The 72,089-nt window shown below is 47.1% G+C and overlaps 1 non-coding gene and 3 pseudogenes across 1 annotated transcript; 1 reads left to right on the top strand and 3 right to left on the bottom strand.

Moving 5' to 3' along the window:
* Nucleotides 1-20,296: 20,296 nt before the first annotated feature.
* Nucleotides 20,297-20,369, top strand: Trnak-cuu. The gene has a single exon. It is a non-coding gene; the product is annotated as a tRNA-Lys (tRNA).
* Nucleotides 20,370-31,374: 11,005 nt separating this feature from the next.
* On the bottom strand, nt 31,375-32,933 carry LOC120835989 (annotated as a pseudogene).
* A 2,793-nt stretch (nt 32,934-35,726) lies between these two features.
* LOC120849523 lies at nt 35,727-37,376 on the bottom strand (annotated as a pseudogene).
* Nucleotides 37,377-44,689: 7,313 nt separating this feature from the next.
* On the bottom strand, nt 44,690-48,581 carry LOC120839816 (annotated as a pseudogene).
* Nucleotides 48,582-72,089: the final 23,508 nt, after the last annotated feature.

Raw genomic sequence — 72,089 nt, 5'->3', positions numbered from 1 at the left:
TGCATGATGTTGCCCAACACTGAGGTCCGGCTCGTGCACTTGTGGGGGCAGCAAGATGTGCCCTTTTCCTCCTTTTCTTTGTATCTCTACTTGAGAGGGAAAAGGGGAAGGAACCGCCGAGGCTGACTTTGAGAGCACCTTTCCACGTATGGCAAGTTGATTCCGTTTGGTCCCTCGTAATCCGTGTGGTGGTGGAGGGGGGTGGAAAGCACGACTTCGAAACAGGGCTCTAGGAAAAGTCAGTGGGCCAACACCTGGCCGTAAGTCGTATAATCCCTCAAAAACGCTCCTTCTCCAGGATCGCTTTAGTGGATCCTGGAGAAGGAACGTTACCAGCCGACATACATCACCACCGAAGGGTTAATGCGTTTTTGAGAACAGACTTGTTAGCAGAGTTGTCTGTCACGAAGTGGGGAGGAATAAAAATCTAACAATAATCCACTCCGAGGTTAACAAAAATTACTTGTGGTAATTTTGCGGTGGACATCGTGGGGTGCGAGCGGCCCCACGATGTCCATCGGCCATGCGCTGAAACGGTGTATCAATAAGCGGCATGCGCCAAAAAAGCATCTTGGTGACCTTCTCTCTTGGTGTGGTCCGCTGGCAGCGATCGCACGACTTCACGAAATGCTTGACGTTGGCTCCTACGCCAGGCCAGAAGAATTCCCCATCACCCGATCCAACGTCTTCTGTGTGCCTTGGTGCCCCGCCAGGATTCCATCATGGGAGTTCTCGACCGTGGATCAAAAAACTCTTCGGCACCACGAACTGGTGAACCTCTTGACTGAGAAACGTGCTGTATGTTCGATACAGAATCCCATTTTTCTTAATAAAAACGCAAGAATGCTTTTGTTTCTTGCCCGTCATTGTTTTCCCCACGTTTTCAAGACAAATTCTCAGACTCTGATCTTTTTGTTGCTCTTCCTTCAAGGCTTCCAGCGTGAATATCCGGGACTATTAGCGGAGTGGGCCCCGTTGCCTTTTTGTCTGTTGTCTTCTTCTGGAGCCTCTGCACCGCTGCGCTCGAGGTGGGCCCTCCGGTCTTCTCCGCATCTTCCCCAGGCTTCTCCGCCGACGCGTCGTCCTCCTCCCACTCAGGGTTGGGCTCTTCGCTGTTCTTGCGCAGGGAATTTTTCCCAATATAACGTCGTACAACGGACTCTTCATCCAATGGGTTGTTACCTGTCCAGTGAAAAAGGGGGTCTGCATCCACAGCCTGGCCTCTGGTAGCATCTTGACGGTTCCATCTACCAGGCATACTGCCTTCGCAGTTCCCGTCAGGTCGTCTTTCGGTATTAAGTTCCTTCGAACAACCACCGCGTTGCAGCCGGTGTCGTGGAAGACGGTGACGGTGTGTTTTCAGATCCTCCCTTGCAGTGTGATCAACCTTTTTGCAGTATGGCTTGTGCTCAGCAAATCACACACTGTAGTTTTCCTCTTCGGGCTTTGGGCCAAGTGCACACCTTAAGCAGAGGTTGCACAGGACGATGTGCTCGATCACCAGGCCGCTGTACAACTTCATGATGCAGCCCACAGCAATGTGAGACGACCGACCCCACTTCTTCCAGGTGCCATCATACATGGCATCAGTATTGTTGGGAAAGTTGAGAAAGTCCGCGTAGAGGACCCTCCCAGCTTCGGCACTTTCTGCTTCACAAGCTGCTGCTGACAGTTCACGGGCTTGCATCACTGTGGGCAGGTGGTGCTGGAAAGTCTTATGGTAAGGGCCTCTGTAGAAAGGTTCAAGGCCGCACAGAAGTCGGAGAGTGCGGTGGACCCTTCTCCAATGGACTGGATTCCCTTCACAGCTCTCACGTTGAGCTCAAAAGGCATAATCCGTGCCTCTCCTTGACCTCTGGGTGACGAAAAATGCTTCTTGCAGAAACCTCGCAAGGGGCACGTCAGCATTGACTTCACAGCCAGCCCTTACTCCTTCTCCTTGGTTTTCTCGAGCGTAGGCACGGCCAATCTGCACTACCCACATTTGGTGGTCGCAAAGTACACGTTCAACACCTTCGAATCCACAATCACGAACTGCGTTCCGGAATCTGTCTCTTCATCCTCGACAGTGACATTGAGGAGGTACAACTTCCGTTGTGTTGCATACTTCGTGGCCAAATCCTGCTTCAACTCGTCAGCCCGCGCCGAACGTTAAGCATTTTCGCTTGCCGTGTAGATCTGTCTGTCTGTGCTTCTCTGAGTCACTCCTTCTGTGGGTTTGTGTGCCTGTGCGTGCGCACAGTTTTGTTTTTGTTTGTTTACTTCCCATTCTGATTTACTTGTATAAAGTGTCAGGTAATGTACGAAAGAAATGGAAGATAGGAACATAGCTTGCCTCTCCGATTAGCTGAGAAGAGCATCGCATTTTGCTCCTGTTCAGCCCACTATACATTATTGTTTGCTTCATTTCTTTTTATTAAGACAAAATAAATGCACATGAAGAGCATGAATATACTAAAACAATAACTAAAACATATTTCTAAAATTAATATGCCAGACTTTTTTTTTTGTGAGGAAGGTGTTTTTTAAGGATAATCAGCATAGTGATAATGGCATGACTTAAATCACAATTTAAATCATGTTGATTTTTATTCTTCTTGAACTTCATGAATTCCCTGTAAATTAAGGTAGGTCAATTTATCATTTCCTCGTGCAATTTTGTGTTAAGGTGCAGTGGTCGTACCTTCTAGAAGCCGGGAAGGCTTCTTGACGTAAGCCAGCCTGCACTATGATTTACTGAAGACATTAAATTAATTTTCTTGGGATATATAAGAAGCGGAGAACGGGTAGATGAGGTTTTGCTGGTCTGCCCAAGCTCTCGTGCAATGTCACCATCAAGGTGTTGTCTCAAAGAACCAAAGTCACATCCATGCGCGCTTCTGCCGCCATAGCTTCGCACGTGAAAAGACGTTGGAGGCTTCTGAACGTATCTCGCTGTCGTACGCCAGCTCCTCGGCTGGTGGGCGCTACGCGCATTTTTTCAAAGGAACCCGTATAGTTCCCGCACGGAGCATAACCGATAGACGCCATGATATCCTGGTGCCATCTTTTTTTAAATTCGAGATTTTGCAAAGAGTTTTCGGCATTGCAAGCTATGGACTATTCTGTAGGCTTATTTTCATGCTTTGTTTTTGTCTGAATTAAGGATTGCAGTTTTATCACACCCTTTAGAACTTAAAAAAAAAAAAAAAACTTTTGAAGTTTAGGTGCTTAAATATTGTATTCCAACATTACTTGAGTGGGATTTCGTACCTCAAATAACCATTCGTGGCAGTTTGCGCTGTCCTTCATCGGTCATCTTGTTACTGTGTCTGGTGCTTCTACACGCAACTAAACAGCTAGTTCTGTGTTTGAGGGAATTGCCCCTGCTGGGGGGGGGGGGGTGCAATCGAGTCTACCAAAAGGTTACACATAGATGAGAAGGCAAAGTAGACATTGCTTTTAGTTGGACAGGCCAACACATGAATCTTAATATAATATTTGCAGTGATGTAAATAAAAATGAAGTGTGCGCTTATGCTCCAAAACTTCCTTTTGCTGCTACAAAATTGACTTCTGACTCCTACAAGAGCTGCTTCAATATGACTTATGGTGAATTCCGCTCGTAGATCCGGAGCACTTTCCAAAATTTGCGAGGGAGGCGAAATTCTGCTCCGTGGGACCCGCTCCGAATCGACGAGGGGAAGATAAACTCGCATTTTTGGAGCAACCTCCCCACCTCCCCCACACCACTCCCTCCCGCTTCCCCCTCCGCCGTTCAAAATGGCCGCTGCTTGAACTTGACAAGCTCACCAACGCCTCAGCCGACTGATCTTTCCGACGACCAGTGGCAACTGTCACTGCTTAGCTGCAGAAATAACACGCGACACATAACACGCGACACAGGCTGGACGAAATTATACGTACCGCGGCGCCCATTGTCACAAATAACGAAGACGTTTGCGTTCGGCATCGTCACATACCTTTCGGCCGCATCAAAGCGGTGGTGCACGGACAGCGATTGTGATTGGTGGAGTTCAGATTTTTGGTACGGCTTATTAAACACAGAGGTAACAAACCATCACTTACATGGTCGTTGCCTAATTTCTTCTTGCTTCATTGCACGGGAAAACGCCGGCAGAATGCAGTGTACAAAGGTAAACAATCATTGGCTGCAGAATGAACAGGCCTAAAGCGCGGTTCAAACAGGCCCGCAATACAAATACGGGTGCCGGAACCCATAGTGACGTCAGCGCTCCCTCCACACGGGCGGTGACATGATTACGGTTTTTGGCACCCGTAGTCAGGAGTTGAATCTCCTTTCCGTGTTGTGACCTAGGTTTCCGTATTTTGTCCGCGGCCAATCAGCGCAGCGCGCTTCCCTCCTCCGCCCTCCTTGCCACCGGCGTTCACATGGTTCCGCGTGCAAATGCCTCGGACGCTTCGTGTTTGCTCGCAAGAATGGCTGTGACGATGAACTTCCCGCCCGTCTCCGACGTGAGGAAAGCTGCTCAAGCTGCAAAAAAGAGTGCCGCTGCCACAAAGAGGGCTGAAGTTGCTGCTGGCTCGTGACATTCGGAAGCACTCGAAGAAGTCCCGGCCGTCAGGGTCTTCGTACATCTGTCTCACGATGGTGGCATACTCGCTGAGCGTTTTTTGAGACTTCACGAGCTCGTGGACGGCCTTTCGCTTCTTTTTCTTCACGCTCCACAGGTACTGCTCACATGCAGCCGCGAAAGTAGTCAGCCGACGCCAGTTGATAGTTCTTGCATTTGTGACATACCTCGCTACACAAAGGTTCATAAGTGAGGCAATTCGAGCTTCGTAGCCGGGATCCTGCTGAGACGTTGCCATCGCGAAACAAAGCGATGAAAACGAGGCGCCAGTGCTGCTCTAGACGAAGCGCGAAGCGTCGCTGGCGTCGCCTGCCTTTTCCAGAGCGCCTAGCCTCGCCTGCGCAAGCGGCGACGACCCCGCGCCTGGTTGCTTGCTGATTGGTTTCCTGGGGAGCCGCCGTGACGTCAGCTGCCGTATACGGGGGCTCGCGGCCGCATGCCGTTCAAACCAAACCGTGAAGACTTCGATCCGTAACGGGTGCCGGAAGTGATTACTTCAAAAACAGGTTCATACTTCCGGATTCCGTATTCAGAGTCTGTTTGAACCGCGCTTAACCTTGCATCTTGTTTTCTGTTGTTCTTCCTCTCATGGTCACAGATATCAGCGCTTACGATTTACCACGCTCCAGAGTCCCGGCTTTGTATCCCTGATCTACGCGAGGTAGAAGTGTTCGAGCCGTCACAATCCCACGTAAACGACCGACGCACTCGAACAGATCCAACTCGACAACTCGACAGTGGCCCCATCGGCCCGTCGACCCCACCAACCTCGCCGTACATCCGCACTGCCGGTTTAGGAGGAAATGATGTAGAGTGCTCTGTACTTCCGGAAAGATCTGTGAAATCCCGCAGAGCAAGTTCGGCGGGGTTTGAGACGCTCCGTGGAACGGGCGCTGCTAGAGATCTGCGAGCGGAAGATGACCAACTCGAGCCAGATCTGCGAGCGGAATATGTGCGCTCCAAATGGAGGGCTTTTGGAGCACTCGAGATCTGCGAGTGGAATTCACCATTAGACCAATCATATCACTGATTTCATAATGGCAAGCTAAGTTCTCCCCTTTGCAGTAGCATTTTTGCCTGACAGAAAGGGGAATAGTCTTGCTGTTCTCTCACCTGCTTCTGCGCCCAAAGGCACTGCAAGCAGGCATGCAGGAGCCACGAAATATGAAACGTTAGGATGCGATTCCCTGATAATATGGGCATCACGACTAATGAGGTAGAAGGGCTCAGTGCGGTAAACTGGTATCCCATTCACCAGGTAAAAGTGACCCCCACTTGGCTGCCGCCATGTTGAACAAGTGTGACCACTGGACACTTGACCGTACCAAATCCTGAGGCTTTTACACAAAGGTATGCCGAGATTTTTATTGTGATCGCTGTGAAAAACATGATAAACTATTTTTTCAACACTGTTAGCCCTAGAGATCAGCGTCTAGCTCCGATAAAAACCAAAATATAAGACCGCGGCTGACGGCACCTAGCGGAGGCACATTTTAGACTTTAAAAAAAACGAAACGTAACTTATCTCGTCGGTAGTGTTATTAAAGATCACTAAGCAATTATTTGTGTGCGGTACTTCGTTAAAATTAGGCGTAAATCTATAAGGTCACGTGCCTAGTGGTCAGACGTGTGCAACATGGTGGTGGCCAACTGGGGCCCGATTTCAGCTGCTAGTTTATCGCCCTAAGGTCCTCACCTCGCACCGTAAAATACCGGGGGAGTGCCCACCACACTTTTACTAAAAACTCCTATTAAACAACGAACACCTACACTAAGAAAATTTTTAAAAATAAAAGCAAAATCTAAAGCATTAAAAGTGGAACTTGGAAAACGTAAATCATCTTTGTTTGATAAAACAGAAGTAAAAATAATGAAAATACAAGAAGAGGAAATGGAAATATCTGATAATGCTGGTTATACAACTACTGGAGCAATGCAATTAAATCAAATAATACGGAATCCAAGTTTAAAATCTGAAATATATAAATTTAAGAATGTTTTTCAAGTTTATACCGGAGGATATAGGTTTGAATATGAAGCTGTAGATGATGTATTGAAACATTTTAACTATAGAGAGACATCTAAAAATTATTTTTTGAAAACACCTTTGGCTAGTTTGAATCCAAATTATTTATTTAATTATATGACTGAAGGTCAATGGAATGATATAGCAGATCGTAGTTTTGCTAAAAGTTGTGATTTTAAAGTTACACCTTTAGGTTATAGATTACCTTTTGCAACAAATCAAACAAATACAGGTTATGCAAACTCACAATTAGTGGTTCAAATTGCATCTGGTGTAGGATTAGATACCAAATTTAATTGTTTTACTGTACCTTATAAGTGGAGTCCTTCTGATAAAACAAAACCTGTTGTTGATGATACAGCTGACATAGGTAGTAGAATGTTAAGTTTGCTTTGGGGTCAACAAGTAAGTGATGATCCAACTAATATTCCTTGTTGTATTGGAGTTCCAAGACATTATAATCATTATACTTTAATTCTAACTCCTAAAGACAATACCATTCGTCTTGATAAGCATATAAATGTTATGGATATGAATATTGAAAAAGGTGAACCGATTGTAAATTATCTCCATGATTTTAAATTTGCTCCAATTAAAAGATGGAAAATACCACCTACTTATGATAGTCTTTGGGTACCTGCAAATTTTCAGACTACAAGTTCTGCTGTTATTGCTAAGGATAAAATATCTAGTAATTCACCTAATGATGCAACAATGAAAGAGCAAGAATTTAATTATATGCAATCGATTGAAAAAGCTCAATGGAGTAAACATCCGTTGACCAATATGATGGCTCCTTACTGCCCACCTTTAATTCATTTTGGTGTTTTGCCTGTTCAAACAAATACTCCACTATCAACTACTGCAAGTTGGGCAGCAGTTTGCGGAATATGGCAAATTGAATGTGAATTGGAAATAGAATTTCACCATTCATGGGACTATGTATTGCACAGCACTCATAGTACTAAGGATACCTACTTTGCTCCTGCAACTGGACCAAGCCCAGGCGGAGAATGGACAGGGCGTACCCAATTTGGATATGGTGGTATTCAAAGCTGTTTGACTAAATTAAGCGGTGAAAAATCAATGGAAGAAATTTTACCTCTTATGAAAGAACCCATTCGTAATGGTCAAACAGAAGAAGAAAAATATCTTGGTTTTAATCCATATTCTACTCACGTTAGTGGACGAAGCTCAAGATATGAAGCCCCCGCTACCCCCCAAGCGACGCCCTCTCCAAGAGCGGATACAAGCTATAGAGAAGCTGTTGCAATTACGGATCAACAGCGACACGACGAATTACGACGTGCCCTCGAAGATCAAAAAAGATATAACACGGCTCAAGACGAAGTAGCAAATAAAAGACGACGTCCTGATCCAAAAAATTAATCGACATCACGACGGAGGGATCCAAGGGATGCACAAAATGAATAAATTTTATTTGAAAACATATTTGTTCACAAGTTCTCTCCATACCAAAGGGTGTGGCTTTGCGACATTATCTTGCCAAAGAGACAACCTCTTCCACCGGTAGAAAAAACATCTGTCGGTCCACACAGGATCACGGTTCAAGACTTCATTGTTAGTCAGCATAACTATGGGAGTACGGTAGATTTCTACATAGTCTTCATACTTTTTGTTCACAGACAATGTGTCACCACCAAGTAACATTTTCACGGTCTCAAAAGCGTTATGCTCAATGTTAGGCTCATCCACAAAATGACTCTTCGAGAATCGCAATCTTGAAAAGGAAAGGACGTATTGCGATTAAAGTTACCCATCTGTCCAGTGTTTAAGTAAAACGTACGAATTGCATCAAACACATAGTTCTTGCCAGAACTTGGCTCAGAAATCACATATATACAGTTCTTTTTGGGCAACGATTTTTCCATCACAGCAAACACTTCTCTCACAAACTTTTCCACTTTGCCGTCTGTTTGAATTTCTAGAATTCTTTCTACCATTTCCACACTTTCAGGCACAGAAAGGTATGTAGTCATGGGCACAAACACTGGGTTTGGCTGAACATAGTCATAGTGGTGACAAAAATCATCAAAAGACCAATAGCAAAGTTGGGTCTTCCACTTACGAACAGCGAGGTTGTACTCTTGATCTACAGCACTGTAACTAGACACAGGTCCATTCATCCATTCAAGAGTTCTGCAGCTTGACTTCGGAGGAGACACACACACTTGTTGAAGAAACTTGTAAATACAGTGCACTGTATTGTCTTGCGATCGACGCTTTAGTGGTTGAGCGGACACTCCGTCACTAACATCGAACTCACTGCCTCGAGGAACAACTGCAGGCGTTGCACATTTCTCGTGTTTCCAATCGGAACAGTAAGTTTGGTGAGCAGCGGGCCATACTGCTTCCCAAGAGTCGTTGGGTCGGTTTCCATCTTCCAAATTTTCACTTGAATCAAGTGCGATGTCGACGGGGGAACCTCCGACTTCAAAAATACACAAGAGCCTGGGGTGACGGAGCAGATAGAGGATAAGGTTGGCGAAGTGTTGTTCTGTGATGAGTCGCCATGGTCTTGTTGGTCTTGTCCGTCGTTTGATGGGCACTCCATGAAGGGGTCGGCAGTGGCAGTAGTTTGATGCCCACGGACATAAGTGTACCACATGGGCGTGTCGGTCTGGTCCACAGCCATAAGACTGGTTGAGTATCTTTGCTGCCTCGATGGCCTCATTACGGGAGGGTAGTGCCCTAGGTAACTCCAGGTGTTCAGAAGTACCAGCACTTCTGTGTATGGCAACCAACCACAGTCCGTTTGATTTTCTGGTTGATGACAGTTGTTCCAGCAGCTGATCAATTCTTGAACCATTTGAATCTGGAATGACATCGTGAATAAAACGATTTGTGTCGTTAAGGATTCCATTACAATGTTGATATAGTTCGCCAGATGTCCCTTAAACCCTTAACCTCAACAGCGATATTCTTCACTGTATCTAGAGTGCACCATTCATTTCCTCACATAATCTGTCAGTGAGCACATTTAGCATGACCCAGTTTACACAATGCACATTTGTCCCCTTGCCTAATTTATAGATTTTCTATGCCACACACTGACCACTAAACTGGATGCATGTTGTATTGGTGCGGCAGTTGTAGACTTGCTTCATTGTGCCTAGTTGGTTTTGCACCTGAGCAACATCAAATATCACTGCCTGTGATAGATTGTCTTCACCATAGCCTCCCAATGTTTCTTATGTTGCACTTCTTGCCGCACTGCACTTCAGCCTTTACCGTGTTCACTCATCCATTTCTATGAGGTGTAGCTCTAGCTTCATGGCACTATACTCCACACAGCTCGGCACTCGTCAGGGCCTTCTGTGTCCTCACTGACATCTTCAATATCATCAATCCCGTGGTCTCAGTACCTGCACAAAACAAGTAAGGGCTGTACCAAAAGGAGACAGAATCCTCTAGTAATTGTTTTATTTTCTCGCCATGCCCATGCAGCATATCGGACTGCACCTACTTTTGTTTCTTGACCTCTTACTGCAATGTATGTGAATTAAGATTAAAATGATAAGGACTGTTTCCTCTGTACATGGCTTAGGACAAGGTTGTAAAATTAAACAATTGTGGTCAAGAATGCTCCCAGACACCATACGTCTCAGATCTTTCCTCCAACTGAATGACTTGCTCTAGTGCAGGGGTGGACAAACTGCAGCTCGCGAGCTTCGTGCAGCTCTTTGGGGTGCAGCTTGCAGTTCCCTAGCGAACCTGCACCCCCCCCCCCTGCAAGATCAAAATAAAGAACAGCAAAAAGGGCCACTTTTGTTTTGGCAGCTTCCTGCAAAAATACAGAGTTAAAATGAATAAAAATAAAATTTGTCTCTCTACCTTCACCACCAAACGGTTTAACAGGTATAACCGATTAAAAATAAACTAATGGGGTCTAATATGAGCAAAAAAAAATTTTGATTTAAAAGCCAAGCAACAAAGAAAAACAAAGAGGCAGCGAAACTACTATATCGGTTACAAGCTTGTGTTTTATCAGCGGGCTTTTTTCGAGTATAAAGTCGTGGTAATAATGACATAGTTTAAAATATTGTCCTTTCAGTTTTGTGCCTCTTGGTCTTGTGTCTTGGTTGAGACGACAACAAGGTTTCTTCACTGGTTTCTTTTCCTTGTGTTTTTTTTAATAATCTGTAATGTAAAAGACAAATATGTATTATTGGTTTAACATGATTAAAATCGGTGAACAACGTTAGGAAACTGTTGAAGAAAACAGAAGACAGGAAAGACGCTGAAACTCGCAGCTCAATATATCTTCAAAAAAGAAGAAAGGAAATGACACAGAATATACAGACACGTGCTAATGGCTAGCGAACTCCCTTCTACATGTGTTATTGGGTTTATTAATGTACAAATGTTTGTTTATCTTATTCCTTCAGGTTTAATTTAAATTATTGTTTCAAACTATTTTTTTTCCCGTATTCTAGAGCTAGATTTTCGTGAGAATGAATTCGAAAATAATCTTATTGACCGTCGTGTTCCTGTCATGTGAGCGGTCAGTAACGGAGATGTTTCTTTCATCAAAGTACTGTACAGCTGTCTCGTTCCAACTGCTTCGGGCTTTTGTGACGACGGCTCCGTTCCTTTACTGATGTGTGCGATTCCCACCACCTTGTGGGTCTTCTGCTCCAGGGCAACAACGTTGGTCTGAAAAGAGTTTTTCCGACATGCGTGCCAGGCGTCAGTTTCAATACTCAGCGATCTTCTCGAGGAATCTCACCAAGCGGTCAACCTTACTTCTCTTTACTGAGCTACTGCCAGTGACGCCATCTTTAATATTTTCACCGCTGTGAAAATCTGCGAAGTGAGCTTGTCTAACGACCGACGTGAATAGGAAATTTCGCTGAAGCTACATAACTTTTCAAATTGTATTCCGAGCATCCCACTGCAAGCAAAGGCAACTGCCACAGAGCAGTCGACAACTCGCATATCCAACCCTGGAGCTGGTGTCAAAAACTAGAGTGTGCTCTTGACTTTTGAATTCTAGGTGAGCTGAAAACCCCCTGGGTGTCACTTTCATGAGGATGACATCTTCTCGACACCCCCGAGCATGGTCTTGGACACCGCTGGCCATTTTGGAGAGCGCTGACGAGTCGGAGAGCACAAGCGTTGCTTCTTTATCGGTCGGTTCGGCCATCAGCGACACTGCTCTTTCCAGTCGCTTGTTCCCCTCATCTACAAGCATCTTTATTGCTTTCAAAATAATGTTCGCCAGTGCTACTTGTGTGTATGCTTTGACCTCTTCAACAAATAGTAAAAAATGTCAATGTCTTCCTAGCTAGAGAATGTCAGGTTCATTGTTCGACGGAAGCTCTTTCGGGTGCAAGTATACTGCTTCTCGGCTCCATTGCTCAAATGTTTGTTCAAATTGAATGAAGAATCGGCAGTCGCTTCATTCATCTCAACTATTGTTTGTGAGACGCTGATCTTTAAGAATAACAAAAAATATATGCATAAACAGTAAATAAAATCTGATTGATTATCACCAAATGTTTACTACGTGCACAAACCAAATTATAACTATTGGATGCAAACAAAGCTGGTGAACAGCAGCTGCAATGCATCAGGTATGCTCTTTCTTGTATACAAGTGGACTCCTATTCTTTCCATCACTCAAACCCTCCCTCCATATGAACGGAAAATTTGTGTACGCTTCTTTCATCTCAGTACCTATATTGGCACAATGTTAAGAAATAACTGCAAATTTACATATAGTTTATAAATAAGAAAAACGTTTTATCTACTACTAATGATGCCTGAGAGATGTGCAAAAACAAATCATAACTACATAGGACAGTAAACAACGCAGTTGAGTAATAACTTTCTTTCGCAGCATTTTATAATAAAGTAATATTTCTTGTAAAGAAATGCCAGGCGTATATTCGCAGGAAAAGATTAGCGCGGTTGTTGGAGACAGGGACGTTTACAGTGCTGAACCTGCTGCGCTTCGGGAGTTCTGGCCCAAATGGAGATAATGTTGACCAAAAACCAGTTCCAGATGCATCCACAACTTCAAAGTCCTTTCGGCACCAGCTTTGCATCCCAGTCGAAGCTGCACTCCCTCATTTCCGCCAGCTCGTAACGAAGCACTTCGGCATGCCAAGGAAGCTTTGATCACGTCATTTGCTAAAACATCTTTCGATGTACATAAAGCTCTGGCCGAACCTTTATGTACAATAGCGAGGAATTTATGCACCAATCTAAAATACCAGCTTGTATTACTGTTTCAATCAAGGTTCTACTGACCACAACCAGTATTTTCTACTCATGTGCCAAGTACTTAACTGCCTCAGGTTCTTGCCCCCAAAAGGGTCTATCGAGGTCGAAGATTATGCCATAGGCACACGTTACTGACTGATATTTCACAACATGGTGATGCTTATGGCCAGAGAAGTGGTCTCCTTGGCTCCTGGAGGGACGACAGATGGCACGGGCCGTTCCGTCTATGAAGCCCCAGCAGTTTGTAAGTGGGGCTCCCTTGGCATGCACTGCCTGGAAAAGTGCAAAAGAGTATTGCAGCAATAGTGTCTCGTTGACCGCGGGCTCATAATTGAGGTCAAGTAAAGTGTAACATTACCTCAGAATGCCGCTACATTACTTCCCTTAAGTTTACTGTAATTCTAGCTCAATAACTTTTAAAACTAAAGAACTTGTAACTGGATTGTTGTGTGAATTGACACAACAGTATGGTGTTACTGGATGTCTACATTGCAGTTAACTGAAGCTGTAAATAAATTATCTCAATATTTGCCAAGTAACTTTGCTTACTAGAAATTACTTTCTGGGTCCATATAACCGTAAAGTTACTTCGGCATTCTTCAAAACTTACTTTTATAACAGTGGTACGAGATTCGCACCCGTGACGTCTGCTCGAGCTCTGCCACGTCCAGCTACCTGTGCACATTTGGGTCCAAGAGCAGGATTGCGAAGGTCTTATCGATGTGTCGATGCACCTTTGCTGCGATGCTTGATAAAACCGACAAACTCCGTCCGAAAAGAACCTCCAGGTTAATCCACCATTTGGGGTTGATAAGGCGGCGGAGTGCAATGCCCAGGGCTTTGTCGCCGGTCATCGCAATCTCCTGGGCCGAAGTAGTCTTGCCTGGGATCTGGAGGCCAGAGAGTAGCCCTGAGAACTGCTCCTTCCGAAATCTAAACATGGCTCGGAAGATGTCGTCATCTGGCTGGTCTACGTCCAGCAAACCACGATAGGATTTAAAGTCCCTCCTGGGCGGCTCGGACGTGAGGTGCAACATTTCTTCCATCTTGCTCCACGTAAAACTTGAGCGAGTAGGGGGACATCTAGAACGCTCCGTGGATGCATTTTTCAGTGAGCCGAAAAACCGATCAGTCGCACAACACGAGGCGACAGGACCTCTCGAGACAGACCAAAGAGACACAACACAGCTATATGGCAGTGAGAATTGATCTGGCTAGAGTTGGCTATTGGCCTCGGAGAGTTGGCTTGGCCTCAAGAACAACCTGAGTAGCAAAGTTGCTTAGAGGAACAGTTCATCACATACAAAGAGATAAACATTTCTGATTGTAATGTATCTGTGTATTCGATAAGAAAACAGAATTGTTGACCAACACTGGTGGGATTGTGAGAAGAAAGTACATTTAGTATTTTTCTCGTACCTTTTTGAATCTCCAGTGGCTGTGCCATAGCAGCCGTTACGCCAAACTCTCGAACGGTCTATGCACTACCAAACTTTTTGAGCCTCCGCAATAGTGTGCTTAGCGGGCCCTGTAGCAGTTCCGTATTGTGTTGCGAGATGGCAGAAGCAGTCTACTATAATTTCCTATAATTTGCAGCGGTTCGGCCTTGCTGCTGCCCGCAGGGAAGTACGACACCCGGAATCCAGTTCAACAAGACAAGCGTTTATTACCTTTCGAGTTTCCAGCGGCGACTGCCGCTGGGCAGAGTTGGCCTGATTCTTAAAGTGGAGGAGGAGGAAAACTTTATTCAAAAGCTCAGGTCCGAGCCGTCTTAATCGTCCGCACTGGAGGAGGAATCGTCTTCTACAACTTGGGTTAGGGTTCTTCGTTGCGGAGGGTCTAGGATCCCCCGCACATGAGGAAGTAGGAGAGGCCAGAGCTCGTTTTGTAGGTCAGGAGGAGGAGCGGCCCAATTTACCCAGGAGTAGGGGAGGTGGGCAGGGAAGTTCAGAGGAGTTGGGCGAGTGGGGGAGCTCGTGGCTCTTGGACAGAGCCAGTATGTGTGTTCGTTTGATGGGTATCCCCCGCACACCTGACACGAAGGCTGTCCGGGGCGGCCCTGTATGTAGTGATTGTATTGATCGCAAGGTAGGGAGTTAGTCTGTGCTTGGCGAATGAGGCTGGCGTCTGCTCTGTTGAAGATGGTGGAGGGTGATGAGAGGGTGCACCGCTGGTGCCGAAGCAGCCGGAGATGTTCTCTTCGTTCCTTGTGATTAGAGGCGCGAGCTTCTCGGGGGTTGTATGGTTCCGGCCAAGGCTTCAGAGGGCCCGGAGGATTGCTTGCGCGGGCCAAAGCGTGTGCACGCTCATTCTCCGGAATGCCTTGATGGCCCGGAACCCATTCGAGACGAACGTGGAGTTCAGGGTGAGTGGCCATGTAGTCCTGAAGGGTAGTGCGGGTGTGATCTGGCAGGCCTTGACATTCAAATGCTCGCAGCGCCGCCTGGCTATCGGATCTGATTGTGATAGTCGAGGTCGAGTGGTCATGAAGGGTGATGGCTTCCTCGATCGCTTGGATCTCCGCCGCAGTTGGGGAAGGGACGCCGCAGTGTAGGCGGGTGGATGTGGAGTGGGGGCCGATGACTGCAGTGATGATCCGATCTGGTTGGATATGAGCGTCTGTGTAGTATGTGTCGTGAGATAGCGTCGGGAGGTAGTGAGCATAGTTTTGACGGCGCGTCTTGTTCCTATCTGGATCCATGTTTCGGGGAATGGGGCGTACTTCTATTCGTGGCACGCCGTCCCATGGTGGTGGGGGCGGAGGGATGGGGGGCAGGTGCTCCGTAGGATGGCCAAGGCTTTGAAGGATTGCCCGTCCCTGTCTGGAGGTTGAGAGACGGTGTAACTGGGCCTGGTGATTGGCCGCTGTTTTCTCTTCAAGTGTGTTGAAAAGTGCAGTGTCCGCTATTTTGGTATTGGCGGCATATACGGGAACTCCCAGGGCAGTACGAATGAACTTGCGGAGGGAACCCTGGATTTTGTTTGTCTGGGTGGTAGTGAGGGTTTGATATGGATACGCATACATGAGACAAGTGTACACGAGTGCCTCGATCACTTTGCGAAGTTCGTGCTCCCGTAAGCCGTGGCGTTGTCGTGTGATACGCCGGAGCATATGGAGAATTTGCTCTAGTTGTTTTAGAATGGTTTTTACCCATATCGTGCTTCGTCCGTCTTGTTGGAAGATGAATCCAAGAATTTTGATGTGGGTGCGGCGGGGTATAGGGTTATTTTCGATACGCAGTTGGATGAGGTTGCGGTATGCATCTCCTTTTTTGGTGTCATCGTTGGAGACCACAACATAAGCGGATTTATCATGGGAGCAGGTGAGGCCTACGCTGTGGGCGTGGCTTTGGATGATGTCGAGTCCTGTCTGGATAGTTTCCTCTTGTTCTGCTGGGCTGCCAGTTGAGGACCATATGGTTACATCGTCAGCATAAATGGCATGTTGGAGGCCAGGGACTTTTGAGAGTTTGTGTGGAAGATCCTTCATGACGAGGCTAAACAGTGTAGGTGATAAGACAGAGCCTTGTGGTGTTCCCCTGGTGAGAGGGTGAGGATCAGATGGGTTACCGTCCCTATGATTCTAATTGTTCGATCCGTAAGGAAGTTCTTAATGTAATTAAAAAGTCTTGCACCGGGGCGAGTGTCTGCGAGGTTGTGTAGAATTGCCGAGTGGTCTACCCCATCAAAGGCCTTTTTAATGTCCACTCCGGCGATTGTACGGAGTTGTGCTGTGCTTTTGTACGCGTATATATCTTCATGGATGCGGCGGGCGACGTCCTGAGTGCAAACATGGGAGCGGAATCCGACCATGGTGGGAGAAAGGTGGTTGTGAGCGTCGAGGTGCCACTCCAGCCGAGTAAGCGCCATCTTCTCCAATAGTTTTCCCAAACAGGAGGTCATGGAGATGGGGCGGAGATTATTGATGGTGGTTGGGGGTTTACCAGGTTTCGGGATGACTAGGACGTTGGCAGTTTTCCACGACGCAGGGATGTTTCCAGAGCGCCATACCTCATTAAGAATCTCTAGGAGTTCAAGTAGCTTTATGTCAGGAAGATTTCGGAGGATTCCGTACGTGATTTTGTCAGGTCCAGGAGACGTGGTACGCGTAAAAGAACGAAGGGCTGTAAAGAGCTCCTCGAACGTGAAGTCCGAATTGATACCCTCTGCCTCAGGCTCGGGTGGTGATTGAGGATAGTAAAGGTTCTGAATGCTTTGTGGAAAGTGCGGATAGAAAACATCTCTGATTTGGTTGGTGAGTTCCGATGACGACGCGTCTAATGCCAGTTGCAGTTTCTGTAAAGTGTTACGGGGTCGGTTCTGGCCGAGCAGGGTGCGCATGATCTGCCACACTCTAGGAGTGTGGAGGTGATCATTCATATTATCGCATGTCTTGAGCCATGTGTCCGTGGCTAGTTGGTCTGCATACTCCTGAGCTTCGTAGGTAAGCCATGCGATCTTCTCTTGGAGGGTGGTGCTGGATTTGTTCTTCTTCCAAGCCTTAACGACTCTGCGGCGTTTGCTCCAAATGTTGAGGAGGTGGGTGTCAATATAAGGGTGCTCTTCAGTGCGCTTAACATGGCGCGTGTATTTCGCCACGGTGTTCATGATGTTGGCGCACCATGCTGTTGGATCAGGGTTAGACGCGGGAAGGTCTTCAATCGCCTTTCTGGCTTTCGGCCAGTCTACAATTTGCGATATGGGGCTTCGTGAGTGCCGTTGCCGGGTGCCGTGTTTGGGAGTTAGGGTGATCTGTATGATATGGTGGTCACTACCTAGGTTCTCGTCAGTGTTATCCCAACTTGCACTCATGTCGCTGCGTATCCATGTAAGGTCTGGGGTTGTATCGTTTTCTCGGGCTGTGCCCTGGCGTGTCGGAGTGGACGTATCGTTCAGGAGAGTAAGGTGGTGAAGGCCTGCGAAAGCGTCCAGTTTCCTGCCGAGTGCGGAGGTCCTGTCGTATCCCCAATTGGGGTGCGGACAGTTGAAGTCTCCCAGGAGGAGGAGAGTCGATGGTGCCTTGGCTGCTACAACAGGGGTCTGGAGAGGTGGGAGGGGGGAGTCGTGACCACGTGGGGTCCAGTAGGCATTGATGATGGAGACCTTTTGTCCGTGGTAAGTGGAGTGGGTGATTACGTGCTCCTTGGTGGGGGAGTTGAGGGGCCCGGAATCATCCTGGATGGTTGGAATTTGTTTGCGCACGTATGTGACCGTCATCGCTTGGGGGGGAGGGGGTGTTTGGTGTCCTTTGTGTCTAGGGACGATGCTGGGTTGTATAAAACTGTCGTAGCCGGGAAGGGGAAAGTTGCCGTAGGTCTCTTGGAGGGCAATGATATCCGGCTGCGTCCCTGCGTGAAGCATATACTGCAGGAGGGTGTTCTTTTTGCGTTTGAGGCTGCGACAGTTCCATTGCCATATGACGAGGGAAGTTTGGGTTGGTGTAGGGTGATGAAGGGCGTCAGGCATTTTGGGCCTCCGGGGCTTCTTCCATGGCGTTTATTTGGTGGTGGGCAGCACGTTTCCGGGGGTGCTCCTCTAGGGTGGTGAGGTATTGTTCGAGTTTGTCAATGCGGTCGGCTAGTCGTTGGACGGCTTGCATAATGGGGGCGAGGGCTTGTTGGATCATTTCGATGATGTCGCATTGGGAGGGGGGAGACGGAGTTGGTGGTAGGAGGGCTTGGGAATAAGTTGGGTGAAATGTGGGGCTACGGGCTTGAGGAGGGAGAGGGGCAGAAGCTGCGTGGTTTCCTTGTTGTGCCAGTGATGTTGGGGTTGATGTCTTCGAGGGTCGCGACGTTCGGTCGGCCTTGGGAGTGTTGGAGTCCTTCTGCTTGTCCGGCTTTGGTGTTCGGTCCCGGTGTCGTGCGGTGTCGTGCGGTGGTTCGGTCTTGGTGTCGTGCGGTGGGCGACTCAGGCTGCGACTTTGGCTCCGCGGTGCCTGGAGGATGTCAAAGCGGTTTGTGGTAGGCAGGGCTGGCCAGCTCTGCAAATCCTGTGATGGTGGGGCGACCGCTCGAAAGCGGTGTCTTTTGTGAATGCGTTGCCACTTCTGAGCATCCTCGTCCGCCTTCGCCCTAGCCGGGCACGCAGAGGAGGACAGCGGGTGTTCCCCGTTGCAGTTGAAGCAGTGCGGGTCGCAGTCATGTGGTGTGTTCAAGGGGTCGTGGTTATAGGGGAAGACCTTGCTGCAGATGGGACATCTTGTGAAGGAGGTCTTGTTGGGGCACACGTCGGCGCGGTGACCAATGCCGTGGCACAACGTACATTGTTTACTTCTCGCTCGTTGAGGATAGATCGGGTAGGCTCCACAGCGAATGAATGCGTAACGGGGAAGGCGTGGCCCTTCAACGGTGAGGAGAATGGTGTTCGTGCGGCCGAGGCGGCGGATTCCGAGCAGTTTGGCGTTCTCAACACGAACGTGCTGCGAGAGGTATTCGTCAGTGATTTCGGCGGTAATACCATGTATTACCCCACGGGCATTCAGAGGATCGTTTGCTACGTAGGAGTTGGTTTCATGTGACTCACCGTCGATGGTGACGTTCGTGAGTTGGAGAAGTTTCTGGTGGGCCGTTGGGCGAAACGTATCAATAGCCAAGAGATTTTGCGGTGCGCGGAGCCTAATGTAGGTGTCTTCTTGTTCGAGTTTAGTCAGTCTCGCTCCGTCCAGAATGGCGGCGCAGAGGGACGTGAAGCGAAGGGTGGTGATGTTTACGTGGTTTGCGAGTTTCATTATAATTGTTGTGCTTCTGGGTTGCTTGGGCGCGGGTGAGGTAAATTGGCATGAGAGAGGTACCGCCCCAGCGGGCTGGACGGGCGAGTTTTCCGACAATGTGTCGACAAGCATGGCGGTGAGGTGGTAGGCGGCCGGAACCGCGGCGCCGGTGTTAGGCTTAGTGAGGCCCGCCCCACAGGGGCGGCCTGTTTTTGCTCACTCGGTGATGGAGACGAGCCGTGGGTCTAGGATTAGGTTGACCAGGGTATGGAAGATGTTTGCGTACCTGTGTGGCGAGCTTCGTGGCCCTCGGAGTCGAGGAGCAGAAGAATAAAATGTTTAAAGCTGGAGCTCGGAAAGAACACGCCTCTGTCCTTCGAGCTTCTTTGTCTTTTTCTCTCTTAAAGTGGGATGTGCGGTGCTTTCACGCCGCCCTCCCGCTTGAGCATGCGAGCGCCCCCACACTTTCCTCCCCTCTGGGTGTCCGTGTACAAGGCGTCGTCGTCTTCAAAAATGACGTCGTCCGACTCTCGGAGGAGGTGCGGGCGCAGTCGGCGGAGTAAGTTCAGTGCCATGTCCAGGTCCGCGTCCTGCGGCACGTGGGTGGCTGGTGCGCGCTCGCGGTGGAGCAGGCCGGCCCGATGTGTGGGCCAGTGAATTTCTGGTACCCCCGCAGACTTCGCAGAGCAGGGTCCTTTCATCTGGGGCATAGTGTGCCCGGCTAGCTCAGTCGGTAGAGCACGAGACTCTTAATCTCAGGGTCGTGGGTTCGGGCCCCACGTTGGGCGCCAGATGCAGCGGTTTGGCCTTGCTGCTGCCCGCAGGAAGGTACAACACCCGAAATCCAGTTCAACAAGACAAGCGTTTATTACCTTTCGGGTTCCCAGCGACGACTGCCGCTGGGCAGAGTTGGCCTGACTCTTATAGCGGGATTTGTGGTGCTTTCACGCCCCCCTCCCGCTTGAGCGGGCGAGCGCCCCCGCAAATATGGACCGTACATATTGTATTTACCCGAAAATAGGTCGACCACGAAAACAGATACTCCTATTTATTGAACCCAACAATAAAAAACAAAAAAAAATCAAATATAAGTCGATTTGCATTTTTAAAAATAGGACAGAATATTTAAATAAAACCCATCTTAATTAATTGCGTGCTCGGCTAGACCTGACTGCTCACTGCCACAAGCTCCACCATCGTCCGAACTTCCACACAAGTCATCATCGTCGGATGTTTCGTAGGAGTCCTCAGCACCTCAGATGATATTGCCTTAGGTGCCATTGAGTGCATTCGATATGCAACATATTTTGAAGGCGATCTGAATGATGGTTGCTGGCAGGTCCTCCCACGCGTCTTTGATCCAAGGTGTGCCTTCACTACATGGAGCCTTCTTCTGGTGCCCCGTTGGAGTCATGGCTGCGTCGTCCCTCGCCAGCCACTCTTTGTAGAGCACTGCGACGCGGACCTTGAACGGTTTGTTTATGGTGACTTCCAAGGGTTGGAGTTGAGATGTCATGCCACCAGGAATGACGATCAGGTTAGTGCCCGCCTCCTGGATGGCCTTATTCACCCCCGGGCAAATGTGGCCCCTGAACGTGTCCAGGACCAGCATGTTGGAAAGATTCAGGTCTGCTTTCGGGCGCTTTATTCATACAATTTTGAACCACTCCTTAATCATTTCTTTGTTCATTAAACCCTTCTTGTTCGCCCAGATGATTACCTTCTTCGGGAAGACTTCTTTTGGTTTGTCTTCCAGTGGAACACGATATATGGCGGAAGCTTCTGTCCATCGGCTGTGCGGCAGAGCATCACAGTAAATCAGGTATGCTCGTGTCCGGTCGTCAAAAGGCGGACATCTTTGGCTCCTTTCTTTGTCACCATGGCGCGGCTTGGCTCATGAAAGTAGACCGGTGTCTGATCAGCATTCCCGAGCTGGCCGAGAAGGTAGTCTTTCTCATGCCTCAGCTTGATGACATACCGCTGGAATTCCACCAGTCGCTCCTCGTAGTCGGCTGGGAGTCGCTGGCAGATGGTAGTTCTACGACGAAGAGGGAGTCCGTCGCGTTGGATAAACTACCGCACCCACCCCCTACTCGCATTAAATGTTTACCGGCCGATTCCATCTCCTTGGGCCAACTCTCGAGCTTTGGTTTGGATATCGTCACAAGACCCCTGGAGCCCTTTAGCAGGCTTCTCTTGCACGTGAAGCCTCAGTTCGTTTTCAAGGGCATCAAGCACGAAGTGCGTGACTCTTGCATGCTTTGTGCAACGTGCGCAATTTGTGCAACGTGCGCAAAAAGGACAAAAAATGCGATTGGGCGTGGTACGTGACTTTCAGCAACTCTCTCCTCTTTTACATTTCTTCTTCCTTCTCAGTCCAGCCTCGAGTGGTTGTGTTCTTTTACTTTATTAAAAATATATGCGACGCTGTAGCAAAATATTGATTGGGTAGTCTTCCGACACTTTAATAAATCTCTGGCAAAAAATTAAAAAAAAATGTTTGGGGTGTTTTGTGGTCTTTTAAACGGCAACTCCGGTCAATATTTTTTAGTTTGGGATTACGTCCCTTTTTAGCAAAAGCAGTGTGTCTGACTTACAAGGTGTAATTTATTTTTCGATATTGCGTGTCGACATCAGGCATAAGTTAATAGGTTTCATCAATCATTGAAGCTTTTCCTCGACATAGCAAGCCTTGTGTTCTCTCTCTTCAGGAGGTGTCCGAACTAGGCCTGTCCTCATCATTCGCTCATGCTGAAACTGAGAGAACTCGCATGATACGACGCGATCTTTCCTTTATGCAGCTGTTTGCTCCTCTACTCTAACCAATGGAAGCGCAGCACAAGGTGAGCGAGTAATTGTCACGTCATGTGCACACGTTCAACTGTTTGACACGCACGCAACATTGGTGTGTACCAGGTACCGTGAATTCAAGCTGAGAAGTTGCTATAACATCTATTTCTGTAAAATCGACATTGAAGGTGTTTTTGTAACTTTAGAAAGAGTTTTATACATAAAGACAGGAAACAGTACAACACATCTTTCAACTTTCAACACTTAAATGATTTAATCCCGTCACGCATCGCCTTGGGAAGCTCACCAGAGGAGAGGGAAAAAGTTAGAAGGAGGGGGGGGGCAAAGAAAAGGAGGGGTCCAAGGGAAGGCCCCGTTAAGAAAGACAGGAGAGGGAGCAGTGGGGAAAGTAAAACGCAGAGGCAGCGGGGAAAGAGAGGAAGAAGGTAGGCGGCATCTCGATTTTTCTCTCAAGAGCAATGCCCACTCGCCCGCCGCGCCCAAGGTCGCCAATTCTGGTCCCAGGAAGGTCAACTCCCTCTGCGACAGCTACAGGGAGGCCGACGAAAAGCTCCTCGGCGCTTCTTTTATGGCGGATGCTTCCAAGACCTCGTTTCCGTAGCGGTTCTTTTTGGCCCCCAGAACATGCGCGGACGAGAACTCGGGGGCACAGGGGGTGCAAACCTTGACGTGATGGACCATGGGGTGCTGGGAATCCCCTTCGTTTTTTGTTGCTTCTCTTTCGTGTTTGCGCAGGCGGTCGTTGAGGCAGCGGCCTGTCTGCCCGATGTACTCTGCGCCACACCAGAAGGGCACAGAATACGCCCGTCCGGCCGCACAGGGAACAAAGGGGGCCGCGTGCTTCTTTGCGCAGCTGATCTTGGGATGAGGGGGGAAATTTACCAGGTGGCGCATCGTGCCCAACAAGAGCGCAACGTCTGTGTCGAAGTGTGCAGCCACTGCTTTTAGTTGGTGGGCGGTGTTGTGGAAATGAGACCCTTATTTTATCAGACTACTCTTCATGATCTGAAAGAGTGGCTAGACTTAGTGGGAAACAAGTGATCACTGCTCTTTTTATTGTTTTTCTAGTTTATACATAGGTTTTGCGTTTTTAATCTTCATCTCTAGTTAACACCAACAGTACCTTCAAAATTTTGTGTACCGTGGTGCTCGGCAAAGTTGACATTGCTTAAAAACTACGACAAAATCTAGCCTTTGTTGGAATAGGAAACAGTATTTTCTGCCCTCTCGCTTGTCTTCAAAGTGTGACTGCACTGATAAATCAGACACTTTCTTTCCTAGTAGGCGGTGTTTGTTATTATTCACACATTTAACAATGGGATGTTTCACGTGATACGTTTCAAAGTTTTCCTTGGTACATATGCAATGCTCTCGCTGTCCGCTGCCTTTCCTGCGACACACTTGAGCCACAATGTGGTGCCCCCAGCTTGCTGCACACTACCCATAGGTCAAGCTAGGTGGTTAGCATATGGTCTTGACAATTATCTCGCTTGTTGAGAAACAAATGGTGCAGTATGAAAAGATTACTTACATCACTATCTACATCTTCCAAGTTCCAGGCTAGGTTTTTGATATCACTGCACTGTAAGGGCAGTGTTCATAGTTGTAGTGTCCCACCACGTTTGATTTGATTACCTGCTGCACATCATCTCGAGCAGATCACAAGCACAGTGGCTTGCTGTGGCAGATCCTCAAGGCTAGTTCAGACAGTCGCATCGGACTGCATTACAATCGCTTAAAACGATATGACACTGCTGCGTGCGCAGCTGGCTAAGTAGGCACAACGTTTTGTTTACTCAGTTATTCTTTGTTTCGTCACCTAGCCACTCGTGACAATACATTGTGTTGTTATGGCAGCTGAGGGCTGTGCAATGTGTTGTAGGAACTTGCAAAGTATCTACATTTCTGCTTTGGCTTTTAATTCTCCTAAGCCTAAGTAAATGTATTATTTCATAGTAAGCTGTTGTAAGCAATTGTAACGTGATCGGGTGCCGTTGCATGCAAATGCAAGGGCCCTTAGTGGTCTGCATCTGAGCTCAGAAAACGATGGGACAACGATTAGCAAGGAAAGCTGTAGATTGCAAAACGTATGGTTTCCTTATTGAAAATTATCCATCAGTCTTGCTGTGGTATGGGACCCTCTTAGCACTTCCAACCCTTTAGATACGTCTGCTCTTTAGACCCATCAACCCTTTAATGCAAACCCTTTAGACCCATCAGCCCATCAGAAATTGGATCCTTTATACTCCGTTTCATTCTTAGTGTGCAACACTGTCAAGGCTACTGGCGCGAGCTCGTGGCTTCATCTAGTGCAAAGGTGCGCGCAAAAGAAGTGCATGATGAAGCGAAGTGCTCGTGCCAGTAGCCTTCACTGCGTTGTATACCAAGTATGAAATGCAGTATAGGTGTTCACAAACCTCTCGAGTCAGAAAAAAGCAGCATGGCAGGCCCAAAACAAGATTTCAACGTAGGATGAAAGCAAATTTTTTTGAACGTTATACACTGAAGAAACGATTCTACTTTAGTCGTAGATTATAAAACATTAAATCTGAACATATTCTAATGAGCTGTTGCAGGAAGACAAGATAAGAAACACACAAAGATGTAGTGGCAGACGCTGCACGACAACGACCTAGCTATCTTCTTGTAATCATAATGTAGGTAAGAACGCGGAACTCCTATACTTTGGATTTCTCTTTGGGTTCAGTGCCACAAGTTCAGAAACAAAAAACTATATCATATTCACCACTATGCTGCAAAGGCAAGGCTTTATTCAGCACTGGTTTACTAAAATACTGGATATCACACTCCTATTTTTACAATGGTACCATCTCTTTATAAACCAAAAAATACCAATTTGTCCTTCTGGAATGTTAATAAAATATAGATTCACATACTAAGTACAAAACACCAAAATATCCTCAATCAATATTCACAACCTGCTCATTGGTTTCCAAGATTCATTAAAATGCTCCGTTATCTTCTCAATTCAGTGCATTTTTCGCTGAGGAACTTGCAAATCAGTTTCGTGCTTTGGACAGCTTGTTCCATAGGGATATAATCGTCAGTAAGGGGGCTAATGAAGCCCAAAAAGAAAGATTCACATTGAAGGAATGCCAAGCGAATCAACAGCCCAGCTAGTCCAGGCTATGCTAAATCTGCCTGTTTGTAGGGGTAGATACCCGTTCTGGATTGCGACCGCTCTCTGCTGCATCTCGCTCCAATCGTTAGCAGACGGATGCCGTGCGTAAGAAAAGAGCACTTTTTTTTTTTTCTCGGGTGAGTTTATACTTTCGATTTTTATAGAAGAAAATACACCAGCTATGGGCACCTTCGCAGAAAATTGTATCGTACTGATAGCATAGGCTTGCTGGGAAAATGGATTCTTTAAAGTGCTCATAAATCATAAGTATGAATCTTACTGCGCAGTACCACCACCTTCTTTAGTGTTAATGGAGGGAAGGCCTCTGTGTGCCCCAGGGCCTCTGCCTTGTTTGACAATCGCCCTGTTGGGCTCTTCCTCTTCAAAACGTCCAAGCCCCGGATTGAGACGGCCGGCTCTTTAGCAAACAGACTGTCCACCACTTGCCCATGCAAATCCTCCCACTTCTTGTTGGGAAAGATAATATTGCGACGAATGTCAACCTAGAAAAAAAATTACATTTCCATATGAAACACTTGAAGTCTGATTGAGTTGATAAAAATATATAACATGACGCCTGTTTGAGGAGGACTCAAGGGCGAGGGACTGCCTGCATGCAAAGATGAGCATAAGAAATGCAAGTGTCTTAAAGAGAGCATGCGAAAAGTCGAGGACAAGAAAAAAAGTAGCAGACTTACATTTTAGGTACGTGGCCTTTGTTAGGCTATGTTTACTATGCTATATTTATTCAGAATACCTCGCATCGCCTTACAAAGTTATTATTGCGAGGGAGGGGTACACATACATTTGAGAAAAAGTACAGAGATACAAAAAGTAAAAAAAAAGTACAAAAAAGTACAAAAAGCGCGAGGCCGAACATGAGATAATAATATCTATTGTTTTTAGGTTTATGAAGCATCACTTAACACATGGTTAAAGAAAGAAGTGGCAGAAGTTGTAGAAATTATTTCCTCTGGCAGCAAATTCCAGGTGCTCGTTGTGCCTGGAAAGAAGGAGTATTTAAACACATCCGTTCTACATTTATTCTCTCGCACTTTTTTGGAGTGATCACGCCTTCCTGATGAGTAGTGGGCAGGCAGCATGTACTTGGATTTGTCAACACCGAAATAACTATGAAAAATGCTGTAGTAAAATTTTAGCCGCATAGACCGCCTTCTCTGGAATAATGGAATTAAATCAAGTTCTATTTTTAGTTGAGTCACACTTGATCCAAAGTTATAATTACCCAATATAAAACAAGCTGCTTTATTTTGAACGGCCTCTAGCTGGTTGACATGGTAGGCCTGGTGGGGGTCCCAGGAGACACAGGCATACTCTAAAATTGGTCTAATATAGGTTAGATACAGCGTTCGTTTGGTAAACTTGGGACGATCTTTAAAGTTACGTCTAATAAAGTTCAGCATTCTGGTCGCTTTTGTGGATGTGTAGTCCACTTGTTTGGCCCACGAAAGGTTTTCTGTAAAATAGACACCGAGGTATTTAAATTCAGAAACAGTTGGTAAAGAAATTTCGCTGATAACGTATTTGAAGGTGACAGGCTGTCTCTTGCGCGTGAAACATACATGATTACACTTGGTTACGTTCAAAATCATTCCCCATTTTTCACACCAGGCGGAGATACGACAGATATCTTTCTGCAAAGTCAAGCAATTGGATGTGTTATGAATTTCAGAATAAAGTATGCAGTCATCAGCATATAGCCGTATTTTAGATTGTATGGAGTTAGTGATATCATTGATAAAAATTAAAAATAAAAGTGGTCCCAATACAGACCCCTGTGGTACTCCGGACGTAACCCCATTACCCGAGCTTTTGCCGCTGATTAAAACAGATTGCTTTCTATGAGATAGGTAATCGCTGAGCCACGCAAGAATGTTGGATGGAATGTTTATAGATAATGAACGCGTGAGGTACTTGTTGTGATTCGGAGAGCCCAATAAATAAAAAAAAAGAAAGGAAAAGAAGCAGCGCCGAGGCGGCCTGCTGAAAGATGTTGTCCCACATGCCGAGGTGGGGCGGCGAGCACCGGCGGGTCCGAGGCGGGAACAACCCGGAAGGAAGGGACGTCTACATCGGCCGAGGCCAGAACACGTACTCGTTTATTTAGAGGGAAACAACCCGGGGGCCAACCGCCCCGGGGGAGATCCACCTGGGCGCACGGCCCAATGGATGAAGTGTAGCGCCGCCTGGCTACAGAGATATGCAGTGACAGTTCGTGGCGCCACCTGGTTAGTGTGGCGAGCGAAACTAAATGAAAAAATTGAACTACTACACTTTCCTTTCCTTAAAAAAAAATAAACACCTATCCTTCCCTCTCTTAGGAAAAGAAAATACACTGTCTCATAAGGCTAAAACCTTAAGGCAGGATAAAATAAAAATTGAGCAAAAGACACTGGGCAAGTAAAACCTAATAAAAAAAAATAGGCAAGTAGCCAGTTACACTTCTTACTGCACGTGGCAGAGAAGACGAAGACTTCACGTTCAAATGTTCATGGGCATGTAGCATTGAAAATAGTTAAGGTTTCCTAAAATGTCCGTTGTCACTACACACACAAAAAGAAAAATTATTCACTGGGGTTGACTAGAAGAATGTTCAATAGTTGATGTGTGCACTAAACTCATATGTCTTGGATCTCTCCGAGACTTGAACTGCTGTCGTAAAGGTTCACAAAGTAGTCTTTGAGACGTTCGGGCAGCCGCCGGGCTCGATGTGGGCGACTGTCCTGACGGGGGGTGGAGGTGTCGGGACCTCGACCCTGGGTCTCTGGAGGATCCGACCGGAAGGTCGGCTGGCCGCCTGATGCCGACGGCACTCTCACAGGGGACGGCGCTGGTACCGGTTCTGGGGCACCGTCAAAGGAGGTGTCGGAAACTGCACCACCTTCAGTAGCCGTTTCTGTACGACTGGGCGACCAACTGGCAGCTGACCAGCTGCTATCTGGGGACATCCCAGGAGACTGGTAGTGCTCAGGGGGCTGAGCAATCTCCTCAGGCACCGGTTGCACCTCAGCAGGACCCTCGGGAACGGGAGGGGGACTCCTAGCTGGAACAGGACCCTCAGGAGGGGAAGGGGGGGCCTCAGGACTCAGGCCAGGGTCAGGACGTTGACCCGCAGGATCTGGATTGGTGGTGTCCGGGCTAGCCGGACCAAGGACAGGAACAGGCGGCTCTGGGGGAGCCGGCGGGACTGTGGGCAGAACAACTGCAGGGAAAAAAGGGGGGTCCGGGGGGTACAAATCTTCCCGGAACCAAGATGCTCTGGTTGATGAAGGTTGAAGAGTTGTATGCGTCAACTTGGACGCATGCCACGTGGATCCATCGTCCAGCCGGTATGTAGCTGGACCCACTTGATCTTGGATCTTCTGAGGAGAAGCATACTTCATCTCTAACTTTCCTCAGTGACGAGGTTTGTTGACCTTGACGGTCTGTCCAGGAATGAATGTAGGCCGCTTGACAGCACGCCTTCTGTCTGAGTACATCTTCATGCGTTCTTGATATTTCTTGATTGTTTGTGGAAGTCTTTGTTGGACTGTGGACCTTGGAATTTGAGGGTCGGGGACTGGACGCCCCGAAAGATGAAGACGATTGCGATGGTTCCTGCCATGAAGCAGGAACGCGGGAGTTTCTCCCGTTGCAGCATGGCGAGTGGCACGGTACACTCCTAAGTACTCCGTGACTGCTTCTCTGAGGTTGCGTTGCTGGACGACAGCCAACTGTATGGTGGACTTCAAGACACGGTTGAAACGTTCCACCTGCCCATTCGCTTGGGGGTGGTACAGGGATGACCTGAGATGACGAATACCTTGATTCTTGAGGAACTCTGTAAATTCCCTGGAGATGAACTGGGGGCCGTTGTCGGTGACGATTTCTTCCGGCAACCCCTCTCGTGCAAAGACAAGCTTCAGGAAGTCTACCATAGACGCAGTCGTGACGTTGTGGACGCTCATGACCTCTGGCCATTTGCTGTGGTAGTCCACAAGGGTGATGAAAAAACGTTCGTTGCGCGGAGCGCGTTCGAACGGACCAACGATGTCCATACCTAACTTCGTCCAAGAACGAGATGGAAAATCGACTGGCTGTAAAGGTGCTCGGAATGTCTTTGCTGGTTTGTCCGTAGACTGACATATGGTGCAATGTTGGACGTATTGTTTGATGTGGAGAGATACTTGAGGCCACCAGTAGAGTTCTTTGATAAGTCCTGTGGTCCTCGTGATCCCTTGATGCGTCTCATGCGCTATCTCGATGACCTGGTCGCGTAGACTGGTCGGCACGATGCTCTTCTCGGCGTTAAACAGCAGTCTGTCCACCTGCGACAGCTGTTCTCGGACTGCGAAGTAGGGCTTGAACCCTGGAGGCAGCTTGTCTTCAGCTGGCCATGTTGACGAGATGTATTCCATGACTTTCGGTAGAATGGGATCACGGGCTGTTGCATCTTGAAAGTCGCGCTGAGTCAGTGAAGCGCAGACTATGGAAACCACTTCCTCAGGAAACTTGGTGCCGTCTTCTGTGTCCTTGACGGGCAGACGGGACAGTGCATCTGCGACGGTGTTGTCGGTACCCTTGCGGTACTCCATCAGGAAGTTGTAGTTGAACAACCGGGCCGTCCAACGGCTGATGCGTAGCGGTCGGACTCCGGTGCTTTGCGTAGACATGAGGGTGACGCGTGCTCGATGATCAGTGCGGATGGTGAACTGCCTTCCCCAGAGGCAAGTATGCCACTTCTCGCACGACCACAGGATCGCCAGGGCCTCCTTCTCTCCCACGGAGTACCGTCGCTCCGTGTCCGTCAAGGAACGGCTTGCAAAGGCCACGGTCTTGAGCTTCTGCCCGTGCTGTTGTTGCAGAACTGCTCCGAGGCCGTAGTTCGAAGCATCAGTTGATACGATGACCGGCAAAGTCGGGTCAAACATTGTTAAGATGGGTGCTTTCTGGAGAGCTGTCTTGACTTCTTGGAAGGCGCTCTCGACATCAGGAGTCCAAGAAAAAGAGTTGCCCTTGCGCAACAAACGACGCATCGGTTCGACTACTGTCGCACAATGTGGAATGAATTTGCTATAATATTCCACTAGACCGAGGAATGCCTTGAGTTGTGTTGGATCGGACGGTGAGGGGAAGTTCAGAACGGCTTCTATCTTGGACGGAAGGGGCGCTACGCCTTCCGCGGATAGACTATGGCCGAGAAAAGACAAGGTTGGAACGCGGAAAACCGCCTTTCTGTTCAGTTTCATGCCAGCGGACTTGATCCGTCGGAGGACTTCGCGCAAGTGCGTGTCGTGTTCTTGTAGAACTGTACACCAGGACAGTCCTTAAGGATCTTTGACATGACTTGTTGGAATGCGGCTGGCGCGGAGGCCAAGCCGAAGCAGACTCGCTTGAAGCGAAATAAACCCTCATGCGTGATGAACGCTGTAAGGTCTCGACTCTTGGGGTCGAGTCGCACTTGATGGTAGGCCGACGCAAGGTCGAGTTTTGAAAAACAAGATGCTCCTCTGAGCGAGTTCAGGAGCTCGTCGATATGCGGTAGTGGGAATGAGTCGATCACGACCGCGCGGTTGGGAGCCCGGAGATCGACGCACATGCGGATACCGCCGTCTCTCTTCTTGACGACCACGATGGGCGAGACCCACTCGGAGGCGCTGACGCGCTCAATCACGCCCTGACGTTCAAGTTTCTGGATCTCGGCAGTTACGGACTCGCGCAGCGTGAACGGTAGACGACGGAGCTTCGCCTGAACGGGCGTAACATGACGACGGACAGTGACTGTATGTGTTTGGTTTACAACCAAACCCAACTCGGACGAAAAAAGTTCTACAAACTCCTCAAAACCGGGAGGAAGCGTGGAATGATCGCTCACCGATGACGGAGAACGGCCACTGGACGAGGTCGATGGACCTTGGGCTGCGGGGACAGCCGACGACAAAGTGCCAAAGGCACCAGAAGAGTGGAGTGGCGAACTTGCGTCCGCCGTGGACGATGGCTGCGGGACCTCAGCCTCGGTTACATGTCCCGGGACGGCTGTTCCGGGAGCAGCTGCGTCAATGTGGAAACATTTTAGCGGTACGTCAGACAAGATCATTTTGAGGTCATCTACCGCGTCCACTCCAAGTAGTGAACGGCCGTTGCGTACAACGTAGAAGAGAATGGTCGCGAAGCGATCCTTGAAGACGACGTTTGCGTGAAAGCATCCCAAAACGGGAATGGAACCCTTTAGGTAGTGCACTAAAGTGCGCGGCGGCTTTGAAAGCTTGATGCGGCCGCTCCGATTGATGCGGTTGAAAGTCGCATCCGAGAGAGGGAGACTTCAGCACCGGTGTCGATGAGAATGGAAAGAGGGAAGCCGTTCACCTCTACATCGGCCGTGAAACTCCGGCGCTGGGGACCAGGTCGCTGCTCCCGGCGACCACCGGGTGACCCCACCGTGTAAACTCCAGGCCACATCTCGTCGTCGTCATCCTCCGAGAACGTGCCGACGCCTCGCACGGGTGTGCGTGTCGGACCAGCTTGGCGACGGTCGTAGTAGCCGCGGGCAGGGACCCGCCGGCCAGCAGGAAGGGCCAGTTGTCGATGATCCCGGTCGTCCCTCGGTCGGCTTCGACACACATTTGCAAAATGTCCCTCACGGCCACACAAGAAGCATGTGGCTCCCGATGCTGGGCACTCATCCCGCGGGTGGCTCCGTCTTCCGCAAGAAAAACATCCGCCCTCGCGAACGGGAGGACGCGCCCCGGGGGGGAGGGTCACGTGGGCGCGCACCGGAGAACGGGCGGGAGGGAGCTCGCGGCTGCCGGCGGTCTTGACGCGGCGGGAGAGGGAAAGTCCGCGCGCGTCCCGACGGAGGAGAGGGAGGCTTACGCCTCGGAAGGGAAGAGTAGGAGGGCTCTCGCTGCGACGGAGACGGGGGAGGAGGAAGGGGACGCTCACGCCTCGGGGGGGAAGATCCGCGGCGGCGGGGAGGCTGCCCGCCATGTTGAGCATCTCGGTCGCGACCGCGTCCATCTTGGATCCGCTCGACCACGTGCGGCGCGTTCGGGGTTGCGTCTAGCGATAAGCGTCGGAAAAGATCGCTATCACGAGACGTCCGCTCGAATTGCTGCGCCAGCTGGACAGCACGCTCGAGGCTCGGTGCGTGAGCTCCACCGGACTCTCTGATAAGACGATCTTGGACTTCCGCGTTACGGATTCCCGAGATAAACATTTCCGCGACGCGGCTTTCCAACGACTCTCCGTAGTCGCAAAACGAGGCTAAGCGCCGAAGCGCCCCAAGATACTCCAGGACCGTCTCCCCTGGGCCCTGCACCCTTGTGACAAACTTCCTGCGTTCGACGACAACGTTCTGAGCGGAAGCGAAGTGAGTGTCCAGAGCGGACAATAACACCTGAAACTCACCTGGGCCGCGCCAACGGCCGGGCCAGCGAGGCCAAACGCATCCACGACGCGATTCCCTTCTTCTCCCAAAAAGGACAGCAAGATCGCCCTTCTCCGCTTTGACGGAAAACCGTCGGCGTCAGTCGCCTCAAGATAGTTAAGGAAGCCACGCTTCCACGTAAGCCACGGCATTACCGGCGTGCCGGGCGTGGGGAGGAAGTCGGCGGGAACGCGACCCTGTGGAGCCGCCATCTTGGACACAACGGACCAAGACTTCCTTTGTTCTCGCGGCCCACCGCTTTAAGACTTTATGGCGACTACCGGCATGCAAAGACCTCGTTTCCTCGCAGGCCCTGTACTCCTTTCGCGATCTTTAACCGCTAAGCAATCCACATTTTGTCGAGGAGCCAACCCTCGTCTAGGCTCAACGCGTGTTCTCAACGCGCATCCTTCGCATCATTTCAACCTGCCGACTCCGCAGCAGAGCGGCTTCTCTCTTCGCCGCGCGCATCCGACGACCGGAGGCGTCTAAATTTACGTCACCACTCGCTCACCGGAGCGAACGCGCCTTATGCGCTCCCTTACGCCGCGACAAGCTTCCGCGGGTCTTTCACTCGCCAAGGGTTTTACAACGATTTTTTACATGTGTGCCTAAGATACTAACAAAAGACAACTATGTATGGTGACATTTGTAATACACACAACGCCTACGCGGAGTACGGTCCCGACCTCGACGCCCGGGGACAAAGGCAAAATCCCGTGGGGGACAGCATTCACAAGGAGCCAAGCCCACTACCGTCAGACAGACCTTAGTATAGGACGCGAGCCCTCTGAAAGCTCCGCAACGGAACCCAACGGCGCGACGCCGCTCGAAAACGTAAGTGGAAAGAAAAAAAACTTTTCCACGAAATGCGCAAAAAAAAAAAAATTTACGCCCGCCGGGGCCCAATCCGGCGAAACGTATACGGGAAAAGAATTTCGTTCAACGGGAACGAGAGGTTGCCGGGGCCCAATCCGGCACACCTCGCGCGGGAAAACGTGGCGTCACAAGACAAAGGACGTGAAACACCGGCTGCCGGGGCTAAGCCTTATGCAGCAGGCTCCGAATCGGAAAACAAAGAAAATCCCATCCTCCTTCGCCAAAAAATGTTGTGATTCGGAGAGCCCAATAAATAAAAAAAAGAAAGGAAAAGAAGCAGCGCCGAGGCGGCCTGCTGAAAGATGTTGTCTCACATGCCGAGGTGGGGCGGCGAGCACCGGCGGGTCCGAGGCGGGAACAACCCGGAAGGAAGGGACGTCTACATCGGCCGAGGTCAGAACACGTACTCGTTTATTTAGAGGGAAACAACCCGGGGGCCAACCGCCCCAGGGGAGTTCCACCTGGGCGCACGGCCCAATGGATGAAGTGTAGCGCCGCCTGGCTACAGCGATATGCAGTGACAGTTCGTGGCGCCACCTGGTTAGTGTGGCGAGCGAAACTAAATGAAAAAATTGAACTACTACAGTACTGTGTCGGATGCTTTTTGAAAATCAAGGAAAACGCAATCTACTTGAAGCCCGTTATCAAATGAAGTTGCAAGGTCATGGTAGAACTCAACCAACTGCGTGTCGCAAGAAAACCCTTTTATAAATCCGTGCTGTGCGGTAGTAAGATAGCAGTTTTTTTTCCAGGTGATAAAAATGTTGCTATAAATTATGTGTTCCATTACTTTGGAGCACGTACAAAGGAGTGAAATAGGTCTGTAGTTTTGGACATGGTCTTTTGGGCCGCTTTTATGTATGGGCACTACGTTTGCTGTTTTCCACTGGCTAGGAAGCCGTCCACTCGAGAGAGACTTTTTAAAAGGGACTTCTAAGTAAGATGAGATGATTCCAGAGCATGATGTGAAAACACGATCGGGTATACCGTCGGGACCACTTGCTTTGTTGAGCTTTAATCCGTTCACCATATTTAATATTCCGTCGTAAGATATTTCGATTTCATCCATCTTGTCAAGGAGCCCTTCTCCAGTTATCAGATGCTCCGTGTTAACTACGGATGAAAATACGGAATGGAAATAATTATTGAAGAGTGTAGCTTTTTCCTCTTCTTCACTTACAAGCTGCCCGAAATTACTAATGGGGTGGGGGAATGCCGATTGAGGCCTTATTTTTTACTTAACATATTTCCAAAGCTCTTTCGGGTTTTTTTCTCAGTTTTTAGTCAAGAGAGGAATGAAATTTCAGTTGCATTCATCCGATTTTGTTTTAAATTGATTATTTAATTCGGCGAATTGTAAACGTGAAAATGTGTCATTCTTTTGTCGATATTTCAGGTATGCACGCCTCTTCTTTTTAACCAAGGTACACAATTCTCCATTCATCCACGGCTTATCTCTGTCGCCTGCAACCGAGTAGTTTGGAAGGAATCAATGCATTGACTGAGGAGCTTACTTTATTTCCAAAGAGGTTCCAAAGAGTTTCAACGTCGAGTTGGTGAGAGAGCTCTCTAAACTCACAGAAATAGTCGCATAGGTTATTGGAAATACCTTCATAGTTACCGCGTTCGTAAAAAAAAATACTTTCCTAGGTAAATGTGGCCTCTTGATTCCACATATACTGGTTATTCGTCCAACTACAACTTCATGGTCACTAATTCCAGGAAGGCTAGAGACAGTCGATATTAGGCCTTCCCTGTTGCTAAAAAGCAAGTCCAAAGTTGTCGCCCTTGTTTTACCTAATCTTGTAGGGAAGGATACATACTGGTGCAACTCAAAACTTGAAACAAAGTTAAGGAACGTTTTATATGCCTTAGCGGTATTCAATGTTACGGGTTGACCACCTGCCCACTCCACATCTGGGAAGTTGAAATCGCCTCCAAGTACCAGATTGGATGTGTCGATGCTTGACAAAACATCAAATAGAGAAAACATTGCGCGTTCGTCAGGGCCAGGAGGTCCATAGAAAGAACCGGCTGTAATAAATTCTCCATTTTCTGACGCAATCTTGCACCAAACAGATTCACATTTGATACCATTCACTCTGATCTCAAAACTTCGAAGGGATTCCTGAACTAACACAAAAACTCCTCCACCATGCACATTTCGGTCTCGGCGGTACGCAACATAACCAAAAGGAAAAACTTCAGTATCACGAATGGTGTCATCCAACCAGGAGTCTGTACCAATGACGACACTGGGTTTTGTCAGAGCGATAAGATCGGAAAACTCTTCCACTTTATTTTTGATACTACGACAATTTATAATCATAACAGCAAGTTTGCGCGTGGATCTTATCTTATGCCGAGCTTGATACGGTAGCTGCTTCAGCGCTATCATAAAGTTTACCCCTTCAATACTGAGCTTATTGAAACATAGCTTATATGGCATTTCCTGTGATTTTGCATGCTCCAAGAGCTGTTTGCGTTCAAATCTAATCTTGTCCGAAAGATCTTCGCCGACTGAAAAGCCACTGTTTTTTAGTTTGAATCCTTGGGATAGAACGTGCTGCTTGACTTTGAAAGATAGAAAATTAACAATAATTGGTCTTGGCTTTTCTGAATTTGAGCTGCCTAGTCTGTGAGCACGTTTGATGTCGTTCCCTGCCACGGTCACCTCTAGATTTTTTTGACAGAACACAATTACCTTTAATTCAGAACGGGACCACGTTTCGTTAGGTTCGTCATTGATTCCGTAAAATAATAAATGTTTTCTCCTTGATCTGTTTTCTGTGTCATCCTGTCTAGAGGAGACCGCAGCAACTTGCGCTGACAGACTGGTTGAGAGGGCACCGATTTCCTGCATATCATCCTTGAAGCTTTTTAACAGAGCTATTTCCGCTTCCATCGCAGTGAATTTCTTACTCAGGGCTTCGATTTTTTTTGTCGAGTCGAACCTGATTCCGGTTTATTTCTGCCACATTGTTAATTAGTTTCCTGACCTTTATCCAGTTTTGGTAGTAGGTCAACTGCCTTCAGCAATTTCTGGATTTGGGCGTCCGTAAGGGACCCGGGGTTAAGTTCAACGTTGCCGGAGAGAATCAATGTCAATGCTACAAGTGTAGCACAAGGATTTGACAGAAAATTGTGACACCAGGAACACAAGTTTACAAGGACACTGGGGAACGATGCCGGCTGGCGTTTCGAGGAATAACGAGCAACTTCTAAATAAGCAGGACTAACCTGCAGCAGAAGGAAGCGTAAGCGTGCTGCGTTGCCCATGCCGGCACCGAACCCCGTCCGAGAAGTGGGCGGTTGCTCCTTTTGCAGGCTGATGTCACAAGATAACGTTCCAGTCCGTTGCCAGACAAACGTTGCGCCAGGCAAGAAGTCCGCTGATGTTGTCGGTGACGAGGGGGATTGGCTGCCTTCCTCAAAACCGCATTGATTGGAAGTCAGGGGATGATGCATCTCTTCGACAACCCATGCCGCAGCGAAGATCTGCAGCAGAAGGAAGCGTAAGCGTGCTGCGTTGCCCATGCCGGCACCGAACCCCCAGTGTTGGAACCAGTGTTAGAACGAACGCGGTACAGATAACGACATTACTGGTAACACGTTAGTTTTTCACTAGCATACTAACACAGTTGTTAGAATCCCAATGTCTAATGAATGAAGTAATGTCGTTAATATTTTACGGTATCTCCTCTCAAATTACATTACCCGTTACTTGTTGCCTTTGATTACAAATGGCCACATGATTGCTTCAAAACAAAATAATTTTCATTATGTACAGTGGCCCAATTTTTTTAGTAATATCAAGCGAGCGTCGACCGCCGGGACGGCCAGTGTTTTGCCGCGGAAAAACACGGCGTCCGGGAGAGATTAAGCGTGTGCGCGCAAAGCCCTTTCTGGTGGGAGCGTCGTCTGATAGGCTATTCCGTTGACCAGTTGGTCACGGGTTAACCCCAACCAACCCTGTGACCAACTGACCAGTTGGTCAGTTGGTCACGGATTAATCCTAAGAGGATCATTAGCAGCTTGTCAAGCCTCTGGTTATGTCTTCCATGCATGTAGTTTGACTTGAGGTCCTTGTGCATTGCCAAGCTTTTTGCGTAAAAGCAGCACGCATAGTGTCGACCGAGGCACACAACAGCAATATATTGCAGGACTTTTGCATACGTTGTTCAATGGGTCATGCAGCAATTGCACTGTTAAATGCAGTTGCAATTATGCTGCTTGACCAACTCTAACCTTTTACAATGAGGTACGCTGCAAGATTTGCCAATCAGTCTGTGCATTTGTAACTACATACCGAAACTGGATGAGGCGAGAATGAATCTGATCCGTGCCTGCAAGGCTGTTCAGAAGAGTTACCTTTTTTGGACACCACCACATTATATCTTAACTGCATGTCCTTGTTGCAGCCAACAAAAACATGTTGCAATGAAGACGGTTTGCGAGACTATATGGTTTGCAATGCTTAAGGCACTCTTTCTGCTAAAATGTTCGGAATCAGGCAAGGGTACAGACGTCTTCATTATGAAGGTGGATGCCTGAGCAGCATACGACGGGCGCTGCATCGTCTCCAAGTAACGCTTTTGCAAATAAAGGTGGATACCAGTCGCAGCACAACATCTACTTGCTCTAATATCTGCCAACGCTTCCATTCTTTTGCAACAAGTGAACGCCGCAAAGCCTGTTTACCTTCATATTGAAACCATACATGAAAAGTGCTTAATAAATATTTAAAATATCTATGTTCTCCAAGAAATATGTGGGGGTTGGTTAGGCCCCTTATATTCATAAAATCATAAATCATAAAATATAGTGTAAACAATATTTCTTACGGGTCAGTGTTCGATAAACTAGACATTGAAGAAAAAATGCGCGCGTTAGAAGTATTGTCATTTAATCAGTTTCATAAATATGTGATAATAACAAGTAATTATTATAGTAGAACATTTTAACAAGAGGTAAAAAAAAGAAACTTGCGGCGTACAGATAGGTTCAAGGTCCCTAAGATACAAACAAACTATGGAAAAAAGTTAAAACGACACTATGTCCCTTCGATGTTCAACCGTTTGCCAGAATCTTTGCTGAACTTGTCATCCTTTCGTGCGGTAAAACGAAATGTAAGAGAATGGTGTCTCACGCTCGCGCAATACTAATTAAATAATTACTTAGTGCGTATTCGTTGCCCAAATGCCTACATTGCTGTTGTTTGTTTGTTTTGTTTCTCCAGTGTTCAATGTGTTACGGTATTTTGTTGGCTGCCTGGTCCCACATACAAGCATCTTTGCTTTCGTGGGCCAGCACGCTTACATCTGTATTTTTTCAAAGCTAATAAAGATATTATTATTAGCTGCCTGTAAACCTACAGTCAAAAGATGCCACGAAGCATTCAAGAAAAGTTATTATTTGAAATCGCGTGCGACATTCAACTTGTTATTATGATTATCCATCCTCTGGATGTCTACGGAGCCTGGTAAACACACAGCGAGGACAATATCTCTGTATGTGTCTCGCATTTAAGAAAATCAGTTTCAATTGAAAACACCACATACCCACATATCTACGCTCAACAGAAGAATTGGTCGACAAGGGCGTGCCGGGCCTCATTACTTTCGCCACGGCCGGCTGCCATGGGCTCCACGGGAACCTCAGGGGGGATGGCAGTCCCTGGCATCACGCAGGGGTATCTCTTGGCGAGATTGTGAAGCACGCAGCATGCCACGATGACGTCGCAGCTTCTGCTTGGCTCCATGCACAGCTCGGCATGCAGGCAGTGGAATCTGCGCTTCAGCTGGCCTATTGTCCAGCATGCATCATGTGGACAGAATGAGTATTATTTATTTAAAGTACACTAATATATTAAGGTTGAGACTATTTTATACTTTCTGAAGTCTGTAGCCTACCGAAAACCCGGCAATCATTTCTTATCCTTGCCCAGATATATAACAGTATGCTTACATGTACATCATATTAAACTTCCCTCGACAAATGTTCCTCATAGCTGAGTGTAAGCGAAACACAGTTTCATACAAACAGTCGTTAACATTAGCAGTCCGAAGATGTCTGTCAATGACTTCCCTATAGCAACCCGAGCCCGGTGCAATTTGTTACATATTTACGGTCAGTCCCAGCAGTGTGGAGTATTTTAGAATGTATGACAGGTAGGCGTGCTATTTCCGTAAAGGTGGGGCCGGAAAAAAAAAAAAAAAAGACGGCTTTGCATTTGTGTCTTTTTGCTCTTCTGTATCCAGGTTGAACCAAAATATTGTCTTTCACGCGTATGTAACAAATCCTGCCCCTAACGAACAAACAATGTGATAAGTTCTCCAAAAAATATGTTGGAGAATATTTCACGTTTTTGTTTCTTGATACTATGCATGCGTTTTGTGTATCTGCTTTTTATGCAACACTGGATATATCTGTCTATGGTGCACCCTCACGCAGGCCCCCGGGCTGTATGGGGGCACTGGAAAAGTACAATAAATAAATATATATTCTTAGGATATTATTTTCTTTTTTCTCTCTTCCGTGCAACCACTGTTTCATGCTTGTGCTAGAAAACACAAAACTGTACGTAGGAGCCTTACAATTAACAGTGTCTTCTGTGCTATGACAACAAAACATTGTCTAGTGGCATTCCTTTCAGTATAGCAGCCCAGTAACTCACCATGATGCTTGACCTCGTCTTACCTTTCAACAATACTCCTTGTCGTGGTGTGTGCCGTGTTGTACCTGACTTCTGCTGCCGATGATGGCGACGGGAAGGGCGTCATCAGCCACGGCTGGCAGGTGTAGCTGCTGTCACCGAGCAATAGGCCATCGTAGACGCCATCGGCCAGCTTGATTGGTAGTGTGCTCTCGGTGAAAACCCGGGAGTCGTGCGTGCTTCCTGGCCCAACCACGTTACATATGCGGCTGGATGCGTCAACCTGTACGTTGATGAAATGGTACAAGTGGCGGTTCACCTCCTCGTGCACGCGCACGGTCCCTGGATTCGAATGTGGGTGCCATCAACAGCACCCACGACACAAGGGGGCTACCTCAAAGAACTGCTCCTGCAACGCCTCTGCGACGTCAGGCCACCTGCATTGTCAATTTATTCTCAAGTTACAGCACAATACCCTAGCATGCACATTTCTGCTAAGTTTCGTCGACAACATTTGTTTTTTTTCTCTGTTTTCAGTGTTGATCGTAAAAAAAGAATTTTCGTAAATATTGCGAAATGCCTCGACAAAACAAAATGTTTGAGGAAAAAAAAAGTAGGCCCACAGCGCGGATTGAACCCGCGTCCACTTGCGTATGAAGCAGACACCTTACCACTATGCTATGCCACTTTTTTTTTTGTCTTTACTACCTTTATTTCAACAGACAGTACGAAAAACATTCCCAACAATGACAACCTAGAGCAACTAGATAGTCCTTGGACTGCGACTAAGTTTAAAATTGCTTCATCGATACCAGCCTGTCCAGTATAGGCACCCACTCAGGCTTTTCGGTCAGCGTTTCATACACTTCCCTTACATAAATAGCACTCTCAATTAAATATTCCCTTGCTTGACGGGGGTTAACATCAGCATTTCGTACAGCCATCCTAGTCCTCCATAGGCTGTGGAGGCCCAACAGCATAAACATGTCGTAAGGCACACCCCCTTCGTTGTCGACAGATAGGAATCGAATACCATAATTTGTTAATGGTAGGTCCTTCTTCAGGGTACGTTGCAGAATGTCCCACAAAAAAACAGCATCCCAACAGTCCAGGAAAATATGTTCTACAGTTTCGGGTTTTCGACATAAGAGACAGTTAATAGACCATGGCACAAAAAGGCCTTTTTCCTGCAGCCAGGGCTTAACAGGAAGGGTGCCACTGTGTAGCTGGAAAAAGAAGGTCTTCACAGTTGGCCTAACCGGCATTCTTTTAACCCTTTTTAAAACATCTTTTCCTGGGCCTTCACAATATAAGGAGCGGTACAAAGGTATTGGCAGCACAGTGTCAACCAGATCTTTAAATAAGCGCTTCCGATCGACAACACTTAAATACTCCAATGAAAACCGTACTTTTCAAAACTGAAAGGCTCTGACCACTTCATGCAAAAAACCACGTAGTCCCACACGTTGAAAGGTACTAGTAGATACAACAAACTCAGGTAATGCATGACACAGCCTGACCTGCAGAACAGTTCGCAAGAAATCATCTTTTTGATCCCGAAGAAAAATAAAACGAGAAACCACCTGGCGAAGAAACAAATGAACAAGCCCAATCCCACCATTTCGCGCAGAACGAAACAAATTAGTACGACTGCTCCGCTCCCAACCCGAACCCCATATGAAAACCGCAAACACCCTATGTAACCTCTGAACATTCACTCTCGACATCGACAGCACTTGTAGCACATACCATACTTTTGCCACAATAAACAAGTTGCAAACTAATGACCGCGCAAACATTGAAAGATCTTTACCACCCCACTTTGCTGTTTTTGCCCGTACTTGCTCCGTCTGCTCCCTCCAATAGTCTCCGGTGTCACGATAATGTTCTAGTGGCACGCCAAGGTACTTGGGCGGAAAAACAGTAAAGTGAATGTTTTCAAAAATAGCTGGCGTGGATTCCCAACAACCGTGCCAGAATCCAACGCATTTTTTCCAATTTATGGCACTACCTGCCATCTTACAAAACAAGGCAGTTTCTTTCACAACCTCACTAACACTTTCTGTATCCTTACAAAACACAGCTATATCGTCTGCGTAAGAAAGGAGCTTGACTTCACTTGAAACCAGCCTAAAACCACGTATCCTTTGACTATGAAGGATCTTTAAACAAAATGGCTCGAGATAAATGGCGAACAACAGAGGAGATAAAGGGCATCCCTGTCGGACCGAGGAGCGAACTTCCAATTTTTCACTCACTTCCTTATTGACGATTAGGCTTGTAAAGCACTTTTCATAGGACATTTTTACACCATCTAAAATAACTGAACCTACATTCACGTGTTCCAATATCGAAAAACGTATATCGTGCGCTACCCTATCAAAGGCCTTTTCTAAATCCAGTTGCAGCATGGCCACTCTACCGCCGAAAGCGTCACAGCACTCTAAAATACTTCTGGCCACGTGAATATTTGTAAAGATTGTGCGCCCTTTAATGCCACAGGTTTGGTGAGGCCCAACAGTGGATGTTATTATAGTTTGCATTCTTCTCGCCAAAATTTTCATAAAAATCTTATAATCTACGTTGGTAAGGCTTATTGGGCGATATGACTTAACCGATAATTGTTTTACAGGGTCTTCAGTTTTGGTAATCAAAATGGTATGGGTTCTCCGGAAAGATGGTGGCATTTCTTTTAGCTCGTACGCTTCTAGTAGCACACGGTGTAGAGCCTCAGCCATAGGTTCTTTAAAAGCCTTGTAGAAAGCTGCTCCCAAGCCATCGGGTCCGGGAGACTTTCCTGTGTTTAGATCATCAATAGCTCTTTTTATTTCTAGCACACTTATCGGCACTTCGAGGGCTGTCTTAACCTCTTCATTTAATTGTGGCATTAACGGTAAAAACTCTTTTTCAAAACCACCTTCAACACTCATTTTGTGCCCTAAAAGATCTCGATAATATTCAAAGAAAGCACGTTTAATAATCTTTTTATCACGCATGATTTCGCTGCCGTATTGTATCTCTTTTATTTCGTTTTGTATTGCATATTTTTTTTCATCACTCAGTGAGCGCTTAGTCGGTGTTTCTCCCGCCCACAATCGTTCGGCTCGAGCTCTTATCACAGCTCCTCGGTAGTTATCTGCATCGATAAGCTCTAGTTTGCTCTTGACTTCGCTAATTTCTTTCGTAAACTGTCCCGGTTGAGCGCTCTCCATACATAGCAGAAACTGGAGCTGACATTGCAGTTCTTTTTCTTTTGCCCTTTCTTGCCTTTTCAAAAAACTCGCCCGTTCTATCGCATTAATTTTTACTTCTTCCTTAAATAGCTCCCACAATGTTCTAAAGCTTCCAGTCTCAGCCTCCAGCAGCTTTTGTGTGCTTTCCTTCACTCCGCTCATGAAGGCCTCATCTTTCAAAAGCTTATCATTAAATTTCCATAAATCCCAGTTAAAGGCCTTTGTATTTTTTTTAGTTCCTAGCGTGAACATTACCAAGCTGTGATCACTGAAAGATACATGTTTAACGTCATAGTTCTGGCAGAGTGGGACAAGTTCTGCTGATATATAAGCCCTATCAAGCCTGGCGTGGCTTGCGCGTTGGTGATGCGTGAACTGGGGTACATTACTTTTCGACAGAACCCACCCAACGTCCTCTAAGTTACATTCTTGCACTAAGGTATTCAATAACATCGCGCTCTGATCACGTATCGGCAACTGCTGTACTCTATCTTCTGGAACGCACACACAGTTAAAATCCCCCAGGAAGATAATAAGTTTATCAGAGTTAAGATAGGAGGCAACTTGTTCAAAAAAAATACCACGTTCACTTTGCTGATTTGGCACGTAGACACATATTATACGCCATTGCTTACCGGAAAAGGAAAAATCGCATACAATCAAACGCCCATTCGTACAAACAACAGACTCTACCACAATACCTACGGAATTGCGCAAAAATAAAGCACAACCGCCAGATCTACCAACGGAGTGGCATACACATACATTATAGCGAGCGCTGAAAGGCTGAAGCATACGGCTCGTTTGCTCTTCGCTCTCTACTTTCGTCTCTTGCACAGCCACTACGTCAAGGTCGTTATCCAGAAAAAGGCGGCTAAGTTGGTACTGCCTGCGCCTGGCCGCCAGGCCCCGTACATTCAGTGTGGCGACACGTAGGGCTGTATCGAGATTGCCTTCCCTTTCTGAGCGAGTAGAACGGAGCTGCTTGGTGCTCACCTCGGCTCTTTGAGAGACGCCTAACGACTCACTGTCCCGAAGCGCTGGCCGGCCATTTTCGCCAGCCGAAAAGTCCAAGGCGCTACAGGAGGTCTCCGTGTCGGCCACGTCGTGTTTACGTCCCTCTAGAGTTCCGAGTGCCTTGCAGAGCGCGAGGCCTCACTACTGCGTGGGCGGCGTCACCATCGGACTTCGGTCCGGTGGTATGTTGGGCTTGGGTCTCAGGCTTGACCGCCGCGTCAGAGGCGCCTTCGTGGCGGCTCATCGGGGGCAGCCGCTCCGGAGTTCTGGCTGACTTTTTCACTAAGTTCACGGGCCCGCTTGGGGACCGGGGCCATGGGGACCTCTGTCTCGACGTCCTTAGGTTCAACCTTGTCAGTATGCGGCGTCTCGATAGCTGAAGAGTTCGCCAAGCCGACGTTTTCCACACTCGGTGCACCGCCCACCGACGTCCCCGCAGGTAGCCTACTGCGGTCACCGTCGCTTCGGCTTTCGTCACTGCTCCCTAAAGGGCCAAGGAGTGCTGGTGCCTGCTCGGGTAGCTGACTCGCTCCTCCGCTGGCAGCTTCCTCGGCGTCAGCCACGTCCATGAGGTGCTCCGAAATATCGTCGCTCCTCACGGGCCCTGCGACGCTCGCGTAAGTGCGGACGCATTGGCTCTCACTGTGGCCGAAACGTCTGCAGGACGCACAGCGTGGTACTCTGCACTCCCGGCGTATATGGCCCTTGCCCTTACACCGAAGGCAAAGCGGCGCCCTGCCCGGCACCACCACCAACACCAGGTCACCAGCGATGCGCAGCTGGTGAGGGATGTCCTCCACCGTGACGCCGGCTGCCAGCTTGAGGGTCACCGAGCGTGTTGTCGACCCCATGTCCATACAGCCTGGCACGTGCCACTTGTCTCTTGTGATCCCCGTCACCTTCCCAAAGGGCGCCAGGGCCACACGCACTTCTTCATCTTGGACGTGGTGCAGCAGCCAGTGGAGCTTGAGTCGCGTGTCCTGATTATTCGGGTCCACCACGACACAGCGGCCTTCCTTGACTGTGAAGCCGTCGGTTGCGAGCAACTTCTTCTTGCCCTCGGCGCTCCTGAAGGTAACAGCCCACACGTGGTTGTACTGGTACGCCCCCAAGGCGAGCACTTCAGGGAGAAGTGCCGCACGGGCCAAGGCGTCTCGGAAATGTTCCAGGCGGTAGGGCCGGGCTCGCACATCGGCGTGTAAAAAAATCGTGTTCTGGACAGACGAGCCAGTAGGCAGCGTAGGCATTATCACTTCGTAGTCCTGCGATGCAGAGTCAGCGTTCCTGCTTCCGCGGCCGGAAAGGGCCGCTGATACCGCTCCGACGGAGCTCATGATAAGTACGTCCGATCTGCTCGGCAGCCGGAAGTCGAATCCACTATACTATGCCACCGCTTAGAAAACACATTGTAACTGTTTGTTTTATACGAGCTTCGCGTAGTGCATATAGCCCTTTCCGGCAGAGTTGCACAGCTTAGTGCGTATAGCTTTACTCATGAACAAACTCAACACAATTCGACTTTTTTTTTTTTTTGACTCGGAACGCTCGGAAACTTTTTACCGTATCAAGCCCCTTGCACGACGTGACTGAGCTGCGGTGACCTGCCTCACGGACCATGAAGCATTAGAGACCTGCACGTGGACGTAGTCGCCTGCAGTAATGAGGAAGTTGCCTGTGGCGTAGAATTGCAGAGCGACGATCACCTGCTGCCCTGTTGACAGGGCGCAGCTGCGACGCGTCGACCGCTCCAAGTCCGGGCGCAGCGTCTCCGCGAGAAACTTAATTCCCGCGCGACCAAACCGGAATCGTTGCTGCAGCGCATCCTCGTCGAATTCTTCCAGCGGATCGAGGTGGTCCCGGAACACACGCTGTCGTCCCAGCATGACGACAGCGTACTGCGTGTACGCGCGGTCTCATCGACGTCGACGCCTCGTCCCGTTCGACATTGTTTCCGTTATCGAAGTACAAATAGGTCCACAAATCATTTGTTAGTAAGTCCGCAGTCGGTCAGTGGGCTAATTGGTGGATCGGTTGGGCAAACCGAAGAGAGGGGAAACAGTTGAGATCAGCAGGAATCGCAGAAACGTGCTTCGCAAGGAACAAAAACGAGACTACGGCACCGGCTTTGCCAGACTGGAAGGCACATGGGAAAGTTATGCGTTGTTTATGGCGAAACATATTGAAGGAAATGTTTTTTACATCTTTGAATATTCGTCGACAAACTCTAGCATAGTAGCTAAAATTTCTTCGTACCATATGAAGCAAATAAATTGGTCTTCAAGTACAACATTACTATATTTTGACTTAAAATACCATACTAGATCGATAACAACCAGTGGAAAAAGAGTATAAACAAAATGACTGGCTTGTTTCACCGATAGATGACGCATCTTACTGCCCAATCAAAAATAATTATTGTTCTATATCCAGCCGTTTATTACAGTACCTAGGTACTTTTTCCTTCCTAGGCACCGTGGTTTAGCAAAATACGTTTACCATCGCTTCGAAAAAAACCGGCCCAGATGGTTGTTAGTGGTGAATGGAATGCCTTTTCTGAAACAGTGCACCCACTGATTTGCTCTTCCGGCATAATGACTCCTAAAGTACTTAAGAAAATCCTCACCTTCCTTACCCAGTTTCTGATTGAGAAAGTGTGGGTAAGCCTTTTGGAATTCAACCTCATTGCTGCAATTTCTCTCAGTAGTAACTGGTCTTGAAAAGTTTTTCGAATTTCCTCATTGGTGACTTTCTGAAATTTTCCTTTCCAGCTGCGTTTCACATGCCAGGCGCAGAGCATCCGATTTTTATCAGGGCCCATCACATGCTCCCATGCGTTGCCATTTGCGGGAGCGTCGTTGGACATGAAGGCCTTGGATTCAAGTTTACCAATTGTTTTCTTAATGGCCCCAAAAAGCAGATCATAGTTTGGGCGTCAACCTTTTGGAAATCATATATGCATATGGCATTCCTGATTGGTCTTCTGTAACTGTCATGAATGTCGTAAGCTGTGAATTGTGACCGTATGTTCCGTGAGTGGAATCAATGCACAGGAACTTTGAACCAAGCTTAGCAAGAAGGTCTTTCTGAGGGGCAGTCATCAGGGCAAGCTCAAAGTCACAGGTGTCCTTTTGCGTCTGCTGTTAAAAGTACAGCACAGGGGAATCTGGTTGCCTGTTTAGTTCCTCCACCCACATCTCGACACTTACAAATTGATCTTTGTGTCGTCGCTCCTTGGTTTGATTTTCGTGCTACAGAAATGTTGCCGATGCCCTTCATTCTGAGCAGATGATGCCTGCCCAACTTACTGCCACCAAAAGCATGTGCACCTACCAAGACCTTTTGGGCAGGGATGCCTTCCTTTAGTTTAGCAGCTAAAGCCTTTTTCTTGGTCTTTTGAGAGTGGTTGGTGCTTCATCTTTTTCAGGTGGCTGTAGTGCTTTTTCTGATACTCTACTGCCACCTTGTTACTTTACTTGTTACTTGGGCTTGGAAGTTTTACGTCCGGTGCTAACCAGACAGGTTGGGCGGGGCCGTGCGCTCGTTAGAGGTCGCATACATTTCGACTTTTGATAAAAAGAGGAATTGCTCATAAAGGGCGCAGCCACAGTTCTTGTAGTCAGGAGTGCCTGACACGAATACATTTCCGAACATACCAGCGAGGTACAAGTCGGAGGGCGTTATTCTCATGGAAGAGGCGCGTACGCCTCGACCTTGTCCACCTTCGACCAGCATGGTCTTGGTGAACATCAGCGGCGTGCCGCTAAGTTGTCGTCGCGCGAGGAATGTCATGAAGACGTACCGTGGTGCGGCCACGGCCTGGAGGACGTGGTAGGCCATCCACTTTGACAGCCATGGACTGTTGTCATGTGCTGTCAAACAGTCCACAATAAACAACAGTTTTAAGGGATAAACAAACTTATGTCATACATTTCACAAATGTTGTTTGGCATACGCTTATGATCAGCGGGCCTATGTAGAAGAAATCGTGAGCGTCTGATTTGCATTTGTAGCCATTCATATGCCAAATGATAATTTTATCTTGCATCATATTTAAATGGATTCCTGATAATTCAAGCAAAACTTTTGCTTTCTGGACTTGAAATTAATGAGTCTATGTATGATAATGATTGAGAATTCCTTTCTGATGCTGGGGCTTATTACTGATTACCTTTTGTGATGATAATAGATAGGAATCAAAAGGTACACGGCCTTCTTTTTAGAAAGAAGGCTCTGGTCAGAATAGGTTTTGTTTACAATGGGTATTTAAATGGCTGAAAAAAATTAAAATCTTATCGCAACACTTCTGTTTAGATAAAGTGCCCCTCGTCCCCTCTTCATTTTACACTCAGTAGTTTATTTAGCCTGTCATTATAACTAGCACGTCTGTAAATATAAACATGTCCCCCAAGTTTTATGATCCTACCAAACTCTACTATTATCATAAACTGCGAAAACAATCACCCACAAATATTGTAAAAACCTGCACGCGTGTTTTAAAGCAACACTGCTCATTAGCGGCCCTGGAACTAGAGCGAAGTCAAAGTTCACTGTTCTTTTCATCAACAGCTGCAGGGCAGCTACCCTGACTACCATATTTTTTCAAATATAGACTTTTTTTCTCTCTCTTTCTTGGTTGTTTATCTTTTTTTTAATTGGAGATTAATTTGCCTGTAACAATCCTTAACATAATTTCTGTACCTATCACGCATGCACTCCCCCAGGTCAGCCGCTGCTCCAAGAACTCCGGTGCAAAGTGGTGAAGCTTGACACGCTAATGAGAGGTGTTAGAGGTGGACACGGGCAGTGCAAGTGCCATGGTACTGTGCAATCGTGGCACGAAGGCTTGTGGAAGGCATGATGATCAAGTGATCTCGTCATGAGTAGAAAACTGTGGCTCTGTCTTATAGCAATATTCGCCATACTATTATTTTGCCAAGTTTTTTTGGGACTTTTGGTGTCAGGCAGCACCGAGATTGTCTGGAAATTTAGACGATGCCGGTGATGAACAGACCAGCACATCAACTGGCCAAAGCAGTGTGGGTTGTCACCCAATCGACGCCCGATCGGGTCGTGCTTCGCTCGCTCTCCAAGAAGTCGCTCAACGCAGTGCGTGATCAAAATAGTGTACTGTAACTGACGTCGCTCGTCGTTTGTATGTCATCGTTGTTGTATCGCTCGCCTCCGTGACTTGTTGCACTCGTTGCCCTAAAGTCAGCAGCAAGAGAGAGCCTCCCTTTGTCCCGCTTCCTTTTTTAAGGCCTTCCTAGCTTTGTCCCTCCAACTGTCCAATCGGGCACCTTGCCGTAAGCTAGCCATCCGACGTCAGCGCTGGGTGAGGGGGTGCTTGCCACGTCCTTCCTTGATAGCTCCGAACATTCCCCGACAGGACGGGGGTGGGAAGGTCGCAGGTAACGGGGAAATGGGGAGAGGATCTCCACAACTCCCCTCCCTTAAGGCTCGGACTCTGGGGGCTTGAGTCATTGGAGGGCGGACGGTCTCCCGCAAGAAACTCCTCCAGCTCTGCCGTCACCATGTCCTAGGCGGGCATAGGCGGCAAACTTTGAAGCATCAGTTGCAAGCACGAACGGTTGATTAAACTCTGGATGTCTCAAGAGAGCGGTAGTTACCAGTTTGTTTTTTGAGCTCTAGGAAGGTAATTTTCTGCCTCCGAGGTCTATTCGAATCCAATATGTTTGGCCGTCAAGGCAGTCAAAGGTTTGGCCACTTTTGCGAAATTCTCGACATGCTTCCGATAGTACCCGATGAGACCGAGAAACTCCCTCACCTTGCGCATGCCCGTAGGCACTGGGAAGTCCCGAGTGCAGGGTAACTTTGAGCGGTTGGGTCCGACACCACCGGAGCACACAATACGGCCAAGGTACCTCACCTTCTTTTGAAGAAATTGACACTTGGAGGGCTTGAGCTTCAGCCCCGCTCCGATCAAGCACTCAAACACCTTCTCGACGTCTGTTACTGTAGATTTTGGTGTTGTCCATACAGACGAAGCACAGCTTGCCTAACAGTCCGGTCCAAATGACATCTACGGTCCTCTGCCACACCGTGGGACTCTTCGCGAGCCCCATGGGCATTCTCTTCCACTGGTAGTGACCGGCCAAGGTGTTGAAACCGTTTTGTCATCATCAGCCGGATCCATTTCCATCTGCCAGAACCCCGATGCGAGATCTACAACAGTGAAATACTTGGCTGATGCAAGCTGTGACAATGTTTCTTGAGTACTGGGAATCGGGTAGGGATTGATTCTGGTCACCGAATTGAGTTTTCGATAATCGACAACATAACGATACGACCCATCCGGCTTCTGCACGAGCAGATCCGGGGCACCCCATGGAGACTCTGAATTCTCCACAATGTCTTTTTCGGTCCAATTCTGCACCTGCTGCTCCATCTCCTTGCGCTGAAAAAAAATAATCCGGTAGGTGTGCAAGTAGACCGGCGCCGAGTCACCAGTGGCGATGCGGTGCTTAATATCGCCGCACTTCCAAGATCAAGACTAGACGACGCAAATGGCGCCCCGTAATGGTCAAGCACTGCCTGCAAGCCCTCCCTTTCGGGGGAACACTCAAACGAGACAAATCGAATTGAACCCTCCCACTGGTTTTTCCTCCGGCGACATCCCGATCCACGCAAGCCGACGTTGGGCGCCGGATTATGTGGGTCGTCACCCAATCGACGCCTGATCGGGTCGTGTTTTGCTCGCTCCCCAAGAAGCGACTCAACACAGTGCGTGATCAAAAGAGTTTATTGTAACTCATGACGCTAGTCTGTATACATAAAATATTTGTTTGTATATATTCGTTTGTATACATAAAATATTCTGCAGCTGGAGAATAGTCATCCCACCTAAACCTGTGGTTCCTGAACATATTTTGACGGGGGAGACTTTCCTCTCAACATCGCAGGTTCCACTTCAGGTGCACGATAACCGATTATAAAGTGAATGAGCGTGTGCAGTTTTAGAAATTACAAGAGCTTACTAAATATCAAATGACTGATTGAGGAGACATTTCTGAAATTTCCAGGATTGCTCCTGATATTCACATCTTCATCTAATAAATAACTTGTGAAAGTTGACAAACTTTTTTAAATAAAGGGATAAACAGGATTTAACCCAATTTCTTAGAAACTCTTGGGATGTAAATATTGGACGATTTTGGGTTTCACTCTAATATGAAGGAGCCTAAATATATGGGCTAAAACTCTGTTACCTTATGTTAGAGGGTACACTGTTCTTACTAACATGCTGTGATAATCCACGCCAGGCACGCTGCCGGAGTCAAGGTCAGGGACAACATTCCAAATCGAGGACGTAGACCGCACTGACTGGCCCAGTCAGGCATCGTCTTCGTCGTCTGTTTATTTACCACCGCGGTGGCGCCCTCATGTGTCCAACGCAAGATATCACGCATGCCTCGAGCAACTTACCTTTTTTTACTACCCCTTTTCTTTTCTCTTTTTGACAAGTTTGCGCACTGGGGATTTAACGCAATGGAAACTACCTGAGAAACAAAAACAGGTGTCTGCCTTTAAAGGACACATGTAAAGGAAAAAAATTTCTTTTTTAAACAGACTAGATGGAAAACGAATGTTACAAACCGAATTTACAACGAAGAGAAAACATTTTTAGAGCTGTATTTACGGCGCAAAACAAGTTTGCAGTTAGCGCCGTTGCGCGATGCCATTGCCACCTCAAAGTCACGTTGCCACCGCACGCCGAGCGTGGGGCGCCGCCGGTTCAACGCGTTTCTTCACGTTGCTGCTGCCGCCGCCGCGCAAGTTCGTCTGCTCCGCGGCGCCACCGTTATCTGATTGGCGCACAGGTCTATCAGATCTGCCTGCGCTTTTTCAAGGGTTTTCTTTTGGGCTCTAAAAGTTACTTATTATTCTTTGTTTTTTGTTGCACTTGAAACAACGATGAATAAGAAATTTTTGGAGACCATAGGAAGCTTCCAAAGAGCACAAGTACCACGTGACAAATAGTGGCCACTTTTCCACAGCGCCCGCGAGCGCCAACTGCAAATTTGTATAGCGCTGTAAATGTAGCTCTAAAAACTTTTATTTTTCGTTGTAAATTCGTTTTATAACTTCCTTTTCCCAACCAAGCTGTTTTTAAAAAATGTATTTTTTTTGCATGTGTTTTTTAAAGACATCAATAGATCTTTTTAAGCAGAACAAAAACGCATTTGATCACACACGTAGCATAGCGGGCGTACACCTGCAGGTGGAACTGGAATGAGCTTGTTGCCAGTGTGAAGCGTAATGCGTTCGTAACCATGTTCTGGAGGGCATGGTGGTACAGAGATGTTGGACCGGCTTCTCACGAGCTATGAGGCAAGGCCTCAAAGCGAAAAGCAGTGGTGCAACCTGTTTAACAATGAGCTCAACATGACTGCTGCGACAAGCTTCACAAAGCTGTAGGGGCTGCCACAACAAACATATCATATAGAAGGGCTCCTCCCTTGTCTGAAAAAATAGCAGACTGAGGCTAGAAATGAGGGAAGTTAACGTTCAGGGGTCACGACTGTATATTTGCCACACAGAGCAAAGCGTCAACATTAACATTGTAAGAAATACTGCACACACACAAAAGAAATGCTTTGTAGCTTATGGATTCTGAACACTGTTTAGAGACGTCCAGATGAATGGCATGAATTAAGGTGAGGCAAAGTGCATGAAAAATGTAGGAAAAGAAAAAGTATTGAAATTTTCAAGCTTTTTGTATGCCAAATGCCAATTTTCCCAAAATGAAACATATAAGAATATGCAAAATAAAATAAAGCAAGAAGACAATGTTTCCAATTTGTATTGGGTCGTGTGTTGGTGAACAGTTGCACATGAAGTGCAAGGTTTCAGTTTAAAGTTCCGATTTTGAGCCCATATTAATTGGAGGACAAATATAATGAAGCGAGCGCTGATAATACTCGCCCTCACTTAAGTTGAACTGCGAACTCAGACGCTTTGCAACAAACCCGTGCTGCTCCCTGAAGTGGTGTAGCATGTCTGCATGGAAAGGAAACGAGATCGGAACAGCAGTGCACTGGTCGCATACAAAGGGTGACGATTAAAAGGAAGCCTGGTGCGCTTTCCCTTTGCAGTTGCGTTGTCGTGGATCGACTCTAAGTGTCTCTTTAAATTCTATGCTTGCGTGAAGCGCATGTCACAAATCAAGCGTTGGTACTTATTGTTATTGGACGCAGAAGAGGCAACACTACTTCCCCCATAGGAACTGGCTGTTCGGCAACAGCAAAGGAAACAAAAACACCACTTCTAATACCTTTCTCACTACAGTGAACGCGGCCACTGAAACATCGCATGAGTATTGCTGAAGGACAAGCAATTACGGCGAAAGTGCGAAGTGGCAAAACGGTTATATTTATTTATTATTTATTTATTTCAAGATACTGTTAACCCCACTTGGGGTCATTACAGGAGAGGGTAAAAAAAGAAAAAAGTACGGTACTGAACACTGCAGCAAAACAAAAAAACCGCACACATAACAGGAGACAAAATATGATCAGAAATAAACAGCAGCAGGAAAACAAGAAACACCGCATCAACAAGTGTAGTTTACAATCATATTACAAAGAAAACATTATTAAACTAGCAAACGGAATGCACCACTCAATAGTAAAAAAAAAAAAAAAAAACTAGTTCTGCAAGCGCTTCAAATTATTTAAAAACTCTACTGGGGAACTTGAGTTCACAATTTCCTGCGATAGAAGGTTCCATTCATCTATTGTTTTAGGAAAGAGAGAACAGTGAAATACATTAACTCTACTTTGAAAAGGCTGGATCATTTTAGAATGGCTATTTCTTAGAATGCGAGTTATACGGGGTTTCAAATACAGGGTATAGTCAAAGTTGAAAAAACCATGATACATCATAAAAATATGCTTTAGTCGAGCATTCCTGCGCCGCTCAGAAAGTGGTATAAAGTCAAGCTGTTTTAACATGCCAGTGACAGATTCGGTTCGTCTATATTTTGAGAGTATGTACCTAGCGGAAAGTCTTTGTACGTTCTCTAATTTCTGAATCTGATTTTTTTGATGGGGGTCCCATATTACATTTGCGTAATCTAATACTGGTCGTATGACTGTTTTGTAGACCATCAGCTTGGCACTCATAGTTGCATACCTAAAATTCCTTTTCAAGTATCCTAAGGTACGCTTAGCGGAACAGCAGATATTGTTAACGTGGCTCCCCCATTTTAAGTTATTTTCAATTGTTACACCCAAATATTTATAACTATTCACTTCTCTTAAAGGAAACCCGTTAATTGTGTATACATAAGGGAGAATATTTTTCTTATTTGATATCCTTAGAAGCACAGTTTTGTCAATATTAATTAACATCCCCCATTCTTGGCACCATGACCCAATTTTCTGTAGAGCTCTGTCCAGACTAGTTTGATCCTCGCTAGTTTTAATATCTGTGTAAAGTAGACAGTCATCGGCAAATAATCGTACCGTAATAGAATCGTCAATGGTTTGCGTAATGTCATTAATATATATTAAAAATAAGACCGGACCCAAAACGGAGCCCTGTGGGACTCCTGATGATACTGGTAAAACGCCAGATGCCGTGTTATTTATTTCAACAAATTGTTTTCTTTCCTTGAGGTATGCACTTATCCAATTAACCAATTCCGGGCTGACTCCAATTAATTTAAGTTTTTTTGTCAAGTATTTATGCGGGACTCGATCAAAAGCCTTCGACATATCTAGAAATATTGCGTCCGTTTGTCCCCCGGCATCACTAGATTTGCAGAAGTCGTGAATACATCCACTTAACTGGGTAACCGTTGAAATCAAACACTTCTCAAATTTTAAACGAAAAATTCGTAGCCAACCGGTAGTCCAAACCTCGTAGCTGGAAAACACATGAACGCACTAGGCTAGAAGACAAAATACTGATGCAGAAGGGTGCTAGTTAGGATTTTTCGTTAGCATTGACAATTGAAGCTATGTGGCTACCACTGACGATATAAATTTCGAACTGAAAACTACTAAGGTTGAAGCCTGGGCAAGTTGGTTTGACACGCTTAAAAGATAAAAACAGCGCAAAAAGACGACGAACTGGATGAAGGAAGACACAGGCAGAGTGCTGACTCGCAACTGAATTTTATTGGACGCAACAGTGCAATATATACACGCACAGTTGAGAACAGGAGAAAAAGAGAATCAGCCTAAAAAACACAAAACAAAAGCACGAAAAACGAAGTATCGCCTCTAAAAAGACATATAGAAGGCACACACTAAAACCAAACCAATCAAGCGGCCAAAAAATTGATCTTCTTTCTCGATAAAGCAACAGAAGGACTGCTGACACACATGTCGCCTAATCTTTCAATTTCTAAAGCCTCAAGAATTTCGCGTGTCAGCTGGTCCCAATGACGTTTAACAATCTCACACAGTTGAAACCGAGGCTTGGCACCTGCAGTCACGGCAATGTATGCCAAGGTGACCAGAAATCATCGATGAGATGTTGTAGGCATGCTCCCTTAGCCTCTGCACATGTGTATGAGCAAAGGGCATGACAAGTGATGCAAGACCGACAATTGACTGGTTCACGGAGCATATAGCTTCCACCGCCCTGTCAGCTAAGGGGTGAATGAAGTCTAAAGTTTGTACATAAAAGCCGTCTACTGTCCCATTCTCAGGCATGCCACGCTTGACCGGTCCAGTCGTCATGTTTTAAGCCAGTTTAAGCAATGACTGCCTCGTGCCACCACACACGAAGGTTCTACCCGCACCTTTGAGAAAATTGGTCCTGCCATAGCCCACACCTTGTCGAGGTAGAAAACTTTCAAGCCCTTTATTTCCCCTCAAAAGGTGCCTCTGTTGAAACGGGACAATCTTGACCCCCTCGGTCAGAAGTGAAGGTCCCTTGCGGTCATTCAGCGCCTTCTACTCATTCATAGATGTTGCTTTTTCGACAAAATGCCTGTTGCGACAGCTGGAGCTATGAAAAAGCGGACACCATAACTCTTTTCTAAGCACTTTGTTTTTTCTCAAGAGCAGCTAGTTAATCCAGGAACAGCGCAATGGTGATTGGCGGTCTGTGATCGCAGACCACCGTCATAGCCCTGCCGACGGCACTGACGTCACCCAGGTGACAAGCATCCCACTCGCGTAACGTGGCTCCAGGCCCTACTTACTGTGGCTGGTGACAACTCATAGAGGGCATGCGCTGGCCTTCTGATCCACGCAGAGTGCAGTGCAGGAAGTGGAATGACATCGGTGACCCAGTCGCTGCAGTTCCCCAGAACTCTTAATGTTTTACTGCTGTCTTGAAAAAAATGCAGGCCTGCTCTTTGCTGCACGTAGGTAGAAGCCATCAGTCGCAGACATCGGACACCTGTGTTGGAAAATTTACACCCAACAAAGCAGTAACCATAAGAAGAGTGGGCGAGCCGGAGAATGCGAAAGCATAAAGAGCAGACGCATAAAAAGGTATTTTTTTTACTTTGTGTCTCATGCTCAAGCATTCTTTTGGATAATATACATCAATAATGCCTGTCTTGCAGTGGCTTTCTGATCAAAACATAGCAGAATATCCAACCGGTTGCATACCAAAGGGGAAGTAGAACAGAGAGGCACACTTATTTGTTGTCACGCCAAGATGCACATTACGGAATAGTACAACTCTTCGCGATCAACCTGTAGCAGAACTGCTTAGCAATTCTGCTATGGTATGGATGTGCACGCCATTCCTAAATAAGTAGGTCAACCAGATGAACAGTAACATTATTACCGGCAACAAATAAGACGCGATGGGAGGCCCATCTGCGTCCAGTCTTTCAACAGAACGCTTTCGTGACTGCTGGAGCTCGTCAAAAGCTGACATTCCCAACGTGCTTGGTCCTTCTTTTGCGATTACTGAATGCAAATCTGGTGCAGGCGGCACCCTGAGCCACATGCAGTACGGGGCCTCAATACGATCATAACACCGCACATATCACATTCTCACACCTTTGCATTTGAAACTTTGGGCAGTAACTATGGACCGCTCTGCCGAAAACAACATGGGAAACACCCTGCTGCCTTCTAGTTCGAACGGGCAGCCACTCCTGTCGATTCTCTCCTTCCTCCTTGTCCCCAATGCTAAGGGAGGTAGCCACGCGCTGTCAAATTCTACCACAGCGGTATCGAATAGATCCACTCACCTTTTACGTTCCGAACAAGTGTTTCACGGGTTTCGATGTGGCGAGACGGGGCTTGCTAGCTTGCATGAATGCACTGTTGACTTCACTGCCAATGCTCGTTCCCAAGCATTGAATACCACGACCAACTCCATGATTTCTACACTCGGCAATATGGCAGCACATGACATGACAACATATGAATTAAGAAAAACAAAGACCGCTGAACCGACACGACCCGTCGGAAAAGCGCCCAACACACACATTGGAGGGACGATAAGTAAAAACAAAATAAAACAAAAAAGATACCTACACGCACAATCAATGACATTGAAAGAAAGCAAAAACAAGCAAAAGAAAAACTGCAGTCACTTCCGTGTTTTGTTGTTTTGCTTATTTTTGCTTTTTTTCTCGGTGAATAGACGTGGCAACCTTCCTTTAGCGAAACGCTTATCTCGTAGCAACCTCTTGGATTGGACTGGATTCAATATTGGCTTTGTACACTGTGACAACAGGCTGTGGACCAACCAGGTAGAGGGGCTTAGAGTGATAAACCGGAAGTTCGGAAGTGGCACCCCCCCGGTTGCCGCCATATTTTACGCAAATGTGACCACTCGTCACATGACCTCCCAAGAGCCGTGACGTCACAGGTAAGATGGCAGCGCCGAGAGCTGGCGGATGCGAGTTTGTTCGGTGCGCGGTAGCCGTGATGTGCTGCTGCTTTCCGACGACTTCGGGCTTCTTTGTGCTCGCTGACGCAGGTATAATGTGAAAATATGAAGGAATGAGACTTTATACCGTTTTTGCGCAAGATCGCTCTGGATCATCTGGATATTAACGCCTGTGAGACAGCATCAGCTCTGCATCGCCGTACCGGTGCTCGGATTCCGGGATGTGTCCGAGGATCGATAGAACTTTGAGTGCTTTTAACATGAAATTTTCGCATTCTCTTAGCTTTGTTTGAACGCTGAAATATCTGAGAATCTACGCGAAATGTATACGTCACGTTAGGGCCTAAGGGAAGTTGTTTCAGCCCTCCGTCACCGAACAACCATAGGAACTTTTAGCGAGGAAGCTCCTGCGATTTTAACCTTTTGTGCTAATCCACGATTCTACATTCGATCGCTTTTCTTCCTTTTTTTGTGTGTGTGTGAGTGCGAAGTGCACCCTTATTTTCAGCTACGAGGATGGCGTTTTATTGAGTATGGGGAAGAATAAATCGTTGCAGGCACCTGCCTCAAAGCTATTCGACTTGCGATAAGAACAACTGTTTTGGTGCATGCATAGATTAACTGCGCATTTTTTCTGTTTTGTAGGATTTATTGCAGCTATACTCTTTTCCATCAAGAGTGCATTGTATTAGTCGGTCAATTATTTAATTGTTCTAATTACCTGGATAAGATGATTCATATTTTTGTTCATCCCTTGCCTGGAGAGCAGTCTTGTTGAAAAATGTTGACTACCATTCCTTTCGGTCTCTTCAATAGACTCTTTTGAAAAGTGTGGGCTGTCTATACTTCGCATCACCGTAACTTGGAAAAGGCCAACCGGCACAGCCCCCTCGAGCCAATCAGAGAGACCGAGCGAAGGTGTGTGACAAATCTGTGCAGACGAGCACTCTGATGATATGTTGTCATGTGCCTCTGTCCAATGTGTGTATTGACTCACCGAGACTGTAGCCTTTGCCGTCTGCCAAATTCTGATGAAACAAATTACACTAGCTACTACTGTAATTACCCCAGGCTTTCATACTTTGGGCATTTGTTCGACAAGGATGTTATGTCCGCCATCCCTGTGAATTCGGCTCAGCACCTATTGGACTCGAATGCTGCATTAGCGTTCAACCTGAACTGGGGCCCATTCATGTGCTTTACGCCGAAAAAAATGATGGCAGTAGTGTTGCTTGATAAGGTTCTGCAAAGGGTCTATTGTGTCATACATATAGGAAGTGTCATGCTATATAACAATGCATCAACACATACTATTAAACTATATGCTCAGAGTTGTGTTTGTTTTTCCAATTAACAAGTTACAGCAGTGTGCTTTAATGCTATTATCATGTGTGTAGTTTTAAGTATCCTCTCTGCAATGCCTTCGAAGGCCCCTGGAAGGAATAAATTAATAAATAACATTTTCACATCACTGGAGTTGGTTTTCGGATGCACCACATGTTCAGGAAAGCTTGAACGAGTGCAGCCCCTTGCAATAAGTCTGCCAGTCTGGTATGACCCCTTAATTAATATTGAAGGGTCAGAGAAGCGAGTGTCCTCGTAAGGTCCAGAGCGTGCAGTGGACACAATTCTCGGTGTGTAGACTCTCAAGGCATGAAGGCAAGCGGAAATATGTTTATCTGGTTAGTGTATCAAATATGCCTATTTCCATTTGATTACATAATTATTGATTCTTAGTAAATGGTTAAATAACGAGTTCTTTCTGCGACAGTCTCGTGTCAGGCGTTCAGTCGTAGTACCTGTGGACCTTGTTGTCGGATGACGCTCCTGGCACTTCGGTGTTCAGTTTGGTCGAGTGGCAACTTTGACCGACTGATGCTGTCTTGTAATCATACGTCATGTGCGGCCTCTGACGTCTGATGCAGTGAAGCTGCAGGGCTGGCTTCTAATCCGAAAATTTTCCTGGTAGTTTTCGGCATCAATGTAGCAAGCTCGGGCATGTATTGCTTACGTGGCTGTGCCTTTTGCTGTACCGTTGACTTGATAGCTGGCAACAATTTTTGTTTGCTATCCAAGTCTGGTGATGCTTGCAGTTCACTTTTGAGAGCAACCAACCATTCTATTCCTTCAAGTCACTCAGGGGCATTTTCCCTCAAAGTTGGAAATTGTGTGCTTCATTGCATGGACACAGATGAATGGTGTCGGCAAATAATTAGGTATTGTCCTTGGACGACAACTAACACCAAATCAACTGTCACTGCATCGCCGCTTACCTCTTGTTGAGGTGATAAACATGAGGAGCTACGGGGTAATCAGGCATTCAGAACCTTCGATTCAGCACCTTCGGCATCAGGGACAAAGGTCGCCGAAGGTAATCCTTAATCTCCCGTGGTCGCTCCTCGAGACGTAATCGAGGGTCATTTGGAACGAACCCTCGCAGACCAATTCATTGGTACGGGCTGCTTTGGTAGACATGGTCGGCTTCATGCAGTGGTAGCAAAGTGGTCTTCGGTCGCACATTTGCATCACCTACGTTTTCCTCGGTGTACTTTGTTGAGCACAGACCTACACACAATGTCGGGAATGCTTCGGCGTTGGAGTGTCTCATTGAATTGGCATTCAATACTAAGGGGCAGCCGGTGGCGGTCGTCGTGCCATTGTGGCGTAAGTTGCCCTCGGTTTGTCAGATGCCGCTTCGCTCGCAGAAGTCTCGGTTGAAATACCTGTCAAACTTGTTCCGAAACAATCTTGGCAATCAAAATAAAAGCCGGGCAACTGATGGCAGGAAGTAGCTTCCTGATCTCTTCCCAGACAACGTCGTGGATGATGTCGTGGATGCCTGGGAGGCTGGCGTCGAAGTAGAAGCTGGACAACTCGAGTGTCGAGACGCCGGAAAGTTCTTCATAGGGGCAGGCTCGGGCATGCAGTGCACATTCCATGTTGGAAGCCTCGGCGATATGAACACTTCGACTGTTGTTGGGGGGTTGCGGACAAGGCTGCCGAAGGTGTTGTCCCTCACGTGAGGGGCATGGGATTCTTAGGTTCTTGTCTTCTGTAGCATCAAGGTCGGCGTGGGCGTAGGCGTGGGCGCTCGATCAAGCGCAAAACATCCTCTACGAGTGCGGTGGCGCTCTCGTTGGGGCAGTGTCCTGGACAGAATCAAGAATGCGGCTCTCTCTCGTTGATGTTGGCTGACGAATGCGTGCTTCAGCTCGATCTTGCAAACTTCCCATGACGTTAAGGAGGATCTATGGTTCTCAGACCAGCGCCGGCAGTTTCTTCCACGAGAAGTAAGGTTCTGCAGGAGCTGGTTGTCTGTCCACCCAATGTGGCGGGTGACACTGTCATATTGTTCAATCCAGTCCTTGACGTCTTCATACAGCTTGCGTGAAAAAGCGTTGGAGTGTGATTTGCGACGGGCATGCAAACAATGGTGGGAGGGGACACGGTTCGCTGCTACAGGTTTGTCATTGTTGGCTTAGTAAGCTTCGGATTTTCAGACAGGAGACCGGATTCCGGTGGTTTTTCCTGGTAGCAGCAACTGACTCGGATTTCAGGTGCTTCGTGGTGTATTTCCGAGGTTACTCCTTGTGGTACTCGGTCGTCTTGAGGTTGTTCTGCCAGGCTCGGGTCAGGACTTTGCTTACGGCTCGACGGGGGTATAAGACGCAAAATAGTCCGCCAGCCGTGTCCCATTATCGGGTAACTCGGCTGACACACAGAGTGAAGGGCTATGGGTAAAGTGCCCAGCACCTCCAAGAGAACATACGATTACAGTTGAGCATGACCTGCAGTGTCCCAGAATAGCGAATATTGATAGAAGATAGGACTGGAACAAGGATCCGTGACAGTATAACAAAACTCGCAGAAGAGAATCTATCCTGACCAGTGAAGAAGCTGCATTGCTTTAGTGGCATTCTGTCCGAATAAATCCTCTCCTTCGGGGTTTGGCGACTGCCGTGTACGAACTGAACTGAAATGGATGTGGGGCCACTTTTCTGGTAATGAGCCACTGCAGACTGTTGCCACAAAGCGGCGTGAGCTGGGTACGTAACACGCTCGATGAAATGTCCGGACAGCTTGCAATTCGCGTAACGAGTGTGAATGAAACGTTTGTGTTGACGAAACGTGCGACAGACCAGCGGGACCAATACCAACTGCAACACCTGTGCTCCGTGAAAGTGCACGTCTACGCCGGAACAATTTCGGAAGCAGCACAGCATCACCTAAAGCATGGCACAGGAACTACCAGCTTAAAGGCAGCTCTTCGGTGCGCCGCACACCTGTGCTCCGTGAAAGTGCACTTCTACGCCGGAACAATTTGCAAGCAGCACAGCATCATTTAGCACGGCACGGGAACTACCAGCTTCAAGGCAGCCTTCCGGTGCGCCGCACAACCGAAGTGAGCCCTCGGTCATCTGATCGAAGCTGCACCGCGATTGCACACCGCCAAGCACAACTCACGCAATTTCCGTCGCTAAACTGTGTATCCAAATATATTGCACACGCTTCACTGCAAACCTCGAAGATTCCGATGGTCAACGAGAGCACAGAAACGTCGCCTTAAATTTTATCCTAGCGGTATCCGATTCAATCCGAGGTCCGAGCAACGTAGGTCAGATTGTCTCTTCCGTGGCAATATCCCGGTCGGTCACCAGCGAAATGCACACCGTTCCTCCGTATTTTCACGTTATACCTACGTCAAACACTACGCTGAACTACGAACTCGCTTTCGACCGACCTCATATGACGGCTTCCGCGTCTGAAATCAACTCGCCGAGACGAACGACAACCAACAAAGCATCCGACAAGCTCCGGCCCAGCTGGGGCCAGCCGCTGCATGGGCGCTGCCATCTTTCCAGTGACGTCACGTATTTGGTTTGGTCATGTGACGTGTGGTCAAATTTGCGTACAATGGCAGCCTCCTTATGGGGGTCACTTTCAAGTGCAGACCGGAACCCCGGTTTATCGCTCTAAGCCCCTCTACCTCGTTGCTGTGGACGCACATATCGGCATTACCGTGCAGTCCCCCTTTTTTCCATTCTCTTAACTCTTTCCTGACCACTGGAAAAGTAGCAATGATTTCTGCAAACACTTTTATTTTCCTAATTTGCCTATGGAGCAATATGACGCATCAAAATGTGGCCAACTAGTTGTTATTCCAAAGAAACTGAGGTTGGTATGAAGTGAGAAAAAGTTCTTAAAATTTTATTGTTTGAAAATAAAGCGTGTGCGGAAGGCTTATAAATGCCGACACATCTACAGCTATTCAAAATGATTGACAAATGAAATAAAAATTCAGAATATACAAAATGTGCCCCACACCCACGGCTATTACTTCTGAAGGTTAGTGTACTCTAGCTAAAGTCTATTTTTCGTTGATCGGAGAGTTGCTGCCGAATTTACAAACCTCACTCTAATTGAGGCATCCGTCCACTTCCTCAAGAGAGTCGCAAGGGCAGGCTCTGGTCAATTTCAAGGATGGATAAGCATCCTAGGTTGCCTACCTGTCGTCGCAATCAACCGGCGCCGGTCCTCGCGCCTTCCTTGAGGAAGTGGAGGGGCGCTTTAATTGGAGTGAGATTTGTGAATTCGGCGGTTAGCCTTCGTAGCACATGGGCTTTTCATTGAAGGAACAATTTTATTGATAAAACACAGATAGTACACTTCACATCCCTAGCAGAATCCTTGCCTTGTGTTCTGCCCTCACTTAGTCATGGGCTCAATTGCAGTTCCTACATATTTAGCATTCTTGTCCGCCTCGTTGGGAGCACAAAATGTGCACGCCGGCTCAGGACAGCATTGGAAATAATAGTGATGCTTACTGACAACCATCTGTTAAGAAACACCTATGTGACGACCCCCGTAAGGTTTCGAGCCACAAAGCTGCCGGGCTTCGTCGTGATCGTGTGTGGACCTAAGGCCAGTGATTAGCACAACAAAAGCAAGAGGTTTATAAATTTCTGAAGCAGCCAAACATACAAGACACTCTGACATAACAAAGGTTACTAGACACTCACATTATACTACAATAAAACGGCACTAAGTTCAAGGAATAGTCCATGCTAAAGTCCCCTGGTCGACTCACAGTTCCGTGCTGGTCGTCTGCTGAGGGGCTTGGCAGGTACTTGGCGATCATCTCACCCCCGGAGAAGGCACGCTGAGTTTTCCCTTGACGTTGTAAGTCAGCCTTTTCTTCCTTCTGTCTGTCGATGTCTCCTCTCCTTGCTGCCGCCAAGCCGTCCCGTCCCGTCCGAGGAAAAATCTTCCCCCTTCTCTTCTCACCGTGCCGTACGCCAAGCCCCTGGCCCCTCTGGCCTCTTGGTCCCCTCTCTTCCCTTTTTGTTCCCACAGGGTCGTCCATTTCTTCCGCAGAAAAAGGCGTGCCGCGATGACCATGAGTCCCTGCCCGTTGCCTCTTGCTCTCGAAAGACGTACACACACCCACACACCCGTGCGCGCGCACCTGGCCGGATCTTGGGTTGGGCCCGAGCGCCCCATTTCGAGGATTAACCCAAGACGGGTACATCACACCTAAAACATCATTTAAAGTGTCCCCAGAGCTCTTGAGGTCTAAAAACTATGGCACAATACAGTTCAATTATGTAAATAATGCCTTCTTTGTTACGAAGTCTGATGCCAGCAGTTAACCGTTTTACATAAGTGCAACCATCGTTCCCAGGAATATTTTTGACAGCCCACCAGCTTGTGATAAAGCTCAAACCTACATTGAAACAGAAACTATAGTTCTTCGGCCATCCACGAGATTGTAGAGCGTAATTCTCCGCACTAAGTTAAATTTATTAACGATGCTCAGAAGCCATTGACCACCGGTGATCCATGGCTCATGGGTGCGGTCAGGAAAGAGTTAGGCAAACAGCCGGCATGTACTACGGCATCTTGCAAATTGGAAGCGAAAAGATCTAATAGAGGGGGCCAAGATCATTGTGAACGTCAATGTGTTCCAGGTCGTCCAGAAGTTAGAGTGATGACTTTTTCCTGCAGAACTGTTGGCTTGGCTAGGCTGGCATCTGGAGCTGACAGCTTTGGCTTCTTTGTTGAGTGGAACCTGTTCTACTTTTTTAACAAGCTTTTTTTCTGGTTGTTTTGTCCCTTCTGGAAGGCTGCCTGGGCTTTCCTTGCTGTTGCAGATCTTCACTGCGTCCAATATCAGTTTCCTTACTGTCAACAGCCTCGTCCGAAAAACCTCCTTTTAAAAGATGTTCAATTGCCGTTTAAGTGGTTGCAATCGTTTTCGCTGTTGCCATGAGCTGCGGGAAGCTCGTTGTCGCCTGCAAGTCCTTGATGCTTTCAAGCATGTGGTGCTGGTCGTTCACCACTGCTGGTGTCATATCACAAAAACTTGTGGAGTGCAGAGTTTCCTGGGTTGCTGCAGTGGCTTGGAGAATGACGGCATGAATATGCTTGCATATTGTGAAGTGTGCGACGTGGTCGAGACTTGTGCAGCAGTAGTCATGGATGCACGTCTTGGAAGCTTTGCACTGCAGGTGGCTGCCTTTGCACTTCTCATCCTGATCCCTTTAAGCCCTGTACACCACTCCACTTGTGGAGTGTGACTTCACACTCCATTCATCTTCTGAATGAAGTACGTTCTCACGTCAATCTTCAGAGCTGCTAAGTGGTTCTTCTTGATTGGAGCAATCCTGGTGGTGGGTTTGCCTTTGCGGAGCTTGACTAATAGCTGGAATAGCTTGTCGCATGTCATGTTGACGAGTGCTGAAATCAGCTGGTCCACGCACATGTTTTTTTTTCCTTTAAGGTAGCAGTGTCTCAGGGTCTTGTGCATGGCTTCCAGGTATATGTTGGCATTGATGCTTGTTCCTTTTCATAAGAAAAGGCCCAAAGATGGGGACATGATGAATAGTTGGCCTAGAAGCACTCGAAGAAGAGTTTCAGAAGGGGTCTTCGCTGTCCATGAAAGCCTTCAAGAGTTGTGTAAACTCTTCCAGTCTAGGCATTCCAATAGGACCCTTACTGCCTTGTAGACAGAGGCGCCATGCACGCTTTTGGCCTTCAACCAGCTTCCCGACTTTCAGCTTCCAATTTCTGTCTACATGCGAAGTGCAGAGGAGCTGTTTTTCGGCAGGTGACATCACAGCTGACCAGGCATTGTAGAACTCTGAAGCATTTTTGTACATGAAAACCTTTTTGAAAAGAATTTCACTTCAACTGCCTCTTGAACAGCTTCAAAAATATCTTCACCATGATCGTGTCGGCCCTGTTACTGAGAAGGTAGGCACAAGGCAGCCCAGAACCGAACTCGTTTGCGACCAGAAGGGTCGTGACTGGGAAGTCATTGCCGGTGGTTCCTGCAAAGACAATTGTGCAGGACATTGTTAAGCCCTTGAAACTCTGTAATGAAACTTGCTGAAGGTGGGTGCTACATACCTACACACGTCCCTGATATCACCCCTAGGGTGCTGGCAGCAGCTACAGCTCATGCAGCTTACTCTATGAACTGTCTGTGTTATTATATGTTGAGTGTATGCCTTGTAGGCGCAAGGCATACACAAGTTCAAGGAGCCTAGGGTGCTTGACACAGTTGGGGCATTGCTAAATGGCAAGCTAAGCACTATATATTGCTATCCTTGGGCAGATGGTGTTCCCTTTGACAAGTTTCTTGAAATTGCTGACATTACAGGTTTATTCTCACACAGTGCAATTTTCGCAGGCGCAATGGTTTTGCTAAACCTTGACTAGTTCACTTGTCCAGTCTGGCACTCAGCAGTGAATTGTTACCACAAGAATGTAGTGAAAAATGCTACCTGATAAGGCCAATTTAAAGATAATTTTCTTAATTGTCGATAAAATTTACCCAAAAAGTGGCTGAGGCTTCAGAAAGGTAGTTGCCAGCAAAACTAAACACACACTAAATTTAGCAACTTTCCCGCTTGGTTAACATCACTGATTTTACCATTCAGATTCATACGCTTTATAAGGTACTCAAAACCTTGTATCAATTTAGGTTGAAGAAATGGCAAGTATGTGTTAGATAAACTTCAATGTTAAGATCTCCCTCTGCATACAAGTTGAAACTTGAAGCATGCAGAATCAGTCAATTTAGAAAATGTCAAACAACCCCTGTAGGTTTGCATTAACAATTCAACTACATCCAAAGCCGGATGCTCTTCGGCAATACAAGTCATCAATCCTCGATCGTCATGCTTCCTTTGACTACCTTTTAATCTTGATAAAAAAAGTATCAGATGCAATACATTTTTTTTTCAAACCGTCTAACATGTTGCTGCTCTGTTATCCCTCAGTTTTCAAGATGCTGTTGTGCTTGACATGCTACACACTGTTGTAGTTAACGCCTCTAGTAAAAAATCATCACTAATGCTGCATTTCATTAAAATTAGTTTATTGTCCTGTGATACCAAAATTGTTTAAGTTGTAACAATGTTGTTGTGAATAAAATGTATGCATCGTTGTGTGCAAATAGGGGGATTCAGTTGGTTTCATGTAGGAAGGGGTGAAAGTACAGTACAAAAGAAGACTCGGAGAATGAGGAGGTCTTAAGTAAGAAAAATATATTAAGCATACAATTTTACATACCGTAAAGTTCTGAAAGAACGCCCACTTAAAATGAAGAAATAAATGGTGACAAAACATGGCGAGGGCTATCTTTGGGGATGCCACAGCAAAACTTTATCAAAAACCGGCTACAAAGCACGTGATGCGGGAACTGATACCGCAGATCGCGGACATCGCAAATTCGCGTTTCACGATGCGATAAACACGCGGGAATTTGCTACGAACTCCTGTATCACGGGAAAGGATACCGCAGCTTGCGGACGCTGCAGATTCGCGTTTAACGGTGCGAAGGACCCGCGGAAATCCGCCGAAAACTCGCATCTCATGAGAACGAATGCCGCAAATTGCGGACGCAGCAAATGCAATTTTTATGGTGCAATAAACACGTGGGAACCCGCTACAAACTTGGATGTGACGGGAACTAATATCGCGTGCGCAGATCGTAGACAAAAAGGCAGGAATTTGCTACAAATTCGTACGTTATGGGAACGAAGACCGCAGATTGTGAACGCAGCAGAATCGCATTTCACGATGCAATATGCACGTGGGACCAACTCGCGTGGAATGGAGATTGCACTCGCAAATCGCGGACAAAAACGCGGGAATCCGCTGAACGGATACCGCAGATTGCGGACGCTGCAGATTCGGATCTCGCAGTGCAACATACACATGGGAACAACTCGCGTGTTACGGGAGCCGATATCGTATGCATAGATTGCGGACGAAAACGCGGGAACCCGCTATAAACTCGCTTGTCAGACGTGCCGGTACAGCAAATTGTGCGGCTGATCCGATTCCCATCGGACATTGCGTGACGTCCGACGGTAATCGGGAGGTGGGCGATGTTTTGGAATTTTTATGTTAGATATTTAGCCAGAAAAACGGGATGGGCGATCTCTGGGGGCGGGCATTCTCTCGGAACTTTACGGTAGTTGTAGTTTAAACCATTCTTTTAAGATAAGAAAAGCCTGAACGAGGGGGTCATTCTACTATCACAGTGAATCAATGCCGCAGCGGACTGAGCCGGAACAACGCAGCTATCTGAAGTTAGACAGCTTGTGTCGACCATGAGATGCAATGTTTTGATGAAGCGATCGTCTTCTAATGCAAGGTTTTTTTTTCTCAACTTGGTCTCATAAGACACGCCCCGCACTCAAATTTCTTTTCATTTTCCGACATGCAGAAGTGGGGTGGTCGACCTACAATAAAGTTGAGTTACAATTGTGTAAATACACATATAAATCCGCAAAAAAAAATTACAGAACAAGGTATATGGTAGCACCCTTGAGGCTGCTGATGTATACTTCATTGCAAACATACCTTGAGTAGAGTCAATGCTTGTCTTGTCAGTCCCATGCTACTGGGGCATTTCCCGCTGGGGTTTAGTCACCAGGACCAGGCGAAATCTTGTTGACTCAGTCGGCCAGTTGGATCGGGCATCTCTAATATGTAGAGTGGTGAGCAATAATTCAGAAACATTAACATAAAAATATTGATGCTGTACCAAGATACCTGAGCAATGTTGTATTTCCATGAAAACATGCCACTCATATTTTTCTGCTTGCACACACTTTGAATACTTGCCAAGAGGTTATCCAACTTAAAATAGTGCAACTGACTTTACCAACAAAAAAAAACTAAATGAGGTACAATGTGGAACCGCAGAAGTTGTACCCTAGCTATCAACATACCTGGTTGCTTGAAAAGCTTTACCAGGCTGTCGTCTTGGCTCGTTATTGCTTGGGCCCAGATTCCAACACTCGTGTGGTCATCTTGATGGCATATCTCGTTGCGGTATTGAACTCCCTCTGGATTTTTTGGACCTGTGGGCGCTTGAGGAGGTGAAGCGGTTGCAGTGGTTCGCTGATGGAGGTCCTGATGTCCTTCATGATGACCTTTATAGGGACATTCTGGGACATCTTTTCTGAGTAGTAGAGTACAGACAAGACATGGGTATATTGATTAGCTGCATAGCCGATGTGTTGTTGGGCGACTGCTGCTTTGCTTTGATTCAGAGGATTCTTGTGTAATCCTACATATCCCATGTATTGTGCTGGAAACTAATATGCTAAATGCTTTTGTACAAATCTATAAACTATATTCTGATACGTGGAGTTCCTTTCATATCGCACATTGTAAATCTCATGTAGCCACAATGGGATCCCTGAAACGTTGCCGGCAATCTCTGCCCTTTCCTAGTCTGTCAGCGTCATGTGTCCAACATCCATGTCATGTCCATAGTGCTGCTTCTGGTAGGTGACTTCCTTGACTTTTCCTTGCGTCGTGACATTGACGAGAGGAGCTTACTTGTTCCTGGTCTTGCAGCTGCCTTGGGTTTTCATCATTCATTGTTTAAGTCTCGCTGTAGTTTTTATTTTTCCTGAGTGGTGTCTAAAAATATTTGCTTACTATTATCTGCAAGGTTCTTGACAGCAGTGCTGCAGACATACCTTCCATGGCACTTGGCCTCTTCATCTTGCTTCCAAATTGTGAAATCTACAATATAAGGTCTGCCAAACATATTTCATGTTTTTAATGCGATAGCATTACAGTGCAATCCACTTCTAATGATAATGAAAAACCCAAAAATTCAGTTGTTATAACCTATCATTGTTGTATCTGGACTACAAACTGGTCGTTTCTAGTCTAGAAACTCTGGAAACTGATTGTTATAAGTGGATAAGAGTGTATTTGGCTACTTCACCCAGTTTTCGCGATATGCTATCTGTCCTTGAATGCGCTGTGCGTATGCGCTTTGCGGCGGCGTGGTGTCTCTGCATACACTGGGCGTCGGCATCTAAGACAACCTCAAGGACGACATTTAGGACGTCCTAAATGTCGTCCTTGAGGTCGTTCAAGAGATTGTCCTAAACATACTGTTTGATGCCGTCCTCTAGGATGTTGTTCGCCAAGTCGTCCTAGACACCTTTCCAAGAAACACTCGACCCCAGAGGCAGCAAACTGTTTTCGAGCCCAGTCACTGGGTTTGAGGCTAGACTCTCACCGGCGTCCCTGCTAACCCTAACCAAGTGGACTGTGATTTCGATAGGCGCAACCTGCGTAGGCGCAGTTTCAAACACTGCTGGTGGCTAAATTCTCGTCTTTTCTACTGTAATTTGTGTTTCATGGTGCATGTATTTTCCGAGGTCACTGAGAAAATATTGTACCACATTTGAAAAAAAAAGAATAAAAAACCTATAATTTATTTTTTTGGGTACGCGTGCGACAGAACGAATGCGACTGGAATGTATAGTTCTAGTTTTTAGTGTTTTTTTTTACGATAAGTTTTGACGGCGCCGTGCGATTCGCCGCATGTCAAACGACAAAGTGCTTAGCTGTCAAAAATAAATTGCAACAGAAGAGAGCCGAAAGGCATGCATTTTTCAGGCTCACAAATAGCGTGTTTACCGATGGACAGGACACGGACATACAATTTAGAAAGTGTTAACATTCGAATAATATATTGTACGTACCACACGGTGCAGCGTTATCTAAAAATAATTTATTTGAGAAAAATCTCAAATAACACAGTCACAGTCGACGACAGTCACATCTTGACGATTGGACGGAATCCATGATGACTTCGTTTTGGGGCACGTTTTGGAGACATGATGACTTTGTTTCTCTCAATGGAAGATAACACAGAAAGGGTATGCAGCACACATAAAAAAAATTATGTGGGAACTTTCGAGAGGGGCGAGAAAACATTGAATGCAAAACCGCAGAAACATATTTAGAGAACTGCGCTGAGCGGGTCTTCACATTTTGAGAGTGGCAGAAAATTTCTAGCTGATAGAGGGCACGAGTGTCGCACCAGCCGCATCAGCATCAGCAACATGGCGGCGGCCTAGGAGCGTTTTTTGGAAAGGTGTATAGGATGTCCACGTCATCATCGACGTCGTCCTAGCAAGCAGATAAACCCGCATTGCGCATACACAGAGCAGCAGTACGCACATATTC

Source organism: Ixodes scapularis, unplaced genomic scaffold (genome assembly GCF_016920785.2).
Source record: "Ixodes scapularis isolate PalLabHiFi unplaced genomic scaffold, ASM1692078v2 ptg000105l_1___fragment_1__unscaffolded, whole genome shotgun sequence".
NCBI classification, from domain to species: domain Eukaryota; kingdom Metazoa; phylum Arthropoda; class Arachnida; order Ixodida; family Ixodidae; genus Ixodes; species Ixodes scapularis.
The sequence above is the reverse complement of the archived record's forward strand: the minus strand, read 5'-3'. Positions and strand labels throughout refer to the sequence as shown.